Source organism: Xenopus laevis, chromosome 9_10S (genome assembly GCF_017654675.1).
Source record: "Xenopus laevis strain J_2021 chromosome 9_10S, Xenopus_laevis_v10.1, whole genome shotgun sequence".
Taxonomy (NCBI): domain Eukaryota; kingdom Metazoa; phylum Chordata; class Amphibia; order Anura; family Pipidae; genus Xenopus; species Xenopus laevis.
This window is the reverse complement of record NC_054388.1, coordinates 37,679,583-37,751,671: the sequence shown is the minus strand read 5'-3', so window position 1 is coordinate 37,751,671 and position 72,089 is coordinate 37,679,583. Positions and strand designations below refer to the sequence as shown.

General features: G+C 43.2%; 1 protein-coding gene across 3 annotated transcripts; it reads right to left on the bottom strand.

Moving 5' to 3' along the window:
- Window positions 1-24,009: 24,009 nt before the first annotated feature.
- Window positions 24,010-50,041, bottom strand: cbfa2t2.S (CBFA2/RUNX1 translocation partner 2 S homeolog). Of its 3 annotated transcripts, NM_001086475.1 has the most exon segments (12): window positions 24,010-25,315; window positions 25,906-26,096; window positions 26,716-26,784; window positions 26,904-27,096; window positions 27,600-27,697; window positions 28,081-28,328; window positions 28,758-28,939; window positions 29,030-29,119; window positions 30,423-30,664; window positions 31,522-31,665; window positions 45,060-45,182; window positions 49,848-49,989. In NM_001086475.1, coding segments are annotated over 10 exon segments (1,707 nt in total). In that variant the 5' UTR covers window positions 31,640-31,665; window positions 45,060-45,182; window positions 49,848-49,989; the 3' UTR covers window positions 24,010-25,039.
- Window positions 50,042-72,089: the final 22,048 nt, after the last annotated feature.

Here is a 72,089-nt window from a genome sequence, read left to right as displayed (position 1 = left end):
ATGAATTTGTTATCATCTTCTCCCCCTTTTTATCCAGTATACATTTACCATTTCTGCCAACTTTTTTCCACCCCTCACCTCCTTTTATGCTATACCGTTTCATTCAGTATACACTTCTGTTACTTGATTGGGCTATGCTGCAACACTTTATACATTTTTTGCCCCCTGCCTCCCCCCCCCAGTCCCAAATCCTTAAAGGGATACTGTCATTTTCATCAGTGCATCAGTTAATAGTGCTGCTCCAGCAGAATTCTGCACTGAAATCCATTTTTCAAACGAGCAAACAGATTTTTTTATATTCAATTTTGAAATCTGACATGGAGTTAGACATATTGTCAATTTCCCAGTTGCCCCCAATCATGTGACTTGTGCTCTGATAAACTTCAATCACTCTTTACTGCTGTACTGCAAGTTGGAGTGATATCATCCACTTCCCCCCCACCCCCAGCAGCCAAACAACAGAACAATGGGAAGGTAAAGAGATAGCAGCTCCCTAATACAAGATAACAGCTCCCATGAAGATCTAAGAACAGCACAACTGAGACTGATTCAGTTACAGTAGTAAGTAGGAGAAATAACAGCCTGCTAGAAATCAGTTCCATCCTAGGCACAAGTCACATGACTGGGACAGCTGGGAAACTGACAAAATGTCAGATTTCAAAATTGAATAAAAAAAATCTGTTTGCTCTTTTGAGAAATGTATTTCAGTGCAGAATTCTGCTGGAGCAGCACTATTAACTGATGTAATTGGAAAAAAACAAGTTTTTCCATGACAGTATCCCTTTAAAATACGAAGATGAATTTTATCTCTGTATTATGTTTATACTGTGTAGTCTACGCCAGATATTAAGCACTTAAAGGACAAAGCCTTATCTCTGCAGATGGAGCACAAACACAGACCACAAAAGCCGCAGCCACACTGTACATGAGCCCCACAGGCCATTTTGGATATCTGATAAAAGTTTTCATTAAAGGAGACATATAGAATAAATGAAAAAACCCTAATTTTGTAGGCAATTATGAGTAATATATGGTGTTGCTTTTACATGGTGCTAAACATTAATATTATCTTTAAAAATAGCCCCTTTATTGGAGCTCCCTATAGATGGTCTCTGGTCCCTGTCTGTGTTTCAAATGAGGGGTGGGCTTGTCCTAACAGCCCCTGCCAGAAGCACAGTAGGAGAGGGACAGCCAATCACAGCCCTGCAGTCACACAAGCACAGACAGGCTTCCGTTCCCAATCAGGTCCTGCTAGCTGCTGATTGGTTCCTGTCCTACAGTCCAGTGAGCTGAGTGTAGCCGGCTTCCCTGCACAGTCTGGGAATTCAGGGAACAGGAAGTGGAAGAGAAGGGAGGGATTATTAGGGTTTTTGCAGAAATATTCAATAAATCAGCCTAAATCACGACTTTTTTAAGCACAATTCTTCTATATCTAAATGAGTAAAATGCAGTGGTACATTCTTATTTTTTACACAAAATGTCTCCTTTAACAGAAAATAAAGCAGCAGGACATAACAGATCGGACACATTTTATCCCTGTAATAATAGCAATATACTGTATACCATTTCCCATTAGCAAACTGTTCCCCATGCTCTGCTATGGGAAAATAAAATGGTTTTAAAGGAATTGTTCACATTTAAATGAACTCTAGTATAGTGTAGAGTGATATTTGCAATTGGTTTACCTTTTTCATTACTTGTGGTGTTTGAGTTATTTAGATTTTTATTCAGCAGCTCTCCAGTTTGCAATGTCGGTAGTTTGGTTGCTAGGATCCAAATTATCCCAGCAACCATGCACTGATTTGATTTGATTTGATCTGAGTCTGGAATATGAATCGGAGAGGCCTGAATTAAAGATGAGTAATAACAAGTAGAGGTAACAATAAATGTGTTGCCTTACAGAGCATTTATTTTGAGATGGGGGTCAGTGACCCCCATTTGAAAGCTGAGAAGAGCCAGAAGAAGAAGGCAAATCTTTAAAAAAACGATAAAAAATAAAAATGAAGACCAATCAGAAAGCTGCTTAGAATAAGCCATTCTATAACTTACTAAAAGTCAGCTTAAAGGTGAACCAGCCCTTTAAGCATTTTGATTACTGTTTTCTGCCTAGAGCACAGTAGTGTGACAAGAAGCCCCATGTGCCATAGGCCTAAAAGAAGGCGGAAGAAGGTGTGGCCCAGAGGGCCGGCTAGTGTGGTAACAGCAGTTGGGGCCATAAAAAAAGCACCATCATTAGCTCTAGTTATAAAAGGGGTAACTCAATATTTTTTCTCATAGCTTGTACACGTATATAATATATATGCCAATGTAATCATAGCACAAAATATTGGGACCCTTTAAACAGAATTTCAAAAGTCTACTTGTCACTAGTAGGCGGGGCCTTCTTCATTAGATATTCCTGACGTTGGTACCTTCTTGTGGACTAATTAGTGGTGCTTAAAGTGGCAACAAGAAGGTAATGGCTGGGTGTTTTCCCACTTGGAATCTCCTAAGTGCAGTGCTGGATGAATGATGCAATCCTATGTTCCTATGTCACAGATGTGACTGGGCGGCACCGCATTCCAGCCAATGGCGTTGTTGGAAGTGACGCTGGAAATTAGAGAACTTTTTGTAAACTGTGTAAAAATTGACTAAAATAAAGGATTTTCATTTCTTTCTTTTGAACTTGAATTAAATGTTCACTTAGTAATGGAATAACAATTATCTATGGGGATGCAAGGCCTAAGGTACAAATCGTGCCTTAACAAGATTTTTTTTATTGCATTTTCTAGTAGATAACAGCAGTGGTGTTACTTGAAGTGTATGGGCCCCATAGAAAACGCATTGTAGGGCCTCACTAAAATCTGGGAATTAGACATTTTTCAAAAATACATTCAAACTACTTGCTAGTCTGTGCCCAATAGGCCCCTATACCTCCAAGGCCCTTCAGCAGTTGCTGTTTCTATAGCTGCACTCCTAGATATAAAGATGCAAGAAGATACAGCTCAATAACAGCTGGAGCTCTATAGGTGAAAATGCTGAATTATAATTTCCTCCTCTATTAGCCTGACTTTATTGTCTTATGTTTCAAACTTCCTCTACACTGTCCCATATATTTTTGGGTCCCTGGCAAAGGAGAACATTATGAATCGTGCTTATGGAGCCAACAAAGCACCAGGGCTTGCCAGAACATGGCTAGGGGTTTTGGGAAGATCCAGGTGTGTTGGGGCATGACTGGGTGTGATCAGGGCAGGTTGAGGGAGCAGCCTAAATTGCCTTGTTTTTCAGTACTCAAATAATGGGACGTATGACGTCTCTGCAAAGCTGAATTAAAAGGTATGGAAACTCCAAATCATTTCCATAAATGCAAATATGTAATATTCTATGTGCAGAAACTGTACTCCTATTCCTATAACACATAGCACTTTCACCCATAGGTATAACTAAACAAATAATAAATCTGAAAGTTCTGTTTACAGAATAAACTATACACTCAAACAAATATGAAGAGAAGGAATATTTTGGCCTCAATTTTTGCTATACCCTCATACTGTACTGACAGAGGGAAGTGATATGGTAGCATCTGCTTATAAGCATACATCTTACATGAAAAAACACATCCATTGAAGAGGAAAATAACTGAGGCCTTGTGGTCCCACCCACACGTACTCATAGGTACGTGTGGGATCACACAAAACGTGTTAGGAAGATTGTCCAGGCCCGGATTTGTGGAAAGGCCACCTAGGCCCGGGCCTAGGGTGGCAGGATTTTAGGGGGGCGGCATGCTGCCCAACCACACCCACATCGGTTCAAAAACAATGGAGATGTGCTGGAGATACGATAATTTTTTAAATTTCCCATGCACCAATCCCCTTTGCTCCTGTCCCCCTGGAGGGGACAGGGGCGACGAACAGTAGTGGGCCTAGGGGTGCCCACTATGTAAATCCGGCCCTGAGATTGTCCAGTAAATAAAACTGTTTTTCTTCACCGCTGCCCTTTGATCTGTTGAGTGCACGCCACAAGGGTATCGTATCGATTGTGAAAGCCTCCCAAAGCTGTGGGTTTGGGGCGTCGCACCCAGGGGTGCTTCGCCAATGAGGCGAGTTGAGGCTGTCATCTCAGGCGGCAGCGCCCCACTAGGTACCAGGGGAGGGGGGGCAGCAGCAACTGCTGCTGCCTCAGGCGGCGGTGGGGCCAGGATCTCCCCTGGTCGCACCCGGACCAGAGATTAGGAGCTGTGAGTGACCTGTACACCATTATTGCATATTGAAATATGATGAATTAAGCGACAGGTTTGGGGCATTTGCACCCGAACCCACTCGGTGAGCGCGGCAGGAATTAAGCCTGCATGATATTAATAATTTTATAGAAAGGTAGTAGGATTTGAGAGCATTTGTGTATTGGGCTTTTAAAGGCTTGTGATCTGGCTGCAGTATTATCCAGAATGGCCCTGGTGCCACCAAGGAGAACTGAGACGGGGTGCAATGGGTGCAAGTGCTAGAATAGATGAGATTACAGGGGTGTAACTACCGGGGTACAGGGGGTGCGAGTGCACCAGTGTCCACACCCCCTCAGGACCCTCCGCAGAAAACTGCATCTGGAGGGGGATGGGAGTGATTGGCCTGGCTGCACGGCTGCCCGATCCTCATTATTTACGTTACTGTGAGATTACAAATCTAACAAGGAAGCAATTCTATGGAAAGTCTTATTTCTTTACTGCAGTTGCTCTAAGGGAAGTTTGAAGTTTATAATTCGAAGAGGAATACCTGAAAAATGTAGCAACAATGCACAGCTGCCGTTCCAGGGAAAGTTTTTGTGAAAGGAAATATGTCAAGTAGTGAAGTAGTAGTACCAGTTGCAAATGGAATGTGTCCTCGGGGTGTGAAGCGGAAGAGACGCAGGACCAGGGCTCCCAGATATTAGAATTTAGAAAGGGGGCATATGTAGGAGGGTTAAAAGATTTGCGGGATGCAGAGTTTATACAGTTTTAGCAAACTGCATCTTGGTGTCACGGCAATTGTGTTCATGTTCAACACCCAACAGTGAAATTTACTTTCCTTTCCCTTTTAACAGATTGCCCATCTTAAAGTTAGTTTTTAGGATAGCATGCATGATTCTTAGCAACTATTCAATTGGTCTTCATTTTTTTTTACTGTTTTGGAATTCTTCTTCTTCTTCTTCTTCCTTCCCCAGTCAGGTGGGGGTCAATGACTCTGACAGCCAAAAAAAAAAACTATCGGTCTATAAGGCTACAATTTTATTGTTATTGTTACTTTTTATTAATCATCTTCCTATTTAGGTCTCTCCTTTTAATATACCAGTCTCTCCTTCAAATCACTGCCTGGTTGCTAAGGAAATAGTCACATTTCCAGAGCAGACCACAGAAACTTCCAAATAGGATAAGGAGGGACCTCTCCCATTGACTTATATGCAACCTCTGTAGGTCTGAGATGCTGGATTTTCGGATTCTGACTTTTTCCATTCTTCTGATGAAGTGGCTGGGTGCCACGAAATGCGTCAAGCGGGCAGATACGTTTTTTTGGTATGCTGCTGTAATTTTAGATATTTTAATGTGCTTAAAATAAATTTTCACTTTTTTTACTATTTGTATTTACTAAGGAAATGGACTCACTGCATGGGATGGCGGTGGATGTCCGGTAAGTGCTCCCACTAAAATCTTTGTGCTGGACTTCCATCCTTGGGGTTTAATAAATCTCGAATGTTTTTTCCACTACAAATTCTGATTTTATAGTTTAAAAAAGTACATTTTTTGAGTTTGGCCATTTGGACTTTAATAAATAACCCACTAGCTGTTGGTTAAAGTTTTCTCACAAAACAACTAACGATGCCCTTTAAGTTAAATAAGAACTGCTTTGAGACGATAGAGAGGGACAAAATGGAGACTTTTCGCCTTTACCATGCCTCAGTTATAGTTTGTGAAAATGAAAATTGTAACAAAATGGCAGCTCCAAAGTAAAAATGTAGCTTGTTTTTAGATTGAAGAGGTAGTGGAGAAAGACAGCTCATGCGGCGTGAATGCCGAGGGAATAAAATAGCTTGATAATGGGGTTGAAAGAGCAATATGGGCATAACTATGGAGGTAGTAGACCTTGTGGCTGCTGCAGGTTCTTTTAAGTATAGGGGATCTAATAAGCAGTTTTAATTAACGTTGATAAGTAATATTTTGTGCCCAAAAGTTTAGGGAACCATAAAATGATTTTTCTGGGTGGCCCTGTGTTTTCTTTGGAAAGATAGATGTTTTTTTTATGTTGGGCAGTCAAAATATATTTTTAAATATTAAATATGGTTCCAGCCACGCCACCATTTTACTAGTAAACAGGCAGCACAAAAGCGTGTTTTATGCCAAGGGTTGACTCACCCCTGTTAGTAATGTCTGCAGAAATCTTGTGCATTTTATGCCTAGAGATACAAATCATACCCTAAGGCATGGCATAATATTGCTGTGTCCTAATTTGAATAAGGAAAGGCCTCAGGAAATGGAGGACATGAGAGACTGAGATTGTCATAAAAGTTATACCGTTTCAAGACAAGATGCAGTAACTGATTTACTTGGAAAGGTGGTGCTATATTGCACAAGTGCAGTTGTCTATAGCAACCAAACAGATTAGGCAGAGGTATAAGTTAATATTTTGTCATTACATTTCTTTGGCATTACTCAGCATGACTTATACTTAGTAATAATGAATTGCTGGCATTACGTGTTACTCCCTAACTAATTAACGTATTGTAACGCTAATTTGGCTAGGCAGACCAAAGAGGGATTAATGTCCAGCTAGTGATTAGAGCATGGATTACCTGTGACTCAACACTTCAGGCTAGGGCCTTCTCTAAGTGGAAGATTTTCAGGAAAGGTGCAGTATAACTACAACTCTCAGGCTACTGTGCAGTAAAAATAGGAATAATGGACGCCAGGAGGTTCTTATGGTGAAACAAAAGATGGATAGTTTATTTGTTCAAGACAAATGTCCTCAGGTTTACTTACAATCAATGGAAGAGGTACAGGCAGATGTAACATCACATGCTAGAATAGGTTGGATGACACAGCTGAGGAATGTGACTCCCATAGGGCATTGTAGTCAAGCAGTACATCAATTCCTTCAGGCAGATTTACCTCAAAGTGGTCCGGATCCCACCCAGCGGAGTGGTCCGGGAGTAAAAATCTAAGCCTGACACCCTATCTACTGTGGTCCCTTCACTTAAGGCAATGTAGGAGCCCTGGGAAGTTACTCCCTGCTACAAATCGTTGATGGAGCACAAAGCTGCTCTTGCTATCTGAACTCTCTAACTTACTCTCCTAGATATAACCTATTTTTAGCTAACCTCATTCATGGGGTTCCGTAGTCCCCGACTTTGACACTAAAGGTGCTGGTCCCTTTACTGGGCCTTGGTGTAGCCAGGCTCAATGGGAACATCCTGATGGTTAGGACACCAGTAGCCAAAGAGGAAGATCCACCCCTTTCCACTATATTGAAGTGTGGTAGGAAGTGGTCATTACAGCTCTTGGCCAATAACACAGGATATGTAAATATAACTAGATACATGGGTTTTGCCCAGCAACTAGGGAAAAGGAAGAAGACTAGGGATTTAAAGGCATAGGGGCAAATTTAACTATGGGTCCCTACAGTATTCTACATTTCTTCTATTTCCAACCCAACTGGACACACACAGCTGAACAGAGAGGCATTCCAACAAACATCAGTTACACAAAACAGAGCATGATGGACACTTCTATTCTTCACAAGAAGAATTGCCATACACAGTGTGATAAAAGCAGTCAAATCAGCAACTCGAGAATGCGCTGGCAGCTTATTGGCGCATTTATGGGCACTCTAAAACCACTGGACAGGTTTGAAAACCCCATTCAGACAAAAGCTGCAATGTTTTGTTGACGTGATCCAGGTTTCAGTAGTAGTACATTTATGTACAATCCAGACATCCTTGTTTGACCCACCCTGCCAAATCAGTTATCAGCGCATTTCGGTGCAGATTCATAAAAAGATTGGGCCTAGCCCAGGATTGTAAGAAGAATATGGGATTATACTGTACATGCCAAGAGATGTGGAGCTTGAATCAAATAGGTAGACACCTATTCATGGCCGCCATCAGGAACCTCAGGTCCCATAGTACTAAGTTAGCAGGGCCCTCATACATTAGTGAGGTCTTTGAGTGGAGGGCCCTGCCAACAAGTACAATACGGGCCCCAATAATACACACACAAAAAGACCAGTGCACCTATGACCCTATTATACTGAAGTCCCTGCAATTCTGCCTATCCCTCAACCTGGAGTCCTAGTCTAAAGTAAAATACCTTAATGTCAAAATTTAATATAAGGGTGTCAGTAGCACATTGGAGTTAGTCAGTAGCATGATTGGGGGTCAGTCAGTAACAGAAGGGGGATCAGTCAATATCTTGGGGGGGGTCAGTTAGTAACAGAGGAATCGGCCAATAGCATGGGGGGATCACAGTAGCAAAGGGGTAATTGGTCAGAACTTCATAAAGTAGGATCAGTCTAACTCAGTGGGATCAGTAATGTAAGGGATCAGTCATTGAGAGGAAGGATCAGTCAGTAACTCAGCGGGATCAGTAAGTAGCATGTAAGGGATCCGTCAATAAGAGGGAGGAATATGTCAGTAACAAAGAGAGAATGAGCTAGTAGCACTGAAATGATCACTTAGTAACACATGAGGAATCAGTCAGTGACACTCAGAGCCTATGTGTACCTGAAATGCCAGGGCTTATTTTGATTCTCAGTGCAGAACTGTGGGATTGGTCAGTAACAGAGGGAACGAGTTAATAGCATTGAATGAACCACTAAGTAACACAGGGGAGGGTCAGTCAGTAAAACAGAGGATCGCCCAGGAGCAATAAGGGAACACTGAGCAACACTAGAGAGAAACATCAGCAGCAAGTGCATTTATAATCCATTGTGCATATTGTGAAAGAGTGCACTGTTCATTGTGGCATGCTAATCTCTAACAATGTCAAAAAAATCCAGACTTTGCAATACACCCTCTAATTTCTGCCCAAGTATTGCCATATTTTTCAAGATGCCATATCCATTTTCAACCATGGGGATGCCCCTCACTGCATCTTTTACTTCAACTTTCTCCCCTTTTCTGAGTTTCCATCTCCATGGTCCAATCTCATCAGTCTGGTCCTCCTCATCCCCTCCCTGATGTGATAACTCCCCAGCAATAGCTGGAACAGAAAGGTGTTTACAAGTAAAGGTGTACATGCTCCCATTCTTCCCTATTGCTCGGCCTGCAGAACTGATCTATTCACACTCAGGGTTGCCTGGTAATGTCCCCTACTCACAATTTATAAATAAAAGACTCAGTAGACTCATGAACAATTGGAGTCACGTGAAAATCACAGCAACTGCCTGACTCATGGACAAACTGACTAGCTGTCATGTTACATGATAACACTCTGCATGATTCCTATCTTAAATGGTACTATAATCAAAATATGAACTTTCTTTTTGTGCCTTAAATGAATGGCTGAAAATGGACAAAATTCATTAAATTCACAGCACAGTGCACAGATCTGATACCCTTTGTAAGCAACCGTCCTGCCCTGTTTTATGGTTGAGATTCTAGCTATCTTTATGCCACAGTGGCACAGATCCTATCTGATACCCATTGTAAGCAGCAGTCCTGCCCTGCTTTATGGCTGAGCTTCTCGCTATCTTTATAACAGATGATTCTATGCAGAAGGGGAAAAACAAACACTGCTTTCAGTTGCAGTTATATAATCTTATTGAATCTTATCCTAATGGCTAAAATGTAGTAATAGAATTGTAGAACAGTCGCCTGAAGTTGCCTCATGAGGAAACTTCGGGCGACTACGGAAAACGAAGCGCCGCGAGTGCCATGACGCAGGTGATTTTTCATTCTAGCAGGCGGAAGACAGTTCGGGGAGATAAGTCGCCCCAAAGAAGAGGCATTAGTCGCTGGGCGACTAAATCTCCCTGAATTTCCCAGTGTGACCTTACCCTAAGGAATTGTGTAAGAAGGAAATAATGATATCAACTGTAGAATCTTACAAGAACCCTTCCAAAAACTATAATGGCCTAGTACAGGTAGTGAGCCGTTGGTGTCCTTATAAAGTCAGTGGTGTGACAATAGGATGTGCAGACCCTGATTGACCTGCAGAAAGAGGGGTCTGGTCTGAACCTGCTCCCCCACACAGAGTACAAGCACATAGGGCCAATGGCAGACACAAACTGCAGTTATATCTAAATGCACAATGTTGAGGCTTCTGGTAGATACAATACATGCATGTTGATGTGCACTATACGAAAAACCAGGCTCATATGCAGGTAATGACCGCTGATCACCCTGCAGGAGAGAATAATAGAATCACCTGCGCTCAGAATTGTGTACAATATATATTATTTACTTGTTTTTCTGCAAAAAAATAGTGATTTACGCAAGTGATGCCATGTGTGCATTGTGTTGGTTACAACGCAGCTTTGTTGTTATTTTCCACCCGTGTGTCCTCCCTGCCCCATTGTGGTTGCGCGCCAAGCACTCGCCTGACCTCTCCCATTACATGTTGCTTGGTATTGTTCGCATGGGTTGTTGTTTAACTCTGGGAGGCTCATGGGAGGGGCCCCTTGCAGGGGCAACAACACTCAACCTTGTTATTTTGGCATCTGCACTGCGTGTTTGTTGGCAAGTTGTCAGTGCTGGATTAACTTGACCGATAGAGTTGAGCAACTGAGTGCTAAATAACAAAATGTAGGGAGAAGGAGGTTGACACCTCTTCAGACTGGTTAGACCTGACTGGCACATAATACAGCAGCCTATATTACATGTAGGTATCCTTGTGCGTGTCTGTATGTGCAGGTGTCTCTACAGAAGCTTTCTTTAGTTGTTTATCATTGTAGATTTGCTGACCTTGTACATATTCTTGCACCACAATACCTCTGATTCCTATAGTAACACCCTTCTCGGGTTTAAAATAGCCTTACAATTAGGGATGCCACCTGGCCGGTATTTTACTGGCCTGGCTGGTAAATATGATGGTCGATCCCAATGTTATTAATAGGGAAAAAAGTTAAATACATAGGAAGGTGGCAACCCTACTTGCAATAGGGGACCATGATCAGTAACTTGGTTCTGCAGAACAAAGGGAATTGCTGTATAGGAGATTGGTTTCCACTGAACCCTACCTTCTCTTGTAGGATTTGTACTTGGCTGAACCTGAACCCTTAAAGTCATGTGATTTGCATTGCATTACTCAAAATGACAGGTTGATTCAAGTTTTTGGGTAATTTCTTTTAAATGTGCAGATTTAAATGTGAAGATTAGGGTTCTGATTTGTTTCCACTATTTGGACAAAACTTTGGCGGAGGTTTTTGTATTTGGCCAAATATAAAAACTGTGAATTCCAGTGGTGCAACTACCACCACACTGAACCTGAACCTCCACACTCTGGATGTGCAGCCACCCCCCCCCCCACTGGCCCAAATATTAGTGAATACAGGCCCGGATTTGTGGCAAGGCCACAAAGGACCGGGCCTAGGGCGGCAAGATTTTTGGAGCGGCAGGCTGCCCAGCCGTATTTCCGTTTAAGTAGAAGCACTGGGGATATGTTGCTGTTAAACAGCCCGCCGACGTATTCCCCAGTGTGCCAGAAGGAGCCTGCGCATGCGTGCACTTGCACTAGGGGATGCGCTGCTGTTTAAACATCCCATCAACGTATTCCCCAGTGCTCCGGGTGGAGCCTGCGCATGCGTACACTTGCATGAGTGAAGGAACCTCTTGCGGAGGGAGTGCTTGCGAGGGGAGGGGTGGTTGGTTGACTCCAGCGTTGAGGCGGCCCAAAGAGAAATTCGGCCCTGAGTGATTACCTATGGCAATCCCAATGACATTTGCCAGAATCAACAGATTCCAGGTCTGGATTACCTGGTGTACCTGATGAGCCCCATGCAGGTCTGGGTGCAGTTGCATTGTGGATTTGGTGTATCCTTACTGTGGACCCACTGTGAGCCCAACTGCCACAGCAGCCTCCATCACCCAGTCTGCACATCCCTGACCCATCCAGAACAGTGGAGGGGGGCATAAACAGGGAACAGCCAGCATGTGCTGGGGTTGGTAATGTGCCCCCTGTCCTTGTACACTCCCCCCACTGGCCAGGAGTAGATAGGAGAGGCGGAACAGTGGGGGCACATACCTCTTCTTCTCGCCTATTTCTTGACCAGGCCCTTGTATGCTTGCTAAGGAAGTGGAGGGGATTTGTCAAGCTTGATGGTGACGAATGGTGAGGGGGAAAGGGGGGTAATTCTGCTCACCCAGTCATGCAACTTCTTTCCTATATATATCTTCTATTACTGGCAGCATTTATTCAGTTGTCCTGCTGAAGACTGGTTGCTGTAAGCCAGAGCTGCCACACATATCATGCTTTTGGCACATACAACATGATTTCTTATCATGGGGATTTAAATGGCCTGTTGGTGGTGGCACCAGATCCAGACTTAGACAGAAAATTGTCCTTGGCCTTTGCCTTTTTTAAGCCCAAACAGCGTCCCACAGGCTTAATATGGGGCATTGTTTGGTAGAATCTACAATTGCCAGCCCATACCTCTCCCTATGTAACCTTATGCAAAGAAAATGAAGAGTCTGTAAGCAATGGGAATGTTTATAGAAATAATGCAAGCAAATCTGGATCAAATACTTTACAGTAGAGATGACAATGTGTTGCTGTTGAATTTGCTGAACTCAGCAGGACAGTTTTTTGCAAACTGTACATGGTCAGAGAAGAAGAAGAATGTTTGTATACAGAGATGGGATTACACTATCTCTGACTTGTTTATCCTGCACATATATATATATGTATATTTAGCAATCTGTGCAAGATTTCTGGTGCTTGTAAAACAGATATTGTCCCTGCAGAAAGAGTGGAGAGTTTCTATTGGGTGTGTGCTCTTTGCTCTAGGCTACTTCTATGTAAATATATATTGCAACTTAAATGAATGTTATTTATGGCTTTGGGAGAATGGTAGTGCTTCCTTTTCTCAAACCTCCAGAAAATGCCGGCAATTACTGCACCTGTCTATTCTGAAGTCAGCACAAACAGAGAGAGGGAGGGGGCAACTATCCCACTGCCAAACACCTGCCTTATCTTCTCAGTGCAAAATGCCACACACCTGCCAAACTGTATAATGTGCCAATTGCCTTAGTGCAAAGTGCAACATACCTGTCAGTCTGTACACTGTGCCTATCTCCTTAGCTGAAAGGGCAGGTTGGTTACCCATGTTTTATATGGGCTTATCTTGATAAATTTTATAAATGACACAGAATCATCATTAAGAAGATCCAACATTAGCTGCATAAGGCCAGGCCCGGATTTGTGGCGAGGCCACAAAGGCCTGGGCCTAGGGCAGCAAGTCTGAAGAGGTGTCCAGCCACATTCTAATCCATGCACGCTCCTGTGGGGAGGGGGGCAGGCAGGAGATTGCGGATTGCGAAAGAATTTGGCGGGTGCTAGGACCCTGTGGCACATAGATGATGAGTGCTAGGACCGGTGCCAGGCCGAGTCGGCTGGGCGGCCTAGGCAGCCCAGCTGACTATGTTGCCCCCCTCCACATTCATGCGCACGAACGAGCAATTGTGCATGCGCGGACCAGTGCACCCCCTGGTAATGCGTACGTGAGGAGCACACATGGAGGAGCACTAACAGCTGGAATTGCTGCCGCAGGTGGGGGCACAAGGGTCTGAGCTAAGGGGAATCGGGTAGAAGAGGTACCATGCCTGGCGCCCCTCCAACTTTGCGCCCTAGGCACGTGCCTCTTCTGCCTACCCCTAGTTCCAGCCCTGGCTAGGACCCTGCGGAGTGAATCGGCCTTGGGGAGCGCATGGCTGAAATTCAGGCCTGAATAAGGCTGCTGCCTGTTGAGAGTTCTCCCAAAACTCAGATCTGAAATCCAGGACCAGAAATAGGGTAGGAAGAAGTGGCATCTGCTTAGGGTGCAACTGTGGGGGGGGGGGGGTGCTGGGCTGGTATCTTGTGAAGAGTCTTCTGACCCTTTTCTCTTTCTACCCTCTAAGATGTGTCCTGGCAAAAGTGCCCAGATGGAGGAAAAAGCAGACACAATAACACCACCAGCTCATGCTTTTCAGTGGACAAGTTCTGCAAGCTCTTTGGCTTTGCAATATACAGTATGTGTCCTGGTCGGGATGGGGAAGTGGGAATTTACATGTATGTGGGAAGGGTGCTACATTGGCCCACTAATAGAAAGCCGGACTTTTGGACTTTGTGGCCGGGTTTGTGGTGGTGAAGGTGGTGGGTGGGAAGGGAGTAAACCCCCCTTTCATGGACAAAGGAAAGACTTTGCCAGGGTTCGGTTTTTGGGTGGGAATTATGGACAGAGGAAGGTCTCTGAGAGGATTTGGTATATGGTGGTGCTGGAAAGTGCGGAGCCAAGCCAAAGATTGATGGACTCTTATTTGCTTATTGGTGGTGATAGTCTCAAATAAGTTTGATTTAGCTGAGCTCATGATTATTATTGTAAATTGATAAGTTTTTACTGAATAAAAAAAAAATCCTAACTGATACACATTGTAAGCAGAGGTCCTATCTAGAGACCAACAGACCAAGCGCCCATGATAAATGAGTGCGCCTTCCATTGCTGGTGATTTCCTCTGAAATAAATTGGGAACAATTCAGATCAAATGCCTCCCTCACAGGGAACTACTTAAAACACTCTATGTAAAGAGTATATATGGGAATATTTAGTAACAGAACACTCGTCAGTACTATAAAAATAAAAACATTTTTATAAAAAGAGCAATTAGGGGTCATCAACCTGGATATCACTACTTAATGTATAGGAAATAATGATCTTAGGTTCCTTTTCAAACAAGTGCATTGATCTTTGTTACTTGAAGCCGACTCTCTCCCATGTATCTGCTTCCTGGTCGTAACTGATTAATCAGGTTTTATGGTCCCCAGTTTCTAATGACGATAAACAGTATCACATGTAATGCAACAAAAGAATCAGTTGTTCTATAATATAGGGAATAACACTATAGCACAGTGAAAACACTGTTTAGATAAGACACGTGTTTTATTATTAACTACTTGCACTCTTAAAGGGCAGCTTAGCATTTTAGTCAACTTTAAAGGTATAGTAACACCAAAAGATTAAAGATTGTCTAATAAAATTTTTTACATACCACCTATATCCTAAGTTTCCCGTCTGACGTAAGAAAACTGACAGTTTCTAAATTTTACCGAACCACGTGGTATGATTTAGAAAGTCTCTGAGGGACTAACCCCCTAATTCTAGAACTCACGACCTAAAAAAGGGGTGTATGGCTGCCTCCCAGGATTCCTCGATATGGAGATAATGGAAGACTTGTTAAAATCCCTCCAACAAGGGCGAGTAACGGGCTCAGTTGATTTAAATGTTTTTATTTACTTTATGTTGTTGTTTATGTTGTTGTTGGAAAATAAAAGAGGCCTCCCACAATCACTTTGTTAGAAATAGTGGTGAACTCACAAATGTGACCACCACTACCCAACTTGTAATACTTCTCAAATCTTACCTTCCCACCCCGTACTATGAATGTATATTACGTTTATATTATCCAATAACACACAATCAAAACTGCCATTGATCAAAAGGTTTTATTGCTTAATGGATGTTTAACTTGTAACGACAATGACATTATGCATAAATTTACATTTTTAAAACAATTAAAAAAAATTGTTGTGTTGTATTGATAAAACTGCCATGTTTGCTTCAGAAAGACAACAATAGTTTATGTAAACAAGTTGTTGTGTAGCCATGGGGGCAGCCATTCAAGCACAGGATGCACATTAGATAACAGATAAGTTCTGAAGAATCCCATTGTACAGCTCTACAGAGCTTATCTGTTATCTGCTGTGTATCCTGTGCTTTTTCTCCTTCTTCAGCTTTGAATGGCTGCCCCCGTAGCTACACAGTAGCTTGTTTATATCAACAATAGTAATAGTAGTGTTTCTGAAGAAAACACACCAGTTTTACCAGAGCAGCACAACCGTACATTATATTTCATTCGTATTAGACACTTTCATTTTTTGGTGTTACTGTTCCTTTAAGTATATCGTATAAATATTCTGTGACATTCTGAGGCAATTTGCAGTTGGCATTTAATTTTTAAAGGTGTTGTTCACCATAGTATGATGTATAGAGTGATATTCATAGATAATTTGCACTTGGTTTCATTTTTTTATTATTTGTGGTTTTTGATTGATTTAGATTTTTTATTCAGCAGCTCTCCATTTTGCAAAATACCCTAAAAATACCCTAGCAACCATGCACTGATTTGAATAAGAGACTGGAATATGAATTGGAGAGGCCTGAATAGAAGGATCAGTAATAAAAAGTAGCATTAACAATATTAATGTGTAGCCTTACAGAGCATTTGTTTTTTTAGATAGGGTCAGCGACTCCTATTTGCAAGCTGGAAAGAGTCAGAGGAAGAAGGCAAATACTTGCCTTACTTACTGGTGCGGTACTTGGGAGAAGGGGCCCCTCTCCAAGATCTTATGCTCACAGGCTTCTTAAGCATGGCGGTGGAACTTATTCACTCTTCCTAAATCGGCAGATATGGAACCCGGATGCTAATCTCATCACACTCGTTTACTTCAATCCGCATAGCGGTGAAAACTACAAGAGTACGGTCCATATACCTATTTGTGATCTGTGAGAGTGGACAGGATATTTTGCGATTGTTTAATCGCTAAGGAAGTCACTGGACTGCAATATCTGGACTCCAAAACACCACTTATTACTATCTACGATACACAGACCCCACTGCGGATCTATAATAACATATTCCATCTATCTACATTGTTGAAATGTGTTGTTGAGTTTATGGCTCTGGGTTAACTCTGCAAGACTCTAATAATTTGGGCAGTGCCCATGTTCCATGCTTTGCTATATCTAAGATCGCTTACTGTGTTGCATGTTATTCTATCAGCTGTGTGATAATTAATTATTGGTTATAACCAGTGGCATAGAGGTGTGCCCAATTACTTATAAGTAATTGTTTCACAGACCCAGGAGTCTGTTCCACAGCTATTATCACTATATATATCATTGGTTCTTCTAACCCGCTTTACATAAAGCGGGTGGTGGGGTCAAATGATTTAAAAACAGAGGGATCCCTCCTCCCATATGCTGCACCTTGTTTTGTTTTTAATTGACATTTGGGGCATGGTTGTGAATAAATATTGCCTTTTTAAACTATTTGGATATGATTTCTTTGATTCATTGATACAGTCCTGGAGGTTAAGTCCTCTTCTCCAATTTTGTTATTTAATTTAGTTATTTTGTGGACACTCCTTGTATCTGTATCAATGATCACTATTATAATTATCTATGGTCCAACTTGCTTATTTCTAAAGCGAAGGCTAATTCAAAAACTATGACAAAGAAAAAAAAATAAAGTTGATAAGTTGCTTAGAAGTAGTCATTCTATAACTTATTAAAAGTTTATTTAAAGGTGAACTACCCCTTTAAAAAAATATTCATTTTGAAAAGGAAAAAGCAATCTAGTTGCCAGGGGATCCCATTGAGTTGAAATACTTGTCTCAGGTGGCAATGCCAAGCAGGCTATCAGGGGCGACAAAAAAAGCCACTCCTGGTTACCGAATTTCCATTTCTTCAAACTAGAAATTAGTATGTGGCCCATGATTTCTAAAGGTGCCAATGGGCAGGCAGCAAGCTCAGTGTGCTCAATGCCCAGATCTACCAGTGACCCTAGAAAAAGAGCTTTTGTTCTACAGTTGTTTCTAGAAGAAAAAAGATGTGGGAACTCCATTGGGTGCCCATGTAGGCCGTCAGCCAAGAACTCAGCCTGTATATGACAGGGTTAGTAAATATGGACTATACAGGGTTTTGTTGCACAAATAGATTTAGTTTTTTGTGTGCATACAAATTATAGCAGTTTTGCTATGCTCACGCTGTCTCAGTGGACAAATGGGCTTTTTGCTAGGTATTTCTGTGCCCAGGGAATACAATATAATCATACTTTTAGAACATGGAGCAGGAAACCAGTTCATCTGTGCCATTTATGGCTACTACTGGTCTTACATTCATATCATCCCAGTGGCTGGAAATGTCTAATTTTCTGTCTGTGATGCATATGCTGCAGTGATTATATGGTTTCTAATTCACAATTCCAGAGGCAGACATAAAGACCCAAAACCAAAAAATTAGCAACCACCCCTCTGCAACACACAGTACCACCACTGTCAGTTCCCAAAAGATTTTTGACTTACGGATCAGGTCATTGCTAATTCCCATAGTTTGTGAAAGTTACCCATTTGCATGTACAGTAATTTCTCAGGGAATCATTTTTTAGATGTATTAGATCAGTCTTTTTATATTCTCCGCATTCCTAAACAATGTTGCAAGCCAGCTGATTATCAGACCGATGTAAACCCGACTCCTGTTGCGTGAAGAGTCAGGACCAGAGATCATAAAGGAATGCTCAGATAAAGATTTTGACTGCAAATACATGAAGTCATACTTTTAAAACCATCGAAAATAAAAACAAACGCAACATTAGTTCTTATTAGACATGAATGCCATCTAGTGGCAATTTAATATGTCGTTGGTATAAATCACCTTCAGTTTAGGGCAGGGGTCCCCAACCATGGACCGCGGCCCAGTATCGGTCGGCGGACAGTCTTAAACTGGGCCACCAAGCCTAGGGGACAATTATTGAGATAATGAAATGGACTTGCGCCAGAATTGGATGCCAACCGCTCCCGACTCCCTGCCGACCCCCTGCCGACCACCCACCCTCTCCCTCGGTCTTTGCAAAAAAATTTGGCTCTACACTGGTCCCCAGGCAAAAAAAGGTTGGGGGCCGCTGGTTTAGGGACTGGGTGTGGGCCGTGCAACTACCTCCCCTCCCGGAGCATTTCTCTGTGCGGATATGCGGACATGCAAACTGCAGACAGGCCCTGAGGGGGTGCGGGCCCTGTTGCAATTTCACCCCCTGCTCCCCCGATAGTTCCGCCACTGAATATATCCATACCACCCAACATTTTGGAAACAAAAAGAGGGACAGAAAATAGGTATGTAATTGTTTTGACCACACCCATTTTGTGACCACACCCCCTAATTACCATGTTCATTTTACAAAATTTCTCAGGTTATGAAAGTCTGAACACTTTTCTGTGGTTTGTATTTGCAGTTTTGTATTTGCAGTTTTGCTAATGAAGGTGAATTGCCCTATAAGATGTGAGTCTACGTTCTCCCAAGAGACCTCCTTCTTCTCTTAAATTGTTACAATTGTTTCTTAAATTGTTACAAAAGTATCTAAGTATCGCTTCTGGGCTCTCTTCCAAAAGCCAATTAAGTTAGAAACTTTGTATCTTTTTCTGTCTGTTCAGTGCAGGAGATCAAAGAGAAAGTTATACATTTCAGTAAAAACCCAGGACTGTGGACTGAGCTGTCAAAATCGTGACTGTGCCACGAAAAACCAGATAGTTGGGAGATATTTATATCTGAGGTTGCAATAATCAGTTAGAATCCAAATTGTTTTCCATAGGGCTGCTATATGATCTCAGCAGCATATTGTGGCTAAATGAAAATCTAGTTGGAGGACCTGGTTAAAGCATTAGCGCATAAAAACTAGAATGAAACATTGAGTTGGAAATAAATAGGTGTGGGGTGCAAAAATTATTATACAGAGAGACTGTGTGCCCGGTACACTTCATTTTAGGGCAATTTATAATTTTGGTCTTTAGAGGGCAGTAGCAGACAGGGAATCCAAGCAAGACCACATAAAATGATGTAATATTGCTCAGGGTGTCTTACTAAACATATCAGTGAGGATGATGATGATGAAAATGGAGATCTCAGCTGGTCTTTACAAACTGGGCATTGGCAAATGGAAGTGGGGGGAGGTATAGTTTCTCCTTGCTCTTATCAGATCAGCTCGTTGAATGAATGACAGTGCTATGGGACTGCCAAATCACAAAGTCTCTGTTAGGCATAGGGCCTAATGGTTGGATATTTGGCAGGCTGGTCAGTGTATGGCCACCGTCAACTGTGCTATGCAGCTCCCTGTGATTAGCAGTGTAATGGAATCTCCAGAATCATATTAGTTGCATGATCACATTTTGCATATATCATCCATTAGTTGTATAACTTTACTGTGTCTTTAATAACCGAAAATACAACACTATAAGAGAACTTGTAAGAGATAGTGAATCCCTCTTTATTATAAGACTGGAGTTGTAAATCCTGCCCAGGCAACAACAAAACTGCAGCTCAAGGTCAATGTCACACCAGGAAAATGGCAGAAGTTACAAGTGTCCGTCCATTTACACTTCTCCCAGGACACGTCATCAATAAATTTTCAACGTCTCTGGGGCTCGTTTAGAAACATTGGGCAAATTTGCCCATGGGCAGTAACCTATAACAACCAATCAGTGACTGACTTTTTTTCTGCCAGCTTCAGGTTTGATAATGAAAGCAAATATTTAATTGGTTGCCATGGATTTCTGTCCAAGTGCAAATTTTCCCACTGTTCATAAATGAGCCCCTCTGTCTCTAAGGAGGCCTGGTAAAAACTTCACAACAGTTTTGTGCCTTAGACCCGGAACTGAACTCAGGCCAGCAGCAAGTGGAGGAAAAGGGAGTCCAGGGCAGAGATGTAACTACAGAGGACACCGACCCTACGGCTACAGGGGGGCCCAGTAAGTATAAGGGGCTCCATGAGGCCATAATTAATATTTTCAATATGCACTGGTAAAAAAGGACAACCTCTGGATATTTTAGGGCCCAGTAACATCTAGTTGGTCCGGGGTCTGTGGATCATCAACCAGCATTAGGTAAGCTTATTACCTGAATGTTCCACAGATCTTCCAGGTGTTGCTTCTTTACCTGTTCTTAACTGTTTGTAGCTGTTCGTCTGTGTCCTAACACTTCGGTGTTCGGAGGATTTATGGATTCTCAGTAAGAGCTGAGTGTGGGGTGTTACGTGGCCTGGTACAGCCTACGATTAAGTGCCTATAAGCACGAAACGCGTAAGGCTATGTAGTTTTCTATCTTTTTTGGTCTAAATAAAGTTATCAGTTCTTATACAAGCCTGTTTGTGGGATCTGTGAGTGCCTGTCATTTTTTCTTCTTTGGTTGGATACCTCCACCTCGAGCTGTAGGTCTGGGGCTGAGCACCCAGACCCCACGTATCACTGGTGAGATAAAAATAAAATAAACTTATTTGGTTTTTACATTGGGATTCTCTTATTTTTTAAGTTGGTGTTACGTGGCCTGGCCTGTTTTCTCACACGAGCAGTCCAGTGTCTGTAATTCCTTCCATCACAGCGTAAGAGAATATTGAATCTGTACAGGAGGCTGAGTGCATTATATTACATGGCCTGACCAAAAGTCTTGAGGGATCTTACTGTCTTTCGGAGATTTTAGATCAAAGTGAAGGAAACGTGTCATTTGATTTCAAGGTCTGCTGTATATACTTTCTATCCCTATAGCAAAACTAAACACACATAACTGCTGTAAAAGATTGTTTGTTTTACATTGTTAGGGTCAGGGCACACAGGCAGATTCGGGGAGATTAGTTGCCTGGCAACAAATCTCCTCTTCTTCGGGGTGACTGCTTCCCCTGAAGTCTAGAAAGTAAATCTCCGGCGGGATGGCACTCAGAGTGATTTGTTTTCCGAAGTCGCCAGACCACGGCATCGCCAGGCAACTTGGGGCGACTTCGGAAAACAAATTGCAGCATGTGATTAGCGCCGGCGATTTTTTAATTGTAGCACAGAGCGAGGGAAGGTGTTCGGGGAGATTGGTCGCCGCAAAGATGACGCGATTAGTCGCCAGGCGACTAAATCTCCCCGAAACGCTCAGTGTGACCTTACCCTAGGAGTGAAGTCACAGGGAGCTACTTGTTGTGGCTACAAAATGCCAAATACCCTGCCATAGACAATACTCAGTATTGGCTCATAAAGTAATGTCTTAGCAAAGCCAGTTATCCCTACTGTATATTTTGTAGCTGTGACAAGTAGTTGCTACTAGTTGCTCTGTGTGCCTTAGCCCTAATTGTATTTCTAGTTGTGAGCTTCATAGTGATAACCTGGAGGGTCTGGAAGGATGTAAGAACAGGTCAACTCCTGGACCTGTCACCCAGACACAAAAATCTGTACAATAAAAGTCCTTTTCAAATTAAACATGAAATCCAATTTTTATTTTTTATTAAAGCATTCATAGCTGTTGTAAGCTCATTTAAAAATCTCAGCTGTCAATCAAATATCGCCTGCCCCTCCTTTATGCCTTAGACATAGAGGCGGGCCAGACAATTACTTTCATTTTCCATTCAGCACTTTCTTGATGTCACTGCTCTCACCACATTCCCCCGTTCTCTTTACCATTTAATTGTGTAGCCAGGGCATGGGGATGGACATCAGGTCCCCCATTCTGTTGCACAAACAATATTCTGAGTTGATGCAAGGCTTTCCTTAAAAATAGTGTCCACAAAATGGCTGCTGCCTGCTTGCTATAATTCTGAGTTCCTAGACTGATGGAAACAAGATTCATATAATTTATACTGTATAATTAAAGTTTATTTTCCATGACTAATGTGATAAAATATTATTTGAAATATTTTTTTTGGGTGACAGGTCCCCTTTAAAACACTTACCAGTTATAGGTTGACTGCCCAATATATAGACCAGACTGTAACAGCTTTGAGAAAGCACGTGTACTGCCCGTGTACTGGTTGCACCAATTAGTTGGTGGCATTATTATTTGTCATAAACAGTGATAACAGTTTAGAGTGTGTTTTGGGGACAAAACCAATTAAGAGTATAGTGGGACCTCTTATTGTAGCTGGTTTGATGTAAGATGACCTAAGTATGGCTAAACGTTATGCCAAAGCTAATTATGGTCCCTAAAGCTGTTCTGATTGAAAGTCCAAACTGACAAAATCTTGAGGATAAGCTGGCCACGACACCCACTATATATGGGCCCACTAAGTCCTGGGCACACAAGGAGGTCCTCTGGTACCTGGCACACAGCTCAAAACCTGCCTTTATTTTTACTCCAGAACATGTTATAATTGCTTTATGTGCTTGCCTAGGGAAGTATATTTTTCCCATAACATGGAACAGGGGGGATTAAGTGGCCATTTATCTTATTTATATGTGCTACATTGTTGCCTCGGGTGGGGGGCTTTGTCTAATTCAGCTATGGGAGTGGTAGGAAGAAGAGTTCTTGTTGAAGCAGAACAAAAGGGATAATTATGTGACAACAATATCTTTTTTAGGCAGTGCAGGTGTGAGGTCCTTTATGCAAAGAGTTACCTTCAGGCTGACACCCCCTTCCCATTTATCTTTGAGAACCCAGAAATGTCAGCTGAGTAAAAAGGGGCAGCAATTGGGTTGCCTTGGGCAGCAGACTTGTTAAGCTTTCTTCATATAAAATTCCCAAAACACTGGTTGGTAAAAAAAGGAAATCAACCTTACCCCTATTTTAAAGAAACAAGTGATTAGGTTGGAGCTATATTGCACAGCCATGACCATTCCATTGGGAGGACTCATAATTTAACCCTTGCAGCTATGCCATCCTGAGAGTCCAGTCAGTGGCTTCATTTCATGGGCCTAAACCCCCGAGCAATGCACACACTCCGGGGTCACCCGAGACTCCCCCACCCTATTCCTCCAGACCCCCACACAGTTGTAAGTTCTGAACCCCTATAGTTTTACCAATGAGTTAGGTAAATCCATTATTTATGTAGTTTCCATACATTCCCATTTTGGGATCTTGGAATATTAAAATAAACGATGCCATACAAACATATCTATTGGTGATTGCATGCTGGAACCATAAAAGCCTATTAGAGGATCACACCCGGCCCATCGACCTCACTGTAGTAGCACAATAAATTAACTTTGTGAGTTTACATCCCCTTTAATTGCTAAACAGCTAAAAAAAAAGCCCATTGGCTATGTTCTGTTTTCATCCCATGGAAAAGAAACCCAGTGGATAGTGGTAAAATGACCTTTATTGAATAAACTCCATAATAAATGATTAGTATATCTGTACAGGATACACATAATGGATGTAGCTTATTCATGAAACATCACTTTATAAAATGATACATTTCCAACCACGAACCAACGCAGCTCTGACGATGGGAGGAAACTTTTATCACTTTCAACAGACACAAAAACATGGAGAGAAAATAATCCGTGTTATGTTACATTATCTACATGGACAGAATGACAATTCCACCTCATATTTGGTGGTATCATGTTTTCTTTGGAAGTGAAAAATTATCCTGTTGAAGCTTACATTTGGTTTGGCAAATCCCTTGTGCTGCAAAGCCATAGACTTCCCTCTCATAGACAATGGTATGGTCCATATGCATATCCATATGCTCAGTGATGCCTCGAATGTCCTTATATTTAATAATATTATATAATCTCAGTTTCACAAATAGCCTTTATTATATGTCCCTGATTTTTTCCACTTGAGCAACCAAATGACTCTTGTTGCTTCTCCCTGATAGACAGCATGGGTTAGGCTGAAGGTAATTTATTACATATCTTCTTTCTCTTCTGTGCAAGAAAATATGGGATGCAAAGGCCAAATACAGACATGGCTTAGTCCAGTAAGCAGTCTATAATTGGGATAGCACTTTGAGGCCATATTTGAAGGCTGTAGCAAGCTGATAGCAACCAAATGAATGTCCATTCTTATATATATGACTGGACTATCTACACACAGCCAGCACTGGACGTTTTGGGCAATTGCCTTTTTTTAAAAAGATGGGCCAGCAGCTCTTCACATTAAAAAAACAGACCTGCTGGGGGATCTTTAGTTGGCCAACGTCCAATAGGCGAGTTCAGTTTTTTTTCCATCTTCTTTATTCACTGTCTCTTCTTGTATTTTGCTGCACCAACAAGGATTTAAAGAAATTAAGATGGCTGAACTCTGGCCACTAAGGCAGGCAGCATTACTCTGTTACTCTAACTGCAAAAAAGGGGATAAATAAATCCATAGGGGGAAAAGACTCACAGGCCATCAACGGCAGTGACAGAAGCAGGTGTAGAGGAGCGTGAGGTGGCACTGGACGATCTCTCTAGAGTGGAGTTCAGCTGGACAGGGTCAGAGGATTTGGGGATCAGGGAACGAGAGGGGGTAAGTGACTTTGCCTGTGTATGAATGCTTTGGCCACAGATGCGGTGATGTTTCTCCCAATCCTTGTGCTGACAGAAGGAGCCACAGTAACGAGCAATGTTACAGCCACTGCATGTCTCACTGGCTTTCCGACCACAATTCCAGCAGCTCTGCAAAAGCAATGAAAATACAGATTATTTCTCTTTGTGCAAAATAACTTCTAGCCTTCCAAATGTTCGATTCTACCACTCCTGACACATTTTAGTTGCTAGGGGCCACTTCTGGGAACCCTAGAAGTCACATAATCTGTTTCTACAACTGTTACACCTCTGAATTAGGGTAGAACTACACAGACGTTTTCCGCGCGATCCCACGTGCTGCGTCAAAACGCCGGGGCCAAATCGCATGCAACGGAAATACAGTAAGTAAATGCATTGTCGGATGGTGTCACAGCGTTGATCCGATGCGACACGACTGTCGGATGCAGACGCAACGTGCAGCGTCTGCATTAGACAGAAGTGACGCGTTTTGTCGCAGTGCATCGGATCGCACCAAAAACGTCCGTGTAGTTCTACCCTAAATGTTATGCCTTTATCTCACAAAACAGTTCTGTCCTGTTTTATGACAGATTTTATGACAGTTTTAAGATTCGTTATAGCAGAGAATATAGCCGACAGTGGTGTGACAGCCAATCTGCAAACCCATTGTTTAGATGACTGCAGAATTGTATATGAAAAATAGCTGTAAATAAGTTTAATACCTCAGTGGACTCTTCCTGCTCGCTCACAACTGAGAAGGCATCCTCTGTAGCCCTCCTCTTTGCATCCGCAATGGTCTGTTCCATCCTTGCCCTCTCCGATGCGATCATTTCAAATGCTTTCTGTTCTGCCTCTGAGACAGCTTTTTGTACTTCGGACATTGCCTGACGTTTGACTTCATTCACTGCCTCCTCTGTGGGATGAGTGGGAAAATTAATTGTTAGCTTTACAAAAAACAATAATGTTGCTTTAATTTGTCCTACACCTACTCTTCTCCTGGGACAGCCCCCTTAAGCTGGCCATAGACGCGAAGATCCATTTCGTACGATTTTCGGTCCATGTGTGGAAAGTCCCGACATTTTTCGTGCCATGGCGATCGGTCGTTTCTGTCGGCTACCGATAATATCTCTGCATGTATTGCCGATCTGACGATATCAGTGGGAGACTTTTGTCGGACATTACTTTCGTACGATTGCTGTCAGGGGCAGAACATCGGCTGATCTGTTCTTTTACTACTTTATTTGATCTGAATGGTTAGTGGCAGCTCGGGAGATGGCACAGAACTATCATTCGTCTGATGTGAAGGTAAATCTGCACGTCTATGGCCAGCTTTAGTCTATTCCCAAACTACAAGATCACTTTGCCCAATGCCTGCTCTCAGACAATATTACCCAAACCAATACCCATTCCACTTATTCCATTGCTAATGTCAGATTAAAGTTTTTGCCTATGACTGTCTATGAATCATTTCACTGATTACATAGTATCATGTGGTGCTCCATCCTTACAGAATAGGGGGTGACATTTCATACCTGCTTTTCTCCAGATCTCATCCGTTACATAGCCTGCTCCTGTCCTGCTCCCAAAGTCTCGAGTGGAATCTGAAAAAAACCCATAAGAAACTCATGAGCCTCAAAATGTTTATAGGGAGACTTGGCAGTAGAGTGACTTTAGAATGAGCCAAAAAGGAATCAAACAACAGAGGACTGTGACCCCTTACCGCTGGCTCCTGAATCGGTGCTGGAAGGGCTGTGTTGCCTGCTTAGGTGCTCACTTCCCTTCCGGATTTCATTTGACTCATTGAATCTCCGTTTCCAGTAGTTGAGCTCATCCCTATCCACTTCCTGACAGCGGCGCAGCACCGCCATTGAACGTCGAGTCTTCTCCACCATCTCCATGATACAGTTCAGTGCCTGAAAGGAAAAACAAAATATGGTGTTATAATAACACGTTCTCAAAATGACACATTTCTCGCATTTGAGTGATTCCATGGTACTTAAAGGAGAACTTAAGCTTAACTAAAGAAGTAGCTAGAAATGTTGGACATTAAGTTTTGGGCTTCTATACCAGCCCAAGGCAACCATAGCCATGTAGTAGGGAAGATCTGTGCCTACAAAGTTTCTTCTTTTCTGATTCACTGCACATGCTCTGTGCCGCTGTCGCTTACTGAGCTTAGGGACCCACTCACAATATACTGAATATTTTGAATATAAATGTCACAAGTTTGAAATCCTGGATCATTGCTGCTACTGGGAAGCTGAAACTTTTGGCTGGTACCATAAATTCATTTTATAAAATATGGCATTTTAGCCATATTCATTTAGAAATATAGGAAAAACCACACATTTTTTAAGATATGTTAGTAAATGGGTCCATAGTGTTTAAACCAACGTGAATATTCATAGAGTATACTTACATGGTCCAGATGTTTCCATTCTTCTGCCCATTCTCTCTCTGTCAGCCGATGGTCTACAAGTTCTTCCTGGTAGCCATTATTTAAGTTGCCATTGATTCCTTGGGACACAAAAATGTAATGTATAGCAGATGTATTTTATTTATTACAACTTTGCTTTTTTTATAGTGGCAAAAAGCTATGTAGCATTTCATAGATATTGTTCATCATTCCATTCAATTCTTGCCCCAGATGAGATTGCAATCCAAAGTTGTCCCTATTACACTCATACACAATAAGATAAATTTCATCAGAAAGTTTTGGTAGTGTGGGAGGAAACCTGGCTACCACAAGTAAAACCAAGCAAGCAAGGGAAGGACACAATAATGGATATGAACCACGGACCCTGGACTATAAGGCAGCAATGATAACACTGTGCCATACACAAGAGACCAACTATTTTTAGAGACATCAGCTATACTATACCAATAATAGTTCATCTTACCAGAACTGTGATGCCGATCTCGAATGTCCCGGTGTTCAGCCATTTTGTTTACGTGGTCTCTGTAAAGCTGGGAGCTGGGAATATCCTCCAAGGAGTAGTGCTGAAGGGGCGGTGGTGTTGGGTGGAAGTGGCTGGTGCTGTTCACGAGAGGGAGGGACAAAGCCGGGCTGTGCCGGGGGGCTGGACTGATAGTGCAGACTCTCTTAACTGGAGGTTCAGGGGGTGCGGGTTCTCTCTCTTCATCTCTCCTAAACGAAGAGCAAAATCTATCAACTGTCTATACATCCAAATGCCTTGTCTGCCTTAATGTAGTTTGTTTTAGAAAATCAGCCTCTATCATTTTGTGTTTTAACCCTTACTTTCATATCCAACATTTGGTCAGAATCTCATTATTAAAGCAAAGATATATTAAGCAATAATACCTTGCTATAGTTTGGGTAATGTTTTTAATTGCAAATACTACCCATTACTTAGGGTGTTCATCTCTAAGTTTGGCAACCCCTCTTCTAACAAGAGTTCTCCTTGCTTTATCCCCTCCATTCCGTTGGTGGGAACTTCTCTGCATGGGTCCATGTTTATACAGCTGCAATCTATATACACTGCTATAGTGAAGCATTGCCTCCTCTGTCCCAGCTGTCTTGATGTGGTCTTGACCTTGGGGTTGGGTGTATTTTTACCTGTCAGGGCTTTGTCGTTTCCCATTGCCATTCACTTCCATAAGCAGTTCTGAGGAATCCGCTGGGGAGGAGGTGCTGGTATTCAGGAGAATATGTTCATGCTGTGCCAGGTATTGGGAAGGGGTCTGCTTGGCAGCTCGGGAACAGTGTAACAACTCCCGCTGGAGAAGAGGCAAGTTGGCCTATGACAGACATTAAAGCATAAGAAGTTATCAGCCACGTGTTAGTCCCATGGAGAACTCAACACTGGATGTTCCTAGTTTCAAACGCACCTTAAGGAATGGAATGACAAAGGGGCGCAGGGGGAAGTTGGTGGCTTCCTGCAGTTTGCAGTGAAATTCCTCAATGGTTACAGTTGAGTTCTGCAAAAAAATATTATAGATCAAGTATATACTGTATATGTAGAAGAGAATGTTCTCACATTTAAGGAGATCTTTTGTTCTAAAGATACTGTCTCCCTCAGTTTCCCTAACAGTATCAGAAGATTAAACAATAAAGCAAAAAATCAGCCCAACTCAATCTGTGCCCATGCCCCACCACCTCAAGATATAGAATGCCAGAAATAGAGTATTCTCTTTCTTGGAGTGCATTGAGGAAGCCATTTTCCCAAGAGAAACCACATAGATGATTGTGCCATCTGTTTCCCCAGCAGTGAAAATACAGCAGATGCTGGAGAGGATTAGACATTTACAATCTAAAATGGGAATATTATTTTATAAAGAGCTGCACTGCATACATGTATGTATGTATTGAAAAGGCCAAATGACTAGAGAAACTCAAACAGAAATGAGTGGCGCTTTAGTGGATCTAAATACATCTTTTATTAATACTGTGCATTGAGAAGTGCAGCTTGCAAAGGTTATGCAAAGGAAAGGACTGCTGAGGCATAGCAGGTATAGTAGGGAGAGATGGTGCCTATAGTAACAGTGGGATAATAGTCTCTGGGAAGGGAGTGTGACTGTGGGATAGCAGGTATAGTAGGGAGAGATGGTGCCTATAGTAACAGTGGGATAATAGTCTCTGGGAAGGGAGTGTGACTGTGGGATAGCAGGTATAGTAGGGAGAGATGGTGCCTATAGTAACAGTGGGATAATAGTCTCTGGGAAGGTAGTGTGACTGTGGGATAGCAGGTATAGTAGGGAGATATGGTGCCTATAGTAACAGTGGGATAATAGTCTCTGGGAAGGGAGTGTGGAATAGCAGGTATAGTAGGGAGAGATGGTGCCTATAGTAACAGTGGGATAATAGTCTCTGGGAAGGGAGTGTGACTGTGGGATAGCAGGTATAGTAAGGAGAGATGGTGCCTATAGTAAAAGTGGAATAATAAACTCTGGGAAAGCACTGTGAGGTATTTATGATTTCATTTTTATCCATTATAATACAGCACCCACATTCTTTAAAAACATTGGTATGCAACATCAGTCCCTACCCAGGTGGAGCTTACAATCTAAGATCCCTATCACGCACATGCAGAGAGGTACATTTTTTCATAGCTAATTAACTTTCTTTTATGTTTTTGGAGTGTGGGGCGGAAACTGGAATACATGGGAAAAATCTATGCAGAAAAGGAGAGAACCTACAAACTCATTGCCCAGGTTAGAATCAAACTCAGGACTATAAGGCCGGTAGATATAGAAACCAGACGTATGGATGTATTTTACTTACCACCAGGGCCAAAACTAGGGTGCGGACCTTTTCCCCTATCTCAGGAGAGATGTCGTTTCCAAACTGCTGCAATGTAGTGAGAAATCTTTTCAGTTTGCTGAGCTGCCTCGCCCCGCAGGTGGCAGGAAGCTGCTGATTGGCCAGGGAAGAGGAGGAGGATGATGATGGACCATTGCTGGAACGCTGAGGTGGGGACGGAGCTCCGTTTAGTGCGGGGGGAGAATGGTTGATGCCATTGGAATCTGTAACAGAATCACAGGGTAATTAAGTATGAAGCATGGACCATTTCAGTAGAATTCCTTTGTATATTGTGTATAGGGCTCATTGCATTTATGTAACTTCCCATTCATACTAACCTTATACACTTCCTGGAATTTATAAACTTATCAATGGCTACTTCTGCCATCAGAGCTTGCCATTTTTGTAAAAGCAGCATGTTGATATTTATTTCTATTTCACTGTACAATGTCACTTATCAACATACTAAGTTTGCTCAGATGCAGTAACCCATAGCAACCAAAAACATTTTTACGGCCAATAAATACTGCCTACTGATTGGCTACTATCGGTTATTGCTCTAGGGCAAATGTAATGCCTTTTTATTACATAGTACCATAAAAACTTTTATCCCTTCCATTATAACTTCTTCCAACTTCCCTGCTTAAAGGTCTCGCAATGCATCATGGTGAAGCCTTTCCGCATATAGCTATAATAAATGACTATACACGTATGAGTCAGGACCTCTATACTTAGTCTGCAGCCTTCTGCCTTTAAATGTTCACAGAACTCCTCAGTGACTTCTAACATCCTTATAATTTACAGTAGGGGGTACATTATCCCTTATAATACATTTGTTTCCCTTAATATTGTAGGCCCTTTATTGCACAAGAAAAGCAGAATGTTTATCTATATTAAACAGACTTATAGGAATGGGATGGAGATGTCAATGGGTCATGCAGTGTGGGAATAAAGCGCCCAGGAGTTAAAGAAGGGAATTAAGGGAAGTAAGAAGGGAGTAAGTGAATGTTGTAATGGAGTGAGAGACACACCTACAATTACCCCCTCTTGTTTTGTGGTTATCTAGGCCAGGGGTACATACGTGATGATGGGGGAAAGGCGACAGGCCGAGGGCCACCAGGATTCACAGGAGGAAGTGGTGCCATGGTTGGCGGCGAGGATCTGGAGTGGATCTTCACTTCCATGGGAGACCCGGGCATGACTGGCACCCTCTTGTCCCCAGTAACTGCATAAGGGCACAAACGAGAGACATAAGGAAAGAAGCCCTAGTAGTGAAGAACTGCATACTGCTTGTAAGCCCTTGTATCCCGCCCCAGTGTTGCACCCACAGATGCAGAGTCACACAACAGGTTGCCTGGCGGATGTAGCAGCTGGGAGCGACCATCTGGTGGGGGCATGTAACCCCTTGTGTTCCAGCTGTAGGGTAACAGGCACCCCCCGCAGCCTGTCACAAAGAGGAACCTGTTCTGATCTTACTAAGCCCATAGCAGCTGCTGAAGCAAAACCTTCCGCTGGGGTCCCTATCCAACCTTAAGGGGCCCCGCTGGGTAGGGGTCTTTCAAAGAAGAAACTTGGCCCCGCAGATTTTTTCTTTTCCGGGAACAATCTGTAACTTTCAGATAGTGTGTGTAGTAAGGCCAGATGATGACAGGGGAAGGGGCTGTAACTGTATGATGGCAGTAAAGGAAGAAAAGTTGATATCATGTGAAGGGCAGTTACTGTAAGACAGTGTGTATCGTAAGCCAAGATCATGTTAAGAGAGGGGCTAATAAGTTTGGATTTGTGGCAGGCAACAAAGGCCCGGGCCTATGGCAGCAAAGTTTGGGGGGCAGAATACTTCCAGTGGCCGCCTCTTCACAGGGGACTGGGCGAGAGATCTTGACAGCAGTCTGAATCTTTCACCAGTCCAGTTCCAAATGGAAGTGATTGGGAAAGGGCAAGAAGCAGAGCCAGCAGGGTGGTAAGAAGATTGCGTTGAGGAGTGGGGGGCATGCAGGGAAGGGGGGGGCCTAGGGGCGCACTGTTCTTAAATCCGGCCCTGGGGGCTAACCCTGTAGGGGCTGTTATTAAAAAAACAAATCTCAGAATTCCCTGGCAGCCAGAGGCGGTTTGAGGAAGCTGGGAGTAAGAATTCCTTAATAGATTATACATGATGACGTCCTACAGTACAGATCATATCAACCAGGGTGTCTCCTCCACCAAGGACAGCCCTGTGTGAGCAGCCACTCCAGTGTATATCTGGGAGTTTCTGAAACAAAAACACATCCCATTACCGTTTAGAACCTTTAAGAACAAAAAATATTTGATGCTTTATGCCTCTGAATTTCTGACTCCCTATTTCCCAGAATCCTTCCTGTGTTTATCCCACCGCGCTGTGCTGAAACCGCTCTCCATCTGTTTCCCGTTTCTGCCAAGTTGAGGTTTTCCTCTGTGCAGTTAACCCCCTCACTGCTGGTTCATGAACTGCTTAACTTGGTCACATTAGTATTCTAAAGTAAAGAGAAAAAGTACCCCTTATTTATAAATTTTTAGCTAAAACTGATCAACTTCACTATATGTCCGATTAAATCCAAATATTTTACTGTAATTAATAAATGAGCTTTTTTTTTTTAAAAAAAAAAAATGTGATTATGGCCAATAATTCATAAATTAATTACACAAAATTAATTCCAAAATAAAGATGAGTTAATTTAACCTAAGGCTCTTACACAATGGCGTTTTTTTCTGCGCTCCCCTGCGTTGCGCTTTCTTCCGTTCAGTCACAGAGGGGCGCAGGAGTAGACGCACTTAATAATTGTGAAGGGGGCGGTACTCACACAGGCGCATGTAAGCGCAAAACGCAGGTGGGACTCATGTTGCATTTCACCTGTGTACAGTGTACAGTACAGTCCCCTTCATAATAATTGAATGCGTCTACTCAGGGGAGCGCAGGAAAAACCGCCCCTGTGTAAGAGCCCTAAATAACCATTTCAATCAAATGGATATACCGAATTGATTCCAAAGTAATACTAAGTTCAATGAACTTTTTTTGCTAGTTCTTAATAAAATAGTGCAATTAATTAATTAAACCTCCATGAAATTCTCCGTGATTAATGATAAGAATTAAACCTCTATAAGGTATTGTGAACTAATCACTTGATACAAAAAAGCTCATTTATTAATTACAGTAAAATCTTTGGAGTTAATTGGACATATAGTGAAGTTGATCAGTAAATTGGTAAATAAGGGGTACGTTTTCTCTATACTTTAGAACACTAAGGATATACTGATGAAAGTCAGACCCCTGTTTAATCAATAATACAACAGTTAAAGGCAGATCGATTTTTCCATTAATAGATTGGTCACATTGTCAGTCTCTTCCTAATATAAACATGTTGGTTATATTTTCTTGTGAACTGAACACAGTGATACAAATTCTACTCTGCTTTTACTTGCTGCAAACAAGGAAACAGGATCTATAAAAAAAAATTTAAGCTTGAGTGGACCGGGCAAGTAGAGGGGAACTGCTAATCCAAAATGAGAAATCATTGTTGAGGCTTGGTTGTACCTCCCACTTGTGGCCCAAAAAGGTTACAGATATATAGAAACATTGGGGTAACAGTCACCCTGCTATGGTTCCAGGGGTACCCAGGGCACAAATAATCACTTACCCCAAATCTCACCCTAATGGCCTTCAGGCTGGGCCTCTTAGCTCATAACAAAGTTACATATATATATATAGAAACATTGGGGTAACAGTCACCCTGCTATAGTTCCAGGGGCAATCAGGACACAAATAAGCATCACCCCAAATCTCCCCCTAACTGGCCTTCATGCTGGCCCCCCTTAGCTCATAACAAGGTTACCGATATATAGATACATTGGGGTAACAGTCACCCTGCTATAGTTCCAGGGGTACCCAGGGCACAAATAAGCATCACGCCAAATTTCACACTAACTGGCCTTCATGCTGGACTCTCTTAGCTCATAATAAGGTTACAGATATATAGAAACATTGGGGTAACAGTCACCCTGCTATAGTTCCAGGGGTACACAGGACACAAATAAGCACCCACCCCAAATCTCACCCTAACTGACCTTCAGGCTGGGCCCCTTAACTCATAACAAGGTTACAGAGATACAGATTCCAGGTACAACTTTGAACACCAGTGGCCTTCAGTTAGGGCACCCCATTTTACTACTTTGGAACCCCCAACTCAAATCACCGCTACAATGAAAGTGGCAACATTAAGCCAAATTAATTTAAAAGCGATGTGCATTTATAATAGGGATAATATATCGGTAACAATAATAAATCGATAACAGGATACTGCTGCTAGACTAAAAATGGTTTATTGATATTAATATAATTAATAGATTTATTAATTAGGTTATACTAGGTGTAATTAGTTGCATTGTCCAATAGAAACACTACATAAAGGCTAAATTGCAGTAATGACGGCGGAAAGGCCTGTCAGTGCCGACAGAAGGTGACTTGTTGATTACCAACAGCACAAGAGGGAGCAATTGATTTCACAGACTATCCCAGTGACAGATATTCATACATATGAGGGACTAATTGAAAACACAAGCTATGGCTGTGTTATTCAGAAGTCAAGGAGAAACAGCTGATATAGAACCGTGACAGTCACCTGCGGCCTGAGGGACCGGGAGGAGGGAGTGGGCGGATCAGGCCGCAATGCTAATTTCCTAGAAAGACAATGGGGACAGATGAATGGTGGTGAATGGGATTATGGGTAACAGTGGCTGCACCTGGTGTCAGGAACAGAAGGGGGGGGGGTGGGATTGGAAACAAGGACCACATCTGTCACTTACACAATGATGGAGTTCTTTCTTTTTTCCCCCTTCCTGGTAATCAGTAGAGGGTATTAAGTGTGCCTCAGCGCTCGCTCTCACACATGCAACAGGTTGGAGGGGGGAATTTATTTCTTAACTCAATCCCACCCTCCATGCTCTGCAGAGCAAGCGTCTATTGTACAAGGTGCTAAATAATTAACCCCTGCATTTCATTGAAGAGTTTAATTTCCTGGCAGATGGATTCAGATGTCAAGATGCCTGTTTTAGCAAGGGTGGCGATTGTTTCCCCCCCCTCGAAATTATCCATTAAGACACGTCACGCTCATTTAAGCAATTTGTACCAACCGTTACAGAGGGGCCTTTCATCTGTTATACACATCATTAGTGTCATTCGCTTGCTTTGCGCCGTTAAAAAGAACATCTGACTTTGTGGTCACTATTTCTAGAGGGGACAGAATTCAGGGGTAAGACTGTGCAGGGGGGAGGCAGGGAGGGGGGTCAGTGGGGACTTAGCATCGCGGGGTGAGGGTTAGTTCTCCTTTAAGGTATTGACATTAGCCAGAATTCTCTGCAACAGGCTCATGTTTCTATGCACTTAATTCGCCTGCTGAATATAAAGCAGAAGCTTTGCCCTTGAGAAGGAAAGTTATGATGAATGAACACATTCAGTCTTCATTCCAAAGAATATATGTATAGGCTATATATATATATATATATATATATATATATATATATATATATATATATATATATATATATATATATATATATATATATATATATATATATATATATATGTATATATATATATATATGTATATATATATATATATGTATATATATATATATATATGTATATATATATATATATATGTATATATATATATATATATATATATGTATATATATATATATATATGTATATATATATATATGTATATATATATATATATGTATATATATATATATATATATATATACTGTATATATAAAATCAAACTCAATACATATCATTTTAGAAACACATGCAATGAAACATTACTACACTGAGACCAGCTGACTAATGGCCCAGGTGGTGTTTTTTTTGGAAAACTGAAGGCAGAGAAAATGCCTTATGTATGTCACAAGTAGGGTTGCCACCTTTTCTAGAAAAAAAATACCGCCTTCCTATATATTTATCTTTTTTCCCAATTAATAACATTGGGATCAACCAGCGTTTTTACCAGGCAGGTGGCAACCCTAGTCAACCCTAGTCTCATGGATAATCTCCACTATAAAATGACCCTTTTACAGGTGCACCGCCTTAGCCCTCAGCACGGGGAGCGGACAAACCGAAAAACCAATTGGGAGCAGGCACTCAATGAAGGCAAACTTCCACCAGGTCAATAGTTCAAAGTGAAGAGAGTTTATTGTGAAATTGCTCATCCCCTATACAGACAGGGTCTGTTTCCTCTGTAGTTTCGCCCTTGTTAAAACCGATAAACATCAGACCAATTGCCCATAATGGTATAATTATAATAAGACAGACACTACATAGATATTTATATTCCCTGACATGCTCAAGGACACAGAGTAAAGCAAATAGGATTGAAAAGAGCTTACTGGCTCTGATATGCAACTTTGGAATTCTAAATATGATTTTTTTTGGGGGGGGGGCAGAGCTGCCAACAGACCGAGTTGGCAGTTTATTGGCCTGTGTGTGGGGCCATCCGACAGGCGTCCCCAAAATCGGTCCCAAAATCGGCAGAGTAAATAATACCGTTGGATTGCGGCCGTATCTGTTCGTTGATACAGTCCCACGATCCAACCGCCCGTATGGCCTCCATTGTGATCTGATCATAGGGCCCATGATCGGATCAGCCCGATATCACCCACCTCAATGTGGGCATATCCGGGAGAGAACAGCTCGTTTAGTGCCAAATGAGCGTATCTTCCCATGTATGGCCACCTTTAGGGTAAGGGCACACTTGGCGATTCGGGGAGATTTAGTCGCCTGGCGACTAATCACCTCTTCTTTGGGGCGAATAATCTCCCCCCGAACACCTTCCCTCTGTCTTGTGCCGGCTATAATGAAAAGTCGCCTGCGGCATGGCTTCGTATTCCGAAGTCGCCCGAAGTGAGAAGAGGAGGCGATTAGTCGGCAGGCGACTAAATCTCCCTGAATCGCCAGGTGTGCCCTTACCCTTAGATATACAGTATATGCCCCCGCCTCCCACAAAATTAACCTGGGCTGAATACATCTGTGATTCCTCAGTATGTTGAAACCAATCAGGTTTGTTAGGCTGGTGCAGATGGACTGCAGATTTAACAACCCCCTACTGACAGACAGACAGAGAGGAAAGACAAACACCCTGTCAGCCCACCCTTGTTCTCACTGTCTCTACCTCTGTTACCAGGGCTTTCTGTTTTGCAAATCTCACTAAATATACTCCTACCACTAGATCCAATCCAGTTGGACCAGCAGTCGTTAACAAATGATGATTGTGCGGGAGGGGAAATATTGCCTAAAGCAGAATGTTGGTACAACTGCAGTGATCTCACACCGACTACAGTACTTCCGACTTTCTAAAACGAGACTTTCTTTTAAACTTAAAATAGGTGCAAATATGGGTAACACTTGAAAAATACAAGCGGAAGAACAGATCACCTGGAGGTACACAAACATTTGCAAAGGCAAGTAGAACCTCTAGTTTAGCAGCCATCCACAGGACAATCTCCTACGCTCTCTGCCAGATTGGCCAAATGGACGAAGAGCGCATGAGGAGCAATACGTGGTATGACCAGCTTTCGATTGTTCCTGCAAAATGAATGGACTGAAAAAAGCAGGTAGTACAGAGGCACTGCGGCTGCACTGATGTTGTGTTACATTGGCACATGAAGTTTTCAAATGTACCCAATCCCTGAAACAACCAATAATCACAGCACATGGATATTAGAGGGGATAGGAGGGCCACCATAAACAAGTTTCAAAACAATCTATCTTTAACTTTATTGACATCTGTACCAGAGTAACCTCCTGCAGCTTGTTCTCAGACCAAGGAGCAGAAAGATGGGTAAACTTACCAGGACCTGGGAGGGCAGACTTGTTCCTGTCACTCACTACAAGGATTAAAGTGTCACTGCCCTGAATAATAAACAGATGCTTGAGTTTCCACAGAACACAACTTCTTCTAATCTTGTGTGTGGGGGGGGGGGGCATGGTATAGGACTTTCAACAGACCCAGCATCCAACAGACCCAGTATATATATATATATATATATATATATATATATATATATATATATATATATATATATATATATATATATATATATATTATCCCTTTAGATAAAATAATATCATATGGAAGGCTGTGTTAGGCCAGTGGAAACCAGGTGGGAATGTACCCTGAACTGACCCAGATTTACACAGCCTCCAACTTCCAGCGGACCCCCCAGAACAGAGAAGGACAAAGTGTGAGGTTTCTGTACATTCCATAGCTCTGGCCTCTGGCTCCAGAATGTCTGATGGAGAATGAGTAGCCCCAAGCTATTCATTTTAACAAGGAAGTCAGCCACCCACCTCTCTAACACAGCAGCATGTCATTACTCTACAACTAGAAGGGTGGGGGCTGGGGGCACTAGTTCTCTGTACAAAGTCACACACACTGTAAATCTGTATGGGAATTAAGGAGAGACAGATTCCTGAAAAACAGATATTTTTTTTGTGCAATCCAGCCATGCCTTCATTTTGATGGCTACAAAAACTCTCTCTCTGGTGCAGAACAGTCCTAAAGTAACATGGTCTGTGGTTAGGGTTGCCACCTGGCTGGTATTTTACCGGCCTGGGCGGTAAAAATGATGGTTGATCCCAATTTAATTAATAGGGAAAAAAGATAAATATATAGGAAGGCCGGTATTTTTTTTCCAGAAAAGGTGGCAACCCTGTCTGTGGTCCTTAAGGTCCTGCAGCGAGTTGGGTACCTGCAAAAAAAGCAGGCACCCTGCGGAATGAGGGAGGATTTTCAGGTGCAGGTATACCCGCGGGTCTGCAGGTCGCGGGTCTAATCAAAATTTCTTATCTTATGTAATATTGTCTATATTTTACTACTTTTAAAGTTTTACAAAAGTTATTTCTGTCCTCCCCCACTTTTGATCACATCCGGTTTGCAGCACCATCACTTCCTGTTTGATGGCGGTCGGCAGGTTGCAGCTTGGGTTGCAGTTAAGGCAGTTGCGGGTCTGGGTCAGGTAGCAGATCAAAGGTAGGTTAATATGCGTGTTGCGGTTCGGGTCGGGTCCGGGTCTTAGAAATTGGTTCCGCACAGGACTCTAACATGGGGAGGTTTGCTGCAATTGGGGTAGATCAGAGTTGGGCTGAAGACAGAACAACCAAGGATATATTATTCTCTGTAAATTTGTAATGCTGGCCCCAGCCTTGGCTGATATACTACCAGATAAGCTGGTGAAATACCGGCTTGGTGGCAGCCCTAATGTCAAAATCGGGTAAAAATCCAGAGCGGATCTTCAAGTGAATGACCATCTTAAGTCCTCATGAACTCATGGCTAGTACCTGGCAAGCTTTCTGGTCTGCTATTTTGGAATTGTGCCATCTTATAACATCTTAAACTGATATGCACCTTAATCAAAATGCTTGCACTAACACTACAGTTTAGTTTTACAGAAACCAGGGTAAACCCCAATAATTAGAAGATGTCAATATTGTGAAAGGGGACCACAGCCTCCATTATTATGCAGGCTTTGTGTTTCCATACGTCTATCTGCGAAATAAGAGCTGGAAGTCATGTGCTCACAGCAATTCATTCAACAGTTAAACAGTTTATTAATGCAGGTGCTTTCTGTCTTATGCTGGGACTCAAACCAACAACTGTACTTATATAAATATACCTCACAGAGAGCTGAAGGAGTTGTCATCACAAGCCTAATGCATCGCTCAGCCTTGATTGAAAGGCAAGAACAGAGGGACTTCTTTGTGTTCCGGGACCCTATCAGAAAGTTGGCTAATAGGCAGCTTGATGCAAAGGACTCTGGGAGGGGGCCATTAACAGCACAATGGCTTCAAATTCCACAAAGGGAAATGTTTTGTTATCCAGCTGAGTGAGCTGGTAACGTATATAGCACAAAGTCGGTTCATTTTCCTTGCAACTAAATAATCCCTAAACAGTCAGAAAATGCAAATCTTATAATAACTGGCAATAAGCAAAGTTTGCAACCTCACAAGTATTAATGGCAATAAGGCATGCCTAAGGGCAGACACACACACAGTCAGATTTGGTCGCCCGGTAACCAGCGCCGGATTTAACTTTTGCGCGCCCCTAGGCCGCGCGGTCCGACCAGGCGGCCGCGCGGTCCTAGCGCCCGCCTTCCCAGCGTGCCGGCGAAAAAACGCAGGCGCAGCTGGTGCAGTTGAACGGCGGCTGGGCGGCATGCCGCCCCTATTTCTTTGCCGCCCTAGGCCCGGGCCTATGCGGCCTTGCCGCAAATCCGGGCCTGCCGGTAACAAATCTCCTTTTCTTCGGGGAGAATAATCTCCCCGAACTGCCTTCACCTGCCTTACCGCCAGAATGAAAGTCACCGGTGGGGTGGCACTCGGAGCGCTTCGATTTCCGAGATCGCCCTCCCTCGTGAGGCAACTTCGGAAAACGAAGCACTCAGAGTGCCATCCCGCTGGCGATTTTCATTCTAGCCGGTGGGAAGGCAGTTCGGGGAGATCAGTCGGCCTGAAGAAAAGGAGATTTGTCGCCGGACGACTAATCTCCCCAAATCTGACCGTGTGTCTCTGCCCTAAATGGAAGTTACACACTCAAAATGTGAAGTTAAAGTTAACCAAATTTAACCTACTTATGGGAATACTTAAAAAATGCCAAATGAGGTGATTTCAGGCAAGTGAGCACACACAAGAGAGCGATTTTCACAAGTCCCAAATTGATCTGTGTGCCAAGAGTCGAATCCATAGTCAACAGTGGAGGAATTCTCATTTAGATACAACTGTACCAGCCGATAGATCATTTCAAGAAAGGGCTGCATGCGTTTCTCATCAAATGAGAAAATAGGTGTCATGGGAGTGATCCAGTTGCCATTCTGGAGCCACAAAGGACATTTTCACCATCTGGTTCACACTGGAGACGGCTACAAGTGCAGTAGTTTCACCATCCAATTGATAAGGTAGGAGCTAGATAGGCATTCACTGGCCAAAAGGATGAACCTGATAGACATGTATCTTTTTTAGCCACAACTATGCAGCAAAGATTGTACATGATATAACATTCAGGAAAATATAAATCAGGGAAATGTATTATGCATTATATATTGACGGGACCACAAAAAAGGTGTAACATTAGGGAAAACTTAAAATCAGGGTATGTAAAATTTCACTTTAGATACTTGGAAGTGAGGTGGCCACTATACAGATAAAGGCTCCAGAGCAAGTCAAGACTAAAGGTGGCTATAGACGCATCAATAATGTACAAAAGAAATGTGAGTACGATATTCGGTGCGTGTATGGTGGGAGATGAGTTGACCGATATCAGAAGACTTGGATATCAGTTGGCTCGTCAATCCGGCTGACCGGAAAATTTTGATTGGGCGCCTTTGAAGGCATAGTTGAATCGTCAGATACAGGTAGAATCCTATTGTTTCTACCTGACACATCAGCTCTACACGTCTGAATTGAAACGAAGGATCTTTCCTGGAAATATCTGTTCCAGGAAAGATCGTAATTGTAATGTCTGTGGCCACCTTAAGAGATAAGTTGAAGGGCATTCAGAGTGAATAAAAGATTGAAATAGCGTTTTAAGTATAAAATCAATAATAAGTATTGTGATATGTGCACATACCCCTCCATAACAGCAGTTAAACCCCCCTTCCTATAACCCAGGGGTGTCCAAAAGGTGTCCAGTAGAACTTTAGTTGGTGATCAGTAGATCTCAAGACACTGTCAACAAACAGCTTGACTGTTTTATTCTTTTCATTCGAATATTTATTCTGTTAAGGTTATATAGGAAATATTTTTAATATAAATTGTCATATTAATCAATATAATATTTAAGTAATATTTTCCATGGAGCAGAATGATATGGATGTAGATCACAATGGGACAACATCACTAAAAGTAGACCCTGCATTACTAAAGTATGGGCACTCCTGCTATAACCACTAGACCCCAATATATAATTGAGAAGGGGGAGGGCTGTAGGGCAGAGCAGGTGCAACATGAATAGTGCACACCTGGCTGTTCACACTGCACATATGGCCACTCACACGCCCACAGGCATTGACATGTAGAACCAGCTTCATCATTACTTGTTAGCAAGAGCAGTTCCACTGACACAGAAAGGCAGGGAGTTCTCCTTGTACTGCATATATACAGACACATGTATACAAAGGGTTCATCAGTTCATAGTCTGGACCTAAGTACACACTGACATGAATCTTAACATCCCCTTTCCATCTTTACCGTTTAAGGGCTCGTACAGAAGCGTTCAGTTTTAACGCATTCCACCGTAGGGGAGTGCAGGAGGAAATGCAGTCAATTATTTTAAACCGGATGCAAAAGCGGCAAACACTGGTGTAAAGCAGCATGTTGTGTTGCACCTGTGTTCTGCGCTTCCATGCTCCTGTGTGAGTAGAGCCCAGTATAAAATAATTGACTGCATTTCCTCTTGCGTTAAAAGTGAACGCAAGCAGAGTTGGACTGGCTTGTCTATACGAGGCCTAAGGCACACATTTCCAAAATAATTTGTCCTCTGCCAACTGTGCTTGCTCCAGCTTTGCACGTATATATGAAGTTTTTGTATTGATGAGACAATGTGGGACATTCACTAAGATTCGTAGTTGCGCCAGGCGTAACTTCGCCAGGCGTAGTTTCGCATGCGCTCCGCAAATTCACTAAAATCCGAAGTTGCGCTCACGGGTAGCGTAAGGTTGCGAAGTTATGCTAGTGTTGATTCGCTAAGCGAAGTGAAGTTATGCTAGCGATGGTTAATTTGCATACGGCGCCAAATTCAAATTTCAATGGAGGAATATGTAGCAGCACTACAAATGCCTGGGAAACCTTCAAAACATCAAATAAAAATTTTATTTTGCTCTACACATGTGCCCACTGTATAGGTAAGTTGCCATGAGTTAGGAAATGTAGGGGGAGAAGGAGGGGAGCCCCAAAAAAATGTTCGATCTTTTTCAGACTATCACCGATAATATAGAAAAAACGCCAGCGTTTTTTGGGACAAGAAAAAATTTGAACTTTTTTTGAAGCAATCCCTATCTACTCTATTGCGCTTTGCCTGGTCTGAGGTGGCGAAGGAAGTCTAGCGTAAAAGGTAGCGTTCAGAACAATGCGTAGTTACGTCCGTTGCGCAAATTCGTCAGGCATAAGGGTGCGAAGTAACACTAGCGAATTTACGCCAGCGTTCGTTAGTGAATTTGCGAAGTAACGAAAATGCCCAACGCTAGCGAATTGACGCTAGCGTTAGGCGATTCGGCGCATAGTGAATTTGCCCCAATGTTTCATGTCGCACTTGCCAAATTCAGAGCCTCTGTAACTTACACCTTAATTGGTTTTACAAAGAGAGATAGAACATGTAATTAAATATCTGTCTCCTTCCATCCTCTCCAGGCCCAGATTTGTGGAAAGGCCATGGGGGCGGCATGCCGCCCAACCACACTTGCATTGGTTGAATGCACTGGGGATTCACAGGAGATACAATTGTTTTTAAAATTTCCTGTGCATCTTTATAACAGAGCATTTGGTCACAGTGGCACAGATCCTCTAAGCAGCAGTCCTGCTCTGCTTTATGCTCATCCAAGGATCCACATATTTTATATATTATATTTGATTTAGAAGCACAATTTGAAGACATATAATTAAGAAAAACATGAAAAAGAAGGTCAACTGAAAAATAGTAGAAATACTGAACACCAATTGTACATAATAAGCTTGTAACCAGTCTTTCCGAATATCATAAACATTTTATTATTGTCAGTTCTGTATATTGCTGGAATTTGAAATACATGTTATTTCTAGCAAGTGAGAAGAAAATGTTCGATTGCTTCTCCCAGGCTGTAGAAAATAACCTCTGTTTTCATTGCTTAATTGGTTATGAAGATATGGAAACAGTGGTGTGACGTTACATTTATGGACAACACAACCACCTCACAAGTGGCCTGTTACAACCCTGCTGGGGCACAGATCAGTAGTCAGATAATGGAGTTGCAGGACCTAACTTGGCCTCTATTGCCCCAAAGCCATGAGATCTGTTTCCTTTAGGGCTATTCCACACGGGGAGATAGCCACGCATTTGCGGTCGCGGCGACAAAAAAGGCGATGCGCTTTTTCAACAGTCGCCTGAAAATGCCTCGCCAGGCTTTTTCAGGCGACTGTTGAAAAGCGCATCGCCTCGTGTGGTTAGCACAGGCGTTTTTACATAGGCGCCCATACAAAACTGTCGCCTGCGCCGGTCGACCGCAAACGCGTGGCTATCTCCCCGTGTGGACTAGCCCTTAGGCTATGGACACACAGGCTGTTTTCATCTTTGTGTATTTTTGTAGGCTGAGAGAAGCAGATCTGCTCAGTGCCCCTGCTCCATTCATTTGAATTCAATCAGCCTGTGTGCGCTCACACACTGACCTCAGTGTAACCGCACACAGACTGATCGAATTCAAATCAATGGAGCAGGGGCACTGAGCAGATCTGCTTCTCTCAGCCTACAAAAATACACAAACTGACAACAGCCACTGAAAACACCCTGTGTGCCCATAGTCTTTCTTACATTTAAGGAAATGGAAAGGCATATTTACTTGGGGATTATTATATACTGTACTTACCACACACCCCGGGCTGGTGCTCCTATCAGCAAAAAACTGCACTGGTTCAGGGGTTCTTCCTGCGAGCACCAACGGATCGATCGTCTTCCTTCTACTTCAAATTTTCAGGGCCAGACGTACGCGCTGTAGAAGGAAATAGTCGACTTCTACTTTAAAGTTCGGCTTTTCGCGATACTGCCCATGCGCACCCGCCCAAAGAAAGAAGAAGGCCGATCACTCAGTGGTACCCGCTGGAAGAACCCCCTGACCAGTGCAGTTTTCTGGTGATAGGAGCACCGGCCCAGGGTTTCAGGTAAGTATATAATAATCCCAGGTTTTCAGGCCACCAAAATGTATAGCGGTTGACCTGTTTTACCAATATTTATTGCAATTGTTCATGAATTAGGACCTCATGGGGCCCTTATACTTCCTGGGCCCCCCTGCAGTCGCAGGGTCTGCTTCTTCTGTAGTTACACCCCTAGTTCGGGGGACTCTCGCTATGCACGGGGCAGACAGGCTGCTTAATGTTGGAAGCAACAGATTGCCTAACTATTACATGTCCCCACAGGAAACTGTAGACTCCTAAAAGTGAAAAACCATCTGCCAGACAAGGTATCAGTCTTCTCCTAATGTAAAAACAGTAGCGTTCTAAAAGCACTGGTGAACACACTGACACAAAGGTCTATATATACTATACTATATACTAAATTGGCAAAATTCGATTAACTCAAATCATGGTTTTTTTTACCCACAATGCACACAGGTAGCATTACTTTGTTATTGAACAACCAATCAATGATGAACTTAACTGGTAGTATCTCAGGTGCTTTCTGCTGAACATACATAAACTCCTGCCCGGTCAGAGAGGTCAAAAACTGAACTAATCTTTCCTCAATTTGACCACCAAATATTCATGTCATAATGCAGTCCTATGAAGACCCACCAGGAGAGGAGCATGCAGCAGACTATTTCACGCCTCGATTCAGGAATATCCAGCCAATTTCAGCCAGATGTTAGTAGCACAGTTCCCATACATAGACCAATACGGCCAACTTTGTCTGGACCGGCAGTGTATGGCCAGCTTAATCCAGTGCTTTGTAGGATATCATTGAGAGGCCAACCCTACTGGATTCAAACAAGAAATCTTTCAGGCATGCACTCCCCATATGATAATTATTGGCAAGTACAGACAGCAGTCAGTGATGTGACACCCACCCACGAAAGTTATACTGATGGAATATTTATAAATAGGGAAACATTTAGGAAGTTGGGGGCTTAAATTTTTTCATTTTTATCATCTGAACAAAGTAAGAATTCTCAAGAAACATATTCCATTAACATCTATGAGCTCATTACATTTTTACATTACTACCAAAATATTCTGTTCAAAAATCAGAACTAAGACCATATAAAGGCACAAGGTTGCAGTGTCAGATGTACCCCCTACTGCAAATTATAAGGGTATTAGAAGTCACAGAGAGGTTCTGTGCCCATATAAGGCCAGAAGGCTGCAGGTTGTGCTATACAGGAAACTATCAGTATCACTCCTGTATTTTAAAGGAGAGGGAAAAGCTGGAGACACTTGGGGGTGCCAAACGTTAGGCACCCCCAAGTGATTGTAGCGACTTACCAAAAACCCAGGGCCGGTGCTCCTATCGGGAGAAATCTGCACTGGCCCCGGGTTATAGGAGCGAGCACCATGGAGAGATCTACTTCCGTCTTCGTGCAGCTGCACATGCGCATTAGAACTAAAAGCCGAACTTTAACTTTAAAGTCGGCTTTTTCGTTCAAATGCGCATGCATCAGTCCGGGGAAATGCGCAGCTGCGCGAAGACAGAAGTAGATATCTCCGTGGTGCTCGCTCCTATAACCCGGGGCCGGTTCAGATTTCTCCCGATAGGAGCACCGGCCCTGGGTTTTTGGTAAGTCGCTACAATCACTTGGGGGTGCCTAATGTTTGGCACCCCCAAGTGTCTCCAGCCTTTCCTTCTCCTTTAAGGGATATTGTAACCCTATTGCAAATTATAAGGATATTAGAAGTCACTGAGGGGTTCTGTGACCATATAAAGGCACAAGGCTGCAGGCTGAGTTATACAGGGGACTCTAAGCATCACTTATATATTATAATGGATAATGTACCCCTACTGTAAATTTTAAGGATATTAGAAGTGACTGAGGGGTTCTGTGACCATATAAAGGCACAAAACTGCAGGCTGAGTTATACAGGGAACTCGGAGTATCACTCATGTATTATAAGGGATATTGTACCCCTACTGTAAATGATAAGGATATTAGAAGTCACTGAGGGGTTCTGTGGCCATATAAAGGCTCTCACCAATAGCTGTATTTCTGTACAAACATACTGACACAATTACAAATGTTTCAACTATTTGCTCCAGTCGCACAGCCCGACTCTGGGGTCTTGAATGTGGCGTGTTTATAAACGGGTCAGATCGGTCTGTTTTCAAGAGCAGAATCTAATCAATAAAGTCTAAGAATTATAATCTGTAGCAGCTGTTCTGCAAGACTGTCTGGCTCTGCGGAGTCTGATACACCAATAATTTCCCTCCAGCAGAGGAGGCCGGAAACCTTGGGCCAAACTACTACAAAAAGATGCAGGAGATTCAGCTTTTATAGAACATTCTCCATGATAGATTCCAGAAGGTGCCACATTTTCATCCTCATTATACTGTAAAAGTGCAACTACAACTATCAGAATTCCAATACCGCTACTGGAGGGCTGCAGAGGAACTGTTCCTGGATACCTGTAACTATTTTGTAACCCTGTCATTACAGTATAGGCATAGGATTAACTGAGGATGCTGGGAAACGCAGTTCAAGCCACATCGGGCCAATCCAAGAGACAGGGTTTATTTCTGTTCTTGTCTCAATCGGCAGCTATGCTAGAGCTTTATAGTGCACATTTAGCGCAGGAAAGCAAATGGTTGGTTATTTATAGATGCCATTTCCCCATATTTTCCAAAAGGACACATTAAAGGGCATTGGCCTCAGTATAGCTGGGTGGCAGAAGCCCACAGATAGGTGTTATATTTCAAAATATGTACCAGTATATTTCATAAATGACATGACTGCAATTCTGCATTGGAAATGGAAATATAGAATAATAGTCTATAATAAATAGCTTTAAAAGCCATGATGGGGGAAGCTGTTTTCAGAAGAGCATCTCATTTAGAAACGTTGCCCTGCACAGTTCCCACAAGAAGTGCAGGCTGCACCAAGAAATAGCTTCCCCTAGTACAAAAATAAATAAGATCGCATGATTTAATGGTATACATCCATTTTGTTACAAGGCTTTTATTGTTTATCTTCCAGCTGGCGTTGAAGGACATGTGTCAGTGTATGCTGGGAGTTATTCAGATTCACAGCTGGCTGCAGGTTAGAGTTTCCAGTTAAACTGCCTATAGCAGGAGCCCCCATATTTACTAATGTAGGGTCTACTTTTAGTGATGTTGTCTCAGTATGATCTACATCCATAAAAGCAGGGTCGGACTGGGGGGCCTGAGGCCCACCGGGGCTGCAGTTTCAGGGCCCCCTGTTGCTGTGCCATGCACTCCATTCTTTGGGCCTAGGACCGTTGTTTGGGCTGGTAGGTAAATAGCAGAACCACAGGGTGCTGATCTAGGCCACCGGGGCCCACAAGTGTGGGGGGCCCACTGGGTTTTTTCCCGGTGTCCCGCCGGCCCAGTCAGACCCTGCATAAAAGCATTGTTAGCATTCTGTTCCATGGAAAATATTACTTAAATATTGATTTATAAGAAAGTGTATATTGCTATATTTACAATACAACTATTTCTTATGTAACTATAACATAATACATAGGAGGGTGATATAGACAAGCTGTTTATTGACAATGTCTTGAGATCTACTGATCACGGCTGAAGGTCTACTGGTAGATCCCGATCCACCTTTTGGACACCCCTGGCCTATAGCTTAAGATTGAAGATCATAGTTTCAAATTGTGCTGCCCTGAGACAAAACGAATTTTAACGTTGCATGGAAAAGTAACAATGTTACCTCTATCTTAATGTTTTCTTGCACAGCAGCATCTGGAGTTGGAAATGGATACCATATGTATCGGGGTATAGAGGTACCCTGTTAACTTTAACCCTCTCAGTGGCAGGGGGGATCCTCAATAAAATCCTTCCCATATTAACCTCCATGCAAGCCTTTTCCACAGGTCAGGAGACAAAAGCCATGCATTAACCAACTCAGAACCAGAAAGAATTCCTTCACAAGGAAAATAATCCCTCCACTGCCACCAAAACCAGATTCACGTCCTAAATGTGAATATCAACGAAGAGCAACCTGCAGCCCTTTTAGTGTTTTTTGGGTGCCAACCAGAAGCTGAGCCAAGGCCACCGGACCAGAGGGTTTTGCTATTGTAACCAGATTGAAAGCCTTCTTGCCAAGGGGACGGCCAAACATTAGAAGACTTCTTACCGATGACAACCACAGAGAATATCAAATAAATAGCAACATGCCATCCCAATAATGCTGGCAGGTACCACTGTGTAGGCTAGCATTAACCCTTGTATAGCCCCCAATCAACAATTTAATGCTCAAAAATCAACCTAGTCAGATAAGGACACAATGTTCAACCCTTTAGTACCTTAGGAGTCCATCTCAGCCATCACCATTTGTTAACCCTTCAATGAGAACACTCCCAGCACAAAAGAATACTACTAGTGAACTAGCTGCTCCACCATACAGAATAGCAGATACAGATGTGCTAATAAAAGCCATCAATAGTCTTAGTATAAAAGGATAGGAAAGGTGGACAATACTCACACTGATAGGGTCCTGGGATCCCAACCATCTTAAATCCAAATCAAGAGCAAAGCCAAAGTGTCGCACAAGTCCCCAGTAAGATAGAAATTGTCTTGATGTTGCTGCAATAAACAGGAGGTTAAAGGGCCGCTGCAGGAGCTGGAAGAGACTGTGGGAATGGAAGAGAGGGGGCTGGGACCCATACAAGGGAAGAGGGAGGGGGAAGGGTGCTGCCTTCTTCTTCTCCTCCTCCATCATACACAGGCTAGGCCCTCCTACTTCTCTCCAACAGTCCCCCCTCCTCTCTAACTGTCAGTACAGGGTGTGCTTTACCAACCCAGAAGCCAGCAATGCTGCACAAGTTACACTTTAGCATACTTACCCCATAAATAATGCACTCCAACAAATACATAGAATACACAGCGTGGGTTTAATATTTAATAACATCATAAAAAACAGAAATGGCCGAAAATTATTGCTGCCCCATCACCTTTTTGCAATAAAACACATGACATTCACACACTGCACATCTAATAGGTTATTCATTTACATGCAAGCTGCTGGCTGCTCTACTTTCATTATTGTCATGCAGAATGCTGCGATAAGAATTGCTAATTAACCACTGGTTGAGGGGGCAAGTCTATTAAGAACTTGGACCTCTAAACAAGTGCACATGCCCCAGGGCCTGCAGAAGGTGTAGGTCGGAACAATACCACGTTTCAATAATGAACCACATAATCAATGTACAGGGAGTGTTGCAGTGTAAATAGCAAAAAGGGCAAGGTCTTGGTCAGAAATGTGGCTTTGGGATAGCAGGTATAGTAGGGAGAGATGGTGCCTATAGTAGAAGTGGGATAATAGTCTCTGGGAAGGGACTGTGACTGTGGGATAGCAGGTATAGTAGGGAGAGATGGTGCCTATAGTAACAGTGGGATAATAGTCTCTGGGAAGGGACTGTGACTGTGGGATAGCAGGTATAGTAGGGAGAGATGGTGCCTATAGTAACAGTGGGATAATAGTCTCTGGGAAAGGAGTGTGACTGTGGGATAGCAGGTATAGTAGGGAGAGATGGTGCCTATAGTAACAGTGGGATAATAGTCTCTGGGAAGGGAGTGTGACTGTGGGATAGCAGGTGTAGTAGGGAGAGGTGGTGCCTATTGTAACAGTGTGATAATAGTCTCTGGGAAGGGAGTGTGGCTGTGGGATAGCAGGTATAGTAGGGAGAGATGGTGCCTATAGTAACAGTGGGATAATAGTCTCTGGGAAGGGAGTGTGACTGTGGGATAGCAGGTATAGTAGGGAGAGATGGTGCCTATAGTAACAGTGGGATAATAGTCTCTGGGAAAGGAGTGTGACTGTGGGATAGCAGGTATAGTAGGGAGAGATGGTGCCTATAGTAACAGTGGGATAATAGTCTCTGGGAAGGGAGTGTGGCTGTGGGATAGCAGGTGTAATAGGGAGAGATGGTGTCTAAAGAAGCAGTGGGATAATAGTCTCTGGACAGAAAGGTAGTACTTTAAATAAGATCCACACAGCAATCTTCCATTGAGCCGTACACCACTATCACCACAATAATTACTTTTGGATTTGAAAGTACAGCTTCTAATCATTGGTTCTCCATGCAGGTTTTTACTCTCAGATATCAACCCACTGACAAATCCTGAACTTGGTCTGTTAGTTATGCATATATTTCCATTTTCCTTGTGCAAACAAACTAATTTAGCTTTAGTTCGTCAATCCAGACATTAACAGTGAAGTGGCCCTTCAGCTTGCCACCTGCCCTACTGACATCAGACACATGATGAACGCACAGTGCGACAGCAAGCGAAGGACGAGTCCCCAGGAAATGGAACCCATGTGTTTAAATAGAAGCCTGAAATCATTATTTACACAGCAGAGCAAATATCTATGTCATTTAGGTGCTTTGTTCCTCAGAGCAGATATTGCAGGGCAGGTCCGCACTCAGAATTAAAACAGGCCCTGGCATTTCAGGTACACAATGGCCAAATCAGCCCACATAGAGGCCCAAACAGCCTCCACCAACCCACTAAATACTGACCTTCATATCAGCCCCTCTGGCATTTGCCAGAACTCACAGATTGCCAGTCCGGGCCTGCTGCAGGGAACACAGAGCTTAGTGGTGCTCATATTTTTTTTTTAAAAGGATTTTATTTTGCGTTTTGAAACAAACAACATACTTAAGAACAGACAATGTAGGCATTAATAATGAAAAGTGCAGTTGGACACGCAAGACCACAACATATCAGATTGAGGCATTCAGGTACACAATTGAAGCATAGAGTCTGCTACATATTAGGTTAATGTGAGTATTACATGTTACTTCCAATTCCCACAGGATTTGAGCATGCTTATATAGGATTCAGTTTGCTGAAAAAGTAGTAGTTATATTACATATATATTCTCTTATATACTTGCATTTATTAAGACTCTGTGAGTGTACATCGGGACAGAGCTCTAACCAGGGTTCCCAGATTGTCCCAAATTTTTCCGGGCACTGTCTGGCTATGTACGTTAGTTTTATCATCGGAAGCCTGGTATTGACCAGTTTTACCCATTGCTTCACTGTGGGGGGCTGTGGGCTCATCCATGTCATGGCAATTTGTTTTTTGGCGTAAAATAGCAGGATTTTTAGTAAATACCACGTTTTATTTAGAGGTGCCAATTCGTCCACCAGTCCCAGTAGGCACACCTCTGGTGTTAGTGCTCCAGGGAGCAGAATTTCATTAGTTAGGTAGGCTATCACCTTGGCCCAGAATCTTTGTACCAGGGGACACGACCAAAGCAAATGAAAAAAGTCAGCGTTTGGGTGAGTGGTGCTCACATTTAAATGCTACAACTGTAGCTTCATCTTAGACCAACAGAGAGTAGATTAGTCTGTGTCCCAGAGGCAGCTTGGTACCTAACATGGTGGCTATTATAATTTCCATGTATAGTGGTACCTGATCATGAAGCAGTACAAAACTTTGGAGATAGCAGGTGTAATAGGACAAGAAGGCTGTAGTAAGACATGATGACTGTAACAGTATTCTTAACACTAATATGCACCATGCCTTCCCAGTATATCTGCTATCGCACAGCCACAGTCCCTTTCCAGAGGCTATTATCCCACTGCTACTATAGGTACCATCTCTCCCTACTATACCTGCTATCCCACAGTCACACTCCCTTCCCAGAGACTATTATCCCACTGTTACTATAGGCACCATCTCTCCCTACTATACCTGCTATCCCACAGCCACACTCCCTTCCCAGAGACTATTATCCCACTGTTACTATAGGCACCATCTCTCCCTACTATACCTGCTATCCAACAGCCACACTCCCTTCCCAGAGGCTATTATCTCCATTGTTACTATCTTTCCCTAATACAGCTTCTATCTTCTACTCACTCACCAATAAGCTGCTAAATGGGTCAGAGGTGGCAGAGTCGCTAAGCAATATGGCCTATACATGTCTTGCTTAACTAAAATGTAGTCTTCATTTATCACAGGGAAGCAAAAAGCCATTCAATTTGCCCTTGATGCATCAGCCCCCTAGGAGTTATGCCTACATGTTACATGGGGTTGAAAGCTGATTTTCGATTGTGGTGCTAGCCTTTTATTGCATATATAACATTTAAGTATGTGCATATTGTATATACCAATCGCCTGTGCTGGCACCTTCAGTTGGCAGCTTGAGTATTTGCACTTTTTTTAAGAACCTGCAAAAGTATTGAGGTTTTTGGGTGAAGAGGTTATCAGATAATTGGATTTAGAGATGGTAGTCCCCAGCTGTAATAAACAAGAGAAACATTCTGGTTAGTTAAAGATGCAGGCATATCTACCCTAACCACTGCCATTTTTGTGTCTTTCAGTGTCAGTTCCTGGTCTTTCATATAAAACATAACCCAATGTAATTTATCTTCTGGGTAAACATAACTGTGTGCGTGTTCAGATATCAGCATTGTATTTATGGTGCCATTAATGCTGTATATAGAAACTTTCTCAGGGTCAGTCGAAGTTACATAAACAGAAGACTATGAGGCAAGCAGGGAAGCCAATGATGCAACAGTTTCACTATCTTTAGTCAGCATTATTCTTTTATGGTGATATGGAAACTTCAAGTTGCAGCTGGGAGTTGTAGTACCACAATAGATGAAGGGCTGTTGGGTAGATAATCCTCTATTATAAATATGGCCCATGCAAAAATTGGTTTTGGCTGTAGTCTTGCAACTTCTATAGACAGCCTAGGTAAATTCCTTGATCTGCCCTTGCCATTAAAACACTAACCACTGATTGGTTCATGCCATCCCTATTCTTAACCAAGAATGTGTTGTTTAGTCCATGACCTTTACACAAACTATAGTTCTTCCAAAAGAAGAGTACACTCAGAGACTCTTTCTAACATTTTGCTACTGATTAATGACATTTGTAAATGAGAAGCCTATTTAGTAAAATTTGAGATAACCCCCCCACAAGCCTGAATGTTTCCCGGAATGCTGGCAAGAAAAAACAATTGTGATCAAGCCTGATATAGATTTCTCAGATATGTATGAAATGAGTTCCTGTCTCAAATGCAACTTTTCTCCTAGTAGTTAATCCAAGTCTTATAAAATATGGATATTGTCCAAGTCTAATATTTTACTTTAAATGTATGGCAGGGGGAAAAGGTCTGTTTCCCAGGCTCTGTGTGCTTTGGGGCAGCTGAATGCTGGAAGTCCAGGAGGCTGAAGCCTTTCAATGGAAAAGAGAGCAGATGGTCACAGCCTTGGGTCTGTCCCTCCTGAATCCCGCGTGTAATAGGATTGTGCTGGCAGCTGGCTTTGGGAAAAGGCATTAGAGACATGTGGCAGATAACACAATAGGGCAAGCAGCAGTGTGGCCTATTGTCCCTGCAGAGGAGACATATACCACCTGACTGATAAACAGCATGTGGCAGGGGCTAAATAAAGCCCTACAAAAACCCTGAGGCTGGAGCTGTGACCATTCGTCAGCCTGGTATACAAAGTGTTTAATGTTTAAAAAATTCAGCACTGCTAAGACGGCTGCAGAATTTATATGAGCAATGTTGGATTTGCATAAACAGATTGTTCAACTCCAATAGAAGATCTGAGGAGTGATCTCAAGGTTGCCCTTGGTTATGTTGGGCTCCTCGGCAAAAGCCTTTATGGGCATACCTCCCAACTGCCCCATTTTTGTCCCGGTTTTGACAGCTCAGCCTGCAGTCCCAGATTTTTATTAAAAGGTTTCTCTTTGATCTCCTGCACTGATGCCAGAAAAGAGATACAATGTTTCTGAAACCTAATTAAAATAAGAGGATTTTTGGAGAGCCCATAACACTGAGCCCATAACAATTTAAGATAAGCAAATTTACAAATGTAACTATTTAAGATAAGCAAGTCTCTTGGGAGAACTGAGGCTCAATTTCAGCTTTATTAGCAAAACTGCTTTAACACATAAAACATGGCCCTAAAACTCCCTGAAATGAGTTCAAACTTCATAACCTGTCAAATGGTAATTAGGGTGTGTGGCCATAAAATGTGCATGGTCAAAAATGTATTCGCGTGTGGCAGATCTTTTTGTCCCTCTTTCCATTTTTGAAATTTTGGGAGGTATGTTTATAGGGCCTTAATAATACTTATGTAAAGTGATCTGCGGCTCTTACTTCACCCATAGTCTAGGGGGTGGTGATGGAACTATTGCCATATTACCCTACTGCAGCCAGTACATTAACTGTATCTACTATAAACCAGTTTTCCTATCAAAAACATCTACAATTTTCATGTGCATGTGTTCTAGCCATGGTAAGCAAGATGAGCAGAAGTCACTGCAGCAGTAGAGTCATCTCCTAAAAGAGGTACTGAGCCTATGTAGTGTGAAGCCTAGTGGTGTAATAGTGAGTGTAAGTGAGAGAGGTAACTAGCATGGGCAGCTATGGCACCAACTAGGAGTGAGTGGGCATAGTATTCCCAGCCAGGGTTTAAGAGGAAAGGCTAGATCCAGATAGAGCAGGCCAGGGCCCAAGAAGGGTGCCTGCAAAAGGCTGGGAGATTGAGCCCTGCGAATTTGCTTCTGTTCTGCTGAAGGCCGTGCCAAATAAAGAGAATGTGATTGAACTACAACTCTCTGCTTTGTGTGCTTCACTCAAGAGTTCCCCCACACAAAAGGACGTTGGTACATCAAGGGGTAAGGCACAGGAGATATTCGCCCCGTTACAAATATGTGTAATATGGTTGTGTACTTCTATAATCTCCTTGATCAGATTGTACAGTGGGGCTATGGCAGGGTGGGTTTACTATATAGTGGTATAGTGGATAGTGGCCTATCTATGCAACTAGTACATTCATTGGTGATGTTGTGGCATTCTGCATATTCTAAAAAGAGCTTATTTCCTCCCCAAATCTTTTTTTTTTTCAAGATAAAAAACCTTCTTTATAGTTAAATTAAAATCCAAATTAAGAATAAAAAAAGTTCTCCCTCTGCTCTTAAAAGTGGAGGCCATTACTGCAATGGGGTTTGTTGACGTACTCATTAAAGCTCTAATCGGCAACCAGTTCCTTTTCCACACGCTGCATTATATCACTCTCCCTCCCCGTAGCAAGGGAAATAAAACTGATTTTTCTAATCCTCAAGAATCAACAACCATCAGGAATGGCAAACATTTCAATTAGCTCCCGCGCACTCCACAAGATCCATTAATATCAGAGTAATAAACTAATTACAGTGATTTGGAGAAAATAATAAATAAGTGCTGAATGGCTCGGGAGGGGGGTGCGCAGGCAGGCAGCAAGGCTTTACACAAAAACAGACAGAAGCAGAGCGTGAAAGGCGAAAGGGAAACCGCAGGGATAAGAATTAGAGAAAATGATAAAGTATGTTAAAATAAAAGCCTGAATATCTTTGGCAGGTGCTGGGAGCAAGGGGGTCCAGGAACATCTGGTGGACAGATTGGCCATCTGGGATCTACAGTAGGTTAAAGGACCAGTAACATCAAACAATCAAATTGTTTTAAAGTAATAAAAATATAATACATTGTTGCCCTGCACTGGTAAAACTGCTGTGTTTGCTTCAGAAACACTACTATTGTTTATATAAATAAGCTGCTGTGTAGCCATGGAGGCAGCCATTCAAAGGAGAAAAGGCTCAAGTTACACAGCAGATAAGTCTGTAGAACATAATTTTATCCACTATTCAACCTGTGCCATATAGCCTTTTTTCAATTTCCGTCATTGCTACTCAGCAGTTTGTTTAAATGAACAATAGTAGAGTTTCTGAAGCAAATACATCTGCTTTACCAGTGCAGGGAAACACTACATGATATTTTCATTACTTTAAAACACTTACATTTTTTTGGTGTTACTGTTCCTTTAAAGGGGAACTCAACCCAGTAGGTTGTAAAATGCAATTTTAATGATAATAATGAATCAAAATTCATTATACATTTTCAGTGCTTTTCATTTTTTTCATAAATGTAATTGCTGTTCCAGAAAGCTGAAGTTGTATGCACTGCTTATGTCATATTTAGTTATATTTAAAATGTTGTTTCCTTTCCCTCACTAAGCTGAATCCTGCTGTTATACAAACATTGAGTTTCACAACAGTTGGGATCTCAAGCCACGGGGGATACTATGGCCTCAATGCCCAGTTATAAAGATAGCTAGACACTTAACCATAAAGCGTAACTGAACTGCTGCTCTGTGAAAGAAAGTACAGGATTTATTCCAATACTTTAGGCATAAAGTTGTAATATTAGACCAATATTACCATAGAACATGGGTATCAGTCAGGACCAGAGGGGGGCCATTTACATACCAAGAATCATACAAAGCATACTACTGGTATATGTATAATCTCAACGGATAGCCATGTACTATGGATATTGGTCACGGGACAAGCTATAAAATGTCATTGGGACTCATTTATCACACTGGGCAAATTTGCCCATGTGCAGTTACTCATAGCAACCAGCGATTAGCAGCTGCAAGTAGAACAATGAATGCAACAATCTGATTGGTCGCCATGTGTTATTGCCCATGGGCAAATTTGCCCAGTGCTGATAAATGACCCCTATTGTCTTATATTGGAGAGATCAGGAGCAGATGAGGAGTTAAAGACGACTGCTGCTTTCTACAAACGTTTGGACCAGTAGAAAGATAGCCATATTGCATGTGACCACACATGGGCAGATTGGGTAGAGAGTTTACAAGATCCCACCATAACACATGGGTAAGGTGCATTGTGGCCAATAAATACATTCTTCAGCTATTCTTGGAACACTGTGCAGCCCTCACAGCAACACTGATAATCGTCTTTTCTTCTGTCATCATCTTGTATGTGCTACAGCAAATCTATCTTAGTTACTGGTCCTCTGTGGGGCCCCACTATTTGCACCTCAATCTGCAAAGACTGGTCTGCGTCTGAAAATTGTGCCATCAAACTGAAATGAGTGAGTAAGAAGGGTAATTTAGGCAGGAGGTGGAAAATGAGAATGAAATGACATGGAGACACCCGATGCAGAGAGCAAATGGGAAAGAGAGGTAATTGAAGCATTTTGGATTAGAGATTTGACTCGGAACTAAAAGCTTTCCCTGCTGTTCGCAGGAGGCTGAACACTTAGTGGCTTTACAAAAAACCTGCCTGGCTGTTAATGACCCTCTTGGTTTAAATTTGAAGAACAATAATTGGGAGAAATGGACCATTATTATCTCTGTGCCAAAAGCCTCAGTATTTCCACATGCCTGCCCCATGCCCTATCCACAAGAAAGTAGGGGGCAGTGACTGTGCCAGATGCAGCAGTTAAACCACATTGTTCAGTGTTTACCTAGTGTAACGTATTTGAAGCTAGAGGCGGCAGTGTAGGGAGATAATTACCATAAACAACACTTAAAAATAGGCGACTCCCAAATTATCGTGTTGGCTACTGGAGTGGGCAGTTTCCTCCAGCTATGTGACTTTTGTGAATCCTTTTATCTCTCTGCTCCAGACAGCAGCAATAAGCTCTGTGATAATAAGAAGGGATTTGTTACCTTGGCAGAGAATTTGGAGGGAAATAGAGTGAATAGAATAGAAACATTTTCTTTAAATGCAATGCTGTGCTCAGTGAAATGAAGACAGGTGCATCTGCTGTGAGCACTGAAGAGCAGCACAGGTCTGGACTGGGAGTCAAAATGGGCCCTGGCATTTCAGGTACACAGAAGCCCAATCACCTCCCCACCAGCCCACTAAATAGTGACTTTCTATGGAATCTTATGGCAGCCCCTCTGGCATTTGCCAGAACCCACAGATGGCCAGTCCGGGCCTGGAGCAGCAGGTTGGTAAAGTGTGGGAAGGGTTAAAAACACATCAAGTATATGTTACCTACAGTCACAGTGAGGATAATAGTAGGGAGCTATGTTGCCTATAGTAGCAGTGGGATACTAGTCTCTGGGAAGGGACTGTGGCTGTGGGATAGCAGGTATAGTAGGGAGAGATGGTGTCTATAGTAACAGTGGGGTTAATAGTCTCTGGGATGGGACTGTGACTGTGGGATAGCAGGTATAGTAGGGTGTGATGATGCCTATAGCAGTAGTGGGATACTAGTCTCTGGGAAGGGAGTGTGGCTGTGGGATAGCAGGTATAGTAGGGAGAGATGGTGCCTATAGTAACAGTGGCATAATAGACTCTGGGAAGGGACTGTGACTGTGGGATAGCAGGTATAGTAGGGAGAGATGGTGCCTAGTGATGGGCGAATTTATTCGCCAGGCGCGAATTCGCGGCGAATTTGCGCGTTTCGCCGTCAGCGAATAAATTCGCGAAACGGCCGCGAAAATTCGCGTCAAAAATTCGCCGGCGTCAAAAAATTTTTTTCCGAAAAAAACGGCGCCGTTTCGCGAATTTTTCGCCGTTTCGCGAATTTCGCGCGAAATTCGAGAATTTTTTCGGCGAAGCGAAGCGGCGCAAATTCGCCCATCACTAATGGTGCCTATAGTAGCAGTGGGATAATAGTCTCTGGGAAGGGAGTGTGACTGTGGGATAGCAGGTATAGTAGGGAGAGATGGTGCCTATAGTAACAGTGGGATAGACTCTGGGAAAGGATTGTGGCTGTGGGATAGCAGGTATAGTAGGGAGAGATGGTGCCTATAGTAGCAGTGGGATAATAGTCTCTGGGAAGGGAGTGTGACTGTGGGATAGCAGGTATAGTAGGGAGAGATGGTGCCTATAGTAGCAGTGGGATAATAGTCTCTGGGAAGGAACTGTGGCTGTGGGATAGCAGGTATAGTAGGGAGAGATGGTGCCTATAGTAACAGTGGGATAATAGTCTCTGGGAAGGGAGTGTGACTGTGGGATAGCAGGTATAGTAGGGAGAGATGGTGTCTATAGTAACAGTGAGATAATAGTCTCCGGGAAGGGAGTGTGACTGTGGGATAGCAGGTATAGTAGGGAGAGATGGTGTCTATAGTAACAGTGAGATAATAGTCTCCGGGAAGGGAGTGTGACTGTGGGATAGCAGGTATAGTAGTAAAGTTGTACGCAGGGGAACTTTTCAACAGAATAGATGTTGCGGGGGAAAGCGCTTGCAGGGGGTGGAGGGGGGTTGAAAGTGGGTTCTCCTTTAACCTTCATGTGTATGTTCCCAGGCTTTGTTTTATAATCAGACTCTGATTTCCCCATTTAAACTGACTCACCCTTTCATTTTTATCTGACATTCTATAATAGAAGTTGAAGTCTGAAAAAGAAAAGGCTTTAGGCTAGGGCCAGATGTGGCTGAAATCAGCCTGCTGAAATCCCCAAGCCGATTTCAACCCCCGACTGCGAGCAGAATCTTATTTACTGCATGGAGATACAGACAAGAAAATGTACAGTGTACAAGGCTTGCCCTTTCTAGCCCTTTTGGTGCAGTTTGGTTTATTTCCAGTGTGCCCAGCAGTGCCTATCCAACAGTGTGCACCATGTACTGGAGACAAGTTCTTTTGCTGTGAATGTGCAGACCAATCTCCTGCCACCTCTTTGTATTCAGGAAACGTACAGTGAAGCTGCAACTTTACCTACAATTGGCTGGGAAAAGTCATTATAGACCTGCAGGGCCTAAACTGCACAGGGAAGCTGCACATTCCATTCGGCTGAACCCTACTTTGCATTGGGCCAGGTATGCAGTTATATAGGCAGGGCCACCATAAGGGGGGCACTGGGGGGACAATCGTCCTGGGCCTGATGGTTTTTATATGTTAAGTGGGGCCCGGCCGTGCTGCGTTTCCTGGGTTAGCCGGGCCCCTTATTTTATGTCCACAACATGAAGGATCTCACAGAGGGGGACAGGTCACATTAGGTGCCCTATTGCCATGGGCTACAATGGGATTATTCCAAGACTGAGGCAGGGTTTGAGCAAGTAGGGGTATGTTTGGACAGAAAGTGGTTTGGCTGAGCATTCATCAACCAAGGGGCATAGCTGGACAGAGGGGTAAGAAGTATGAGACTTTTTTTCTCTTAATTGTATCTGTTAGTCCTGCTTCTTGTTATAGTTCGAGAACAGCTAGAAGGTCAGAGACTGGTAATCATTGTGCTCACATGATGATTTCAGGATAAATAATAGTTTTTTTTAATACCAAATAAAGAATAAAATGCCTGCTATCATTTCTCCTTAACATGCATGACAGCTTACTGAGGGTGATTCTTTGAGCCACATCTGTAAAAGGAAAATCTAGTTACGTGAGAGCGCTGAGCCTAGCAGGACATTAATCCAATGTGAATTTTTGGAGAGTCATTTTTGTATGGGGACATATTACAGCTGCTGCGTAGCATTGTCCAACACATCCTCTGAGAGCCAAGCACCGAAAACAGCTGCACGATGTTCTGAGTTCAGCTGTCTCTCCCTGTTCCACAGCTGCATCTATGCAACTTGCTCTCTCTCAGCTGGGCTCATGGGTGGGATGTAACATTGCTGCTGCATATGGTTCCATATGCATAAAAGCAAACATGCAGAGAAGGAATATTCTTTGGTGTTATAGAGAGATGAAATGTACTAGATATCATATGGGTTAATGTAGTGCTGAATTAGATTTGAGCATATATAACATTGCATAGTAATGGATGATTTATTTAGACCATAACAACACAGAGAGTGCTAAAAGTTGCTTTGCTACATCCCTGCCTGGCATCTCTTCCCATCCAACCCAAAATAATGAGAAATGATCCGCCTATGGCAAACTCTGATGGTGACAGACTGAGGGCCCCTTGGGAACACTCACTTTGATGATCCTCAATCGTGACTGCCAGTGTAACAAGCCTGGTGCAACATCACTAACCAGTAGCGTAACTAGATGTTGCTGGGCCCCACAGCAAATTAATTTTAGGGCCCCCAACATATCCAGTGTTTGTCCTGTTTTACCAATATATGTTCAAATTGCTCATCAATGAGAGCTTCATGGGGCCCCCTGTACCTCCTGGGCCCCCCTGCAGCCGCAGGGTCTGCTTCCTCTGTAGTTACGCCCCTGTCACTAACGTTGTTAAGGCAAAGTAACAAAGAGATTTATGGTGTCCAGTTTTGATCAATTATAAACCTTTAACAGTAATGGCACATTGGAAATTAAGGAGTAATTTTTTGCCTCCGTGTTTTATAGCTTTGTGTCCAGGAACAAAATACTTCAAATTTTAAACCGGATTTTAAACCACTTGAAAGTGCCCAGTGCAGCTTCCTGCAGATTATTGCTGCCTCATGGGGTGCATATCACCTAAACATAACTGGACTGGATGCATATCACCTAAACATAACTGCACTGGCTGCATATCAAATAAACCTAACTGCACTGGGTCCATATCACCTAAACCTAACTGGCTGCATATCAACTAAACCTAACTGCACTGGCTGCATATCACCTAAACATAACTGCACTGGATGCATATCAACTAAATCTAACTGCACTGGCTGCATATCACCTAAACATAACTGCACTGGATGCATTTCACCTAAACATAACTGCACTGGATGCATATCAACTAAATCTAACTGCACTGGCTGCATATCACCTAAACATAACTGCACTGGATGCATATCACCTAAACATAACTGCACTGGCTGCATATCACCTAAACATAACTGCACTGGATGCATATCAACTAAACCTAACTGCACTGGCTGCATATCACCTAAACATAACTGCACTGGATGCATATCACCTAAACATAACTGCACTGGATGCATATCAACTAAACCTAACTGCACTGGCTGCATATCACCTAAACATAACTGCACTGGGTGCTTTTGCTTCAGATTCAATGGAGAGGGGACAACAAATCGCTCAGTGGCGTAACTAGACCGCTATGGGCCCCGGTACAGAAATTTACAACTGGGCCCTCCTAAAGGGATTGTTCACCTTTGAGTTAATTTTAGTATGTTCTGAGACAATTTGCAATTTGTTTTCACTTTTTATTATTTGTGGTTTTTGAGTTATTTAGTTTTTTATTCAGCAGCTCTCCAGTTTGCAATTTCAGCAGTCTGTTGTTAGGGTCCAAATTATCATAGCAACCATGCACTGATTTGAATTAGAGACTGGATTAGGAGAGGGTCTAAATACACAAATGATACATAAATGATTCATTATGCCTGCCTTGAAAAAAAGGTTTAACCACCCTCCATACCTTCCTAGCTGTTTTCTAGCTGCTTCACTAACCTCCATGATTTTAATCATTGACAATCAACACATGACTGCAGACACCAGGCACATTAACAAATAAAACTTCTAGCATGGCAGATAAGCTGATCTGTTTCCTTGCTGAGTATGGAGTCATGTAAACAGTTCTATAATATTTATTCAATTTCATAGTATATGTATTATCTCTCTGTACAGACTATGAGCAAACTTAGGGACTGTTCCTGCTGAATTGTGCTTAGTACAGGGGAATACCTATGCTGCCATAGTTTTATGGGATCTCTCTGTACAGACTATGAGCAAACTTAGGGACTGTTCCTGCTGAATTGTGCTTAGTACAGGGGAATACCTATGCTGCCATAGTTTTATGGGATCTCTCTGTACAGACTATGAGCAAACTTAGGGGCTGTTCCTGCTGAATTGTGCTTAGTACAGGGAATACTTATGCTGCCATAGTTTTATGGACTCTCTCTGTACAGGCTATGAGCAAACCTAGGGGTAGTTCCTGCTGAATTGTGCTTAGTACAGGGGAATACCTATGCTACCATATTTTTATGGTATCTCTCTGTACAGACTATGAGCAAACTTATGGGACTGTTCCTGCAGAATTGTGCTTAGTACATGGGAATATCTACGCTGCCATAGTTTTATGGTATCTCTCTGTACAGGCTATGAGCAAACTTAGGGGCTGTTCCTTCTGAATTGTGCTTAGTGCAGAGGAATACCTATGCTGCCTTAGTTTTCAGAACATATAGAAGGATGGCACAGTGGCAATTTCAAATATAAATCCCCAGAACCCATAGCAGATGTTTTTTGTAAAATATTCTCAACACATATATTAAAATTAATACGTATCAAATGTTCCTCTCCCACAGGCAAGTGCTTGTTTGTAACCCAAGTAGCACCCAGCATGTTGGGTTTAGGTGGTAGCTTGTATAAAGGACTGGCAAGAAGGGTGTCAGAAGGATCCCGTGCTAAACTGAGAAATATCTTCCCAGGTCACATTCTGTACTGTCCACCGTTTCTTTCCCATAGCTACTTCATGCGTTTCCCATGCCAGGAGTGCCACACACACATTTCTATTGGTCAGTCCGTGTAACGTTCTGTCTCCCCCTGACTGTATGTGCCAAGCGCTCAGCCCCACACTCGTTACTGCTTTATGGCAAGTATGGCAACATTTTGTATGGGATGTGCTATAATCAAACAATTTAATTGTTCCCCCTTCTATCTATCTATCATCTATCTATCTATCTATCTATCTATCTATCTATCTATCTATCTATCTATCATCTATCTATCTATCTATCTATCTATCTATCTATCTATCTATCTATCTATCTATCTATCTATCTATCATCTATCTATCTATCTATCTATCTATCTATCTATCTATCTATCATCTATTATCTATCTATCTATCTATCTATCTATCTATCTATCTATCTATCTATCTATCTATCTATCTATCTATCTATCTATCTATCTATACACGTATAGTCTATTATATGCTTATTAAATATAAAATCATTAATGGAGATGAACTGCCTGGGTGCTGAGTGGTAGTTCAACAAGCACATCCACAGCAATAACTCAAAACTCACAGGGCCTGCTTAAAAAATTGTGCAATAAAAAGGATCCCTCCCCCTTGCTGTGGATGTGATTGCTGAACTACCACTCAGACGGTGATTTTTTTTTGTGTGAGCTCTCCATATTATATTTAATACACATATATTAGACTAGAAAGTGTAGATAGATAGATAGACAGACAGGCAGACAGAGACAAACAGACAGATAGATTATATAAACATTTCCAAAAATAGAAGTCCACTTTATATAAGATTATATGTGGATCATGTATTTGTTTATTTATTTAGGTATTGTTTTCCAATGCGTCTTGGTGGTTTATTTAATAAGGTGCAATAGTTTTATTGCTTTATTTGATCCTGGGAATGAACCTCTGACAGCAAGTTTCATTTAGCTCATTTTTTATATATTATCCCATTAGGGCAGCTGGGGAGAGACTGATCGCTGTCACAGAGAATGTGGTTCGGAAGTTGGAGTTGTTCATAAATATTTTTGGGAAAGCGTCTGGGGCCCCTGCCTGCCTGTACAAACAGGCGATCGACCGGATTGTTTCGCGATTTCCTTTAAAATTGGGCGCACAGGGTCTCTCTCCAGCGGCAGAATTGTTATCATCCAGCAACAATTACCCTCTCAAAGCCAGTTTGATACAACTCGCCCGGTATTCCTCCTGTTATTTCTAATTACCTTAAGTGAGTATTCAGTCACTGCGGCTGATCAGTCGCGCAAATAGAGATAATGGAAATCACGGACTCTGAGCTGGTTCTGAGACCCGGCACAACTACTGCCCCAGGGGTGCGGGGCCGATATGACACAGCGCACCAGTAGCAACGTCATGCAGTGTGCCACCAATGTACTACTAGTATTTCCTTTTAATGTATTTCCTGATACACAGCTGCCCCCATAAAGGGTGCAGGGGCACGGGCCCTGGTGCAGGTGCAGCCACACCATCTGCACCGCTGGTGCACATTATAATTTGGCTTAAAGGGGAAGGAAACCTAGTCGGCGCAAACCCCCCACCCCCCCTCCCGTTTGTTGCCCACCCTCCCTCCTCCCCCCTGGCCTACCCATCCCGCTGGGCAAATGCCCCTGTCAGGGCCCGAAGGCTCCGTTGTAGTGTGGACCAAGGAGGAGGCAATAAAACCAAGTTCGCGGTACAAAAGGATTTATCAAGAGGATGGTCGTAAACAGGCAAATGGTCAAATACAGGCAGCAAGGATCAGAGTCGTAAAACAGGCAAGAAGTCGGTACACAGATAATCAGAAAGCAGTAAATCACACCCAGGAACTATGCAAGATAGACCTATAATTGGGCAAGGAGGTAAAGGGCAGTCAGGAATAAATAGTCCAAAGTTGGCGCCAAAACTTGACGCGATGACGTCATGATGCTGACGCCGGCGTCCTCACGTTAGCGTCCTGACGCCGACGCACATTCTGACGCCGGCGTCCATTCCGTCACCGGCGACCAATCCGGGGGCGACTCGTTTCTGATGCAGTTACATTGCGACCAGGAAGAACCGCATGGTGGAGCAGGAGGTCGCCATCTTGGACGTCTTGTGGGGTAAGTTCACCATCTTCCATTACAGTACCCCCCTCCTTAGGGGGGGCCTCAGGACCACCGAGGCTAGGGGAGGAAGGAAAGAGTCTGTGGAACTTACGAACCAGGACAGGTGCATGTACGTCGGAACTTCTCACCCAAGAACACTCCTCAGGACCGAACCCCTTCCACTCGATGAGATATTGAAGAATGCCCCGGGAAATACGAGAGTCCAGGATTATTTTGACTTCAAATTCCATATGATCGTCAACCAAAACAGGAGCTGGGGAAGAAGAAGAAGAAGGACAAGACATAGCAGGTTTAAGCAGGGAAACATGAAAAACATTGGGTATCCGCAGTTCAGGAGGGAGTTGAAGACGAACAGCCACAGGGTTGATGATTTCGATGATAGGGAAGGGCCCGATGAATTTAGGACCAAGCTTGGGTGTAGGAATCTTGAGACGAATGTTGCGTGTGGAAAGAAAAACTTTATCACCAGGAATGTATGGAGGGGAAGAAATCCTTCTCTTGTCAGCAAACTTTTTCTGCACCAGGGAACTCTTCTCCAAGTTTGCCGCGGTAGCATGCCAAATAGCCAACATGTGAGCAGCTTGATCATTGGCCGCAGGTACATTGGTAAGAAGAAGATCCTGAGAAAATGCCAAAGGATTGAGACCATAAACACAGAAAAAAGGAGAGTTCTGGGAAGAAGAATGCAGGGCGTTGTTGTGGGCAAATTCAGCCCAGGGAAGAAGATCCGACCAATCATCCTGGCACAAGGACACATGACAGCGAAGAAACTGTTCCAAGGCCTGATTGACCCGTTCAGCGGCTCCATTCGACTGTGGGTGGTAGGCGGAAGAAAATTGAAGAGAAATGTTAAGGGCTTTACAAAGAGACCTCCAAAACTTGGAAATAAACTGGGACCCCCGATCGGACACAATCTCGGTAGGAAAACCATGAAGACGGAATATATGTTTGATGAAAAGTTCAGAGAGTTCAAAAGCAGAAGGCAGTTTCCGGAGGGGTATGAAGTGAGCCATTTTGCTGAATCTGTCGATCACCACCCAGATGACAGTGTGGCCAGAAGAAACAGGGAGATCGACAATGAAATCCATCGCCAAGTGAGTCCAGGGTCGAGATGGAATGGGAAGTGGCAAGAGTAAACCCTTGGGAGGAGAATGTCCGGACTTGGAAACAGCACAGGTGGAACAGGACAAAACAAAGTCTTTGACATCTTTCCTTAGGGACGGCCACCAGAGCAAACGGGACAAGAGTTCTGTTGTCTTCTTAATCCCAGGATGGCCAGCCTGTTTGGAACTGTGAGCTTGGGATAAAATGTCAAGACGAAATTCCGGAGGGACAAAGGCAACACCAGGAGGGGTCTCTGCAGGAGCCGAAGACTGAGCAGAAAGTAACTGAGAGGCACAGGAGGGAAATATGGCGGCGATAATCTTGGTAGAGGGTACAATGGGTACAGGATCTTCAGGACAGGAATCTTCAGGGGCAAAGCTTCTGGACAGAGCGTCAGCCTTCCTGTTTCTGGAGCCAGGACGAAAAGTAAAAATAAAATTAAAACGAGAGAAGAAAAGTGCCCACCTGGCTTGCCGGGGATTGAGGCGCTTGAGGGATTGAATAAACTCAAGGTTCTTGTGGTCGGTGAAGATAGTCACTGGAATAGAAGAACCCTCAAGCAAATGTCTCCATTCTTCCAATGCCAACTTAACGGCAAGTAACTCCCGATTGTCCACATCGTAGTTCTGCTCAGGGGAGGAAATTTTTTAGAGAAAAAAGCACACGGGTGGAGTTTCCCGTCAGAGGAAGATCTTTGGGACAGGACTGCACCGGCTCCCACATCGGAGGCATCGACTTCAATGAAGAAGGGTTGTAAGGGTTCAGGGTGTTGAAGAATAGGAGCAGAAGAAAAGGCTTCCTTGAGGGTCTTGAAGGCTTCGAGAGCTAGAGGAGGCCAGAGTTGAGGTTTACTCCCTTTACGGATCAAGGCCAGAATTGGATGGATCTTGGAAGAGAAGTTTTTGATAAATTGTCTATAATAGTTGGCGAAGCCGATAAACCTCTGGACTGCCTTAACGCTCGTGGGAAGGGGCCAATCCAAAATTGCAGAAACTTTGGCGGGATCCATCTTAAAACCTTGAGGAGAAATGATGTAGCCAAGAAAAGGAATAGAAGAAACTTCGAAGGTGCATTTTTCCAGCTTGGCGAAGAGATTGTTTTTCCTCAATCTGGAAAGAACTTCACGTACTTGACAACGATGATCGAAGAGGGTTTTGGAAAAAATAAGAATGTCGTCAAGGTACACGACCACACACTGTCCCAAAAGATCACGAAAAATATCATTGACTAATTCTTGGAAGACTGCAGGAGCATTGCAAAGGCCGAAAGGCATGACGAGATACTCGTAATGGCCATCACAAGTATTGAAAGCGGTCTTCCATTCATCTCCCTCGCGAATCCGAATGAGATTGTAGGCCCCACGTAGATCCAACTTGGTAAAGAAACTAGCCCCCTTGAGCTGATCAAAAAGTTCAGAGATGAGAGGAAGGGGATATCTGTTTTTTACGGTGATTTTATTTAACCCCCTGTAGTCAATGCAGGGCCGCAAACTTCCGTCTTTCTTTTCAACAAAGAAGAATCCTGCTCCGGCAGGGGAGGTAGAAGGACGAATGAAACCTCTTTGAAGATTCTCCTGGATGTAGGACTTCATAGCAGAAGTTTCGGAGGGAGAAAGCGGATAAGTGCGGCCTCGAGGAGGCATTGAGCCGGGTAAAAGTTCGATAGGACAATCATAGGGGCGATGAGGTGGGAGGGTCTCAGCGGACTTCTTATCAAAGACATCGGAAAAGGCTTGGTACACAGGAGGAAGAGAAGAATTCGAAGACACTGAAGAAACTTTGATGACAGGGGCAGCAGGCAAACAGTTGTGTACACAAAATGGGCTCCAACGGGATATTTGTGAGATGGACCAGTCAATAACAGGATTATGAACACACAACCAAGGCAGTCCCAAGACCACAGGAGTTGAAGGGCAATCAATAAGAAGAAAAGACAGTCTTTCCAAATGCATAGTGCCCACCTTGAAGGAAAGTTCCTGAGTAGACTGCGAGATGATGGCAGAACAAAGGGGACGATCATCAATCGCCAGAACACGAAGAGGGGTTGCCAAAGGTTGAAGCGGAATGACATGGTTATCAGCAAAGGCACGATCCATGAAGTTGCCTGCAGCACCAGAATCAAGGAATGCCTGAGAAGAAATCTTCTTGGAGCCGAACTGGATTTGAACAGGAAGGAGAAAACGTTGAGCAGATGAATGGGGAGAAGAACAAATTCCACCCAGGTAAGTCTCCCCAAGCTTACCTAGGTTTTGGAGTTTCCCGGCTTCACTGGGCATTCTTGGGCGAAGTGAGTTATGCCGCAGTAGAGGCATAACCCAGCAGCCCTTCTTCGTAACTTCTCCTGTTCGGAAAGGCGTGCCCGACCGATCTGCATTGGTTCTTCAGATGGCAAAGAAGAAGTAGCAGGTGCCACAGGAGGAGGAGGAAGAGGATTAGAAGCCGGACTGGGGAGTAGGGGTCTTTGGAAGCGTGGAGCCAGGGTGGGTTGGAACCTGGAAAACTTCCTAGCACGATCCCTTTCAAGTTCGACTTGGAACTCCCTCTGTCGGGTGTCAACCTTTACAGCCAATGCAACCAGGTCCTCCCAACGAGGAGGAATCTCACGGGATACGAGATCGTTCTTGATGCGCATCGCCAGGCCGTTGTAAAAGGCAGCATGGTACCCATCATTATTCCACGAAGTTTCCGCCACGAGAGTTCGGAACTCAATGGCATATTCAGGAACTGAACGAGTCCCTTGCTGCAGCTGGAATAAACGGGCAGAGGCAGAAGTAGCCCGACCAGGAGCATCGAATACAGTGCGAAGGTCCCGGATGAAGGCCCTGGCATCATCGATTACCGGATCCTCCTTCTCCCAAAGAGGAGAAGCCCACTCCAGAGCTTTCCCTTGCAGGCGGGTAATAATATAGCCCACCTTTGCTCGCTCTGAGACAAACTGACCTGGAAGCAGGGTGAATTGGATTTCACACTGGTTGATGAAACCACGGCATGATTCCGGATCACCGCTGTAGAGAGGAGGTGCAGGAATGCGAGGCTCGGAAACCTGGAGCGGGGTTGCAGGAACTGGTATAGGAACTGGAGCCACAGGAGACAAAGCAGACAATTTCTCCAAGATTGCTTCTAGTGCCTGGCCGAAGTGGGTTTGCTGGGCTTCATAAGAGTGCATACGAGAAGCCAATCCACGAACGGCTCTGCCGACATCAGTTGGAACTTGAGGCTCCTCCGAGGGGTCCATGGCCCAATTATACTGTCAGGGCCCGAAGGCTCCGTTGTAGTGTGGACCAAGGAGGAGGCAATAAAACCAAGTTCGCGGTACAAAAGGATTTATCAAGAGGATGGTCGTAAACAGGCAAATGGTCAAATACAGGCAGCAAGGATCAGAGTCGTAAAACAGGCAAGAAGTCGGTACACAGATAATCAGAAAGCAGTAAATCACACCCAGGAACTATGCAAGATAGACCTATAATTGGGCAAGGAGGTAAAGGGCAGTCAGGAATAAATAGTCCAAAGTTGGCGCCAAAACTTGACGCGATGACGTCATGACGCTGACGCCGGCGTCCTCATGTTAGCGTCCTGACGCCGACGCACATTATGACGCCGGCGTCCATTCCGTCGCCGGCGACCAATCCGGGGGCGACTCGTTTCTGATGCAGTCACATTGCGACCAGGAAGAACCGCATGGTGGAGCAGGAGGTCGCCTCTTGGACGTCTCGTGGGGTAAGTTCACCATCTTCCATTACAGCCCCTAACTTGTTACTTACCCTTCTGCGCAGGTCCAGTCCAGGGAGTTCACAGGCGACATCTTCTTCCACGCGATCGTCTTCCTGCTGTGAACTTCGTGACTTTTGGCGCATGCGCAGTAGATCCGTACCAGCGAAATGCTCCTACTGCGCATGCGCCGGTCAAAGCAGGAAGAAGATCGCGTGGAAGAAGATGTCGTCTGTGAACTCCCTGGACTGGACCTGCGCAGAAGGGTAAGTAACAAGTTAGGGGCATTTGCCCAGCGGGACGGGTAGGCCAGAGGGGAGGAGGGAGTGTGGGCAATACACGGGAGGGGGGGGGAGGGTTTTTGCGCCAACTAGGTTTCCTTCCCCTTTAATGTCAGGCAAAGACAAACGCATGACTTCAGCTGCTGAAAAGCCTCATTGCCAACAGTGGTATGAATGCTATCAGGGACAATTCTAACCCCTCTGCTGCCATTAGGTGGATTTTGTGTTGGCAACCCCCCCCCCACATTCACCTTCCTAGTGCCCAGAGGGGGTCCAGGAGGGTCCATATCACTAGTACAAAGAGCACTAAAAGAAATGAATTTCCAGTTTGATAACTTGGAATTTGGCTCTTAAATTTATCAGGAGAGGCTTTTTGCGAGTTTTTCAGCTCACCTCATTG

Bases quoted from the DNA above. Each gene is read 5' to 3' on its own strand.
- cbfa2t2.S (XM_018237193.2), bottom strand. From the start codon at position 49,875: ATGGTTGGGATCCCAGGACCCTATCAGT. The intron at 31,666-49,847 runs GTGAGTATTGTC...GCCCTTATGCAG, and splicing joins GATCCCAGGACCCTATCAGT to TTACTGGGGACAAGAGGGTG. The intron at 26,097-26,715 runs GTATGAAATGTC...CTCATCCCACAG, and splicing joins TGAGATCTGGAGAAAAGCAG to AGGAGGCAGTGAATGAAGTC.